Source organism: Trachurus trachurus (assembly GCF_905171665.1).
Source record: "Trachurus trachurus genome assembly, chromosome: 8".
In the NCBI taxonomy this organism is placed as follows: domain Eukaryota; kingdom Metazoa; phylum Chordata; class Actinopteri; order Carangiformes; family Carangidae; genus Trachurus; species Trachurus trachurus.
Genome location: NC_139905.1, coordinates 24,582,287 through 24,654,375, shown reverse-complemented (window position 1 = coordinate 24,654,375; position 72,089 = coordinate 24,582,287). Strand labels below are relative to the sequence as shown.

General features: G+C 43.1%; 4 protein-coding genes across 4 annotated transcripts; 2 read left to right on the top strand and 2 right to left on the bottom strand.

Annotated features, from left to right (window-relative positions):
- Positions 1-14,210: 14,210 nt before the first annotated feature.
- mcoln1b (mucolipin TRP cation channel 1b) lies at positions 14,211-25,847 on the bottom strand (the record flags this gene model as incomplete). Its single annotated transcript, XM_083977991.1, has 13 exons — positions 25,708-25,847; positions 22,411-22,658; positions 22,063-22,224; positions 19,982-20,138; positions 19,273-19,348; positions 19,061-19,157; positions 18,259-18,358; positions 18,035-18,141; positions 16,673-16,822; positions 16,418-16,519; positions 16,148-16,270; positions 14,853-15,059; positions 14,211-14,345 (listed from the first exon to the last, which is right to left on the bottom strand). The coding sequence occupies exons 1-13, from the start codon at positions 25,748-25,750 to the stop codon at positions 14,211-14,213; spliced, it is 1,707 nt and encodes a 568-aa protein (XP_083834117.1). The 5' UTR covers positions 25,751-25,847.
- A 1,375-nt stretch (positions 25,848-27,222) lies between these two features.
- LOC310989557 (trafficking protein particle complex subunit 5-like) lies at positions 27,223-30,510 on the bottom strand. Its single transcript, XM_083976656.1, has 3 exons — positions 30,443-30,510; positions 28,939-29,211; positions 27,223-28,087 (listed from the first exon to the last, which is right to left on the bottom strand). Exons 2-3 carry the CDS (start codon positions 29,206-29,208, stop codon positions 27,791-27,793), a joined length of 567 nt encoding a protein of 188 aa, XP_083832782.1. The 5' UTR covers positions 29,209-29,211; positions 30,443-30,510; the 3' UTR covers positions 27,223-27,790.
- A 1,296-nt stretch (positions 30,511-31,806) lies between these two features.
- pglyrp6 (peptidoglycan recognition protein 6) lies at positions 31,807-36,554 on the top strand (the record flags this gene model as incomplete). Its single annotated transcript, XM_083977726.1, has 5 exons — positions 31,807-31,904; positions 33,479-34,297; positions 35,040-35,250; positions 35,342-35,636; positions 36,528-36,554. Exons 1-5 carry the CDS (start codon positions 31,838-31,840, stop codon positions 36,552-36,554), a joined length of 1,419 nt encoding a protein of 472 aa, XP_083833852.1. The 5' UTR covers positions 31,807-31,837.
- A 1,632-nt stretch (positions 36,555-38,186) lies between these two features.
- On the top strand, positions 38,187-62,630 carry wizb (WIZ zinc finger b). The gene is made up of 17 exons (XM_083977048.1): positions 38,187-38,347; positions 38,905-39,063; positions 39,157-39,358; positions 39,668-39,743; positions 41,257-41,396; positions 41,502-43,163; positions 46,124-46,564; positions 47,400-47,834; positions 49,786-49,935; positions 50,411-50,974; positions 51,470-51,919; positions 52,052-52,558; positions 52,723-53,280; positions 53,397-53,608; positions 56,253-56,562; positions 58,069-58,234; positions 59,453-62,630. Exons 2-17 carry the CDS (start codon positions 38,974-38,976, stop codon positions 59,826-59,828), a joined length of 6,339 nt encoding a protein of 2,112 aa, XP_083833174.1. The 5' UTR covers positions 38,187-38,347; positions 38,905-38,973; the 3' UTR covers positions 59,829-62,630.
- Positions 62,631-72,089: the final 9,459 nt, after the last annotated feature.

Sequence of the window (72,089 nt, the reverse complement as noted above, 5' to 3'; positions counted from 1 at the left end):
GTGGCGGGATCACAGCAAATGCTTTCAAAGCTAATACCGCTTCATCCCACCACCGCTGCAACTGACTCTATCCCCATGACACTTAGTGGGAGGGTTTCTCTGCACGTCACCACCTCTTCCGCAGCATTAGCGCACATCATCGTGGCTCCCTGCTGATCTCCAGAGGAAGCGTCAAAGGCCCGACCATGAAACAAGACCTAGATTATTATTAAACATATCCTTAATGCGGATGTGATGTACATAGGGGTAGAGGAATATAAGTAATGTCCTTATTTGTGATGACTCGCTGACTGGCAGTCTACGTGCAGCTGGGGGTAACTAACCAGTGCTGCCACTACCTCCACCGACTTGATGCTAATCACGGATCACACATTCCCCAAACACCCCCGACCTAAGGTCAGGAAACCTCAGCCTCCATTCTGCACACAAATAAACTCAAAACAAAGCCCCGCTGCTCTCCTTGGCATCCCCCACCGATAGTGGGAGGGCTGAGCGAGCAGGAGAGAGAGAGGATGCAACCTCATGGGAGAGAAAGAGAGACAGAGACAGAAGGAAGGCTTCCATCAAATGTTGTGCAAAGCTGTGAGCAAATGTCAAAAAAATCTGGCTAATAATGCGACCCTGTGTGCTTTTCCCACACTGAGACTGTTACAGTTTTGGTTTGGTTGAAACTCTGACTGTGATCCTGAGGATCGTTAAACTTTATCTAAATTCCTAAGAGTGAAAAGAGAGTAAAAAATTAACATAAACGTATTTCTTACCTCCTTCTTACATGTTTTACTTTTACTCTTCAGATATTGTTTCATCTGTATTAGTAATGGTTCAACAATGTTTTCAGGCTGTCAGTTTTAAATATATATGAGTAGACTTCAGCCTTTCAACTTCTTCATACTAATCTTCAACAATTCAAGTAATTTCCAACCATTTCATACAGCCTCCTTCTTACATGTTTTAGTTTTACTCTTCAGATATTGTTTCATCTTTTCAAGACTGCTTCAGCAATTTCTTCACTTAATTCAGCATTGTTTCAACAATTCATTCAGCTCATTCAGCTTCCAGCTTTCAGCAATCACTCGTATTTCCTTCAGGAAATGCATTCTCTAGTCTTTATCTGATTTCCTAAGAATGAAAGGAGTCACATTTAAATCAATGTGGAAAATTAGGATGTATGGTTAAACTGGTTATTATGCATTTAATGGTAGTATAATAAATATAAATGCTATATAAACCTTTGTCCCTCCATCCCTGGTCAAAATTATGCATTTGTCAACAAAAGTTCACACCTTACATAGAAGACAGGCCACAACAAGCACACACACACACACGCACACACACACCAGTGTCCTCCCCTGCTGATCGTTAAGTGAACTCTTTAATTGTTTGCAGTACAGTCATTCCTACCCATTGATTTCCAGTGGGTCAGTGGGCTGCCTGGATGCTCAATGAGACAAACTGAGGCAGAACAAAGGCCCTGCTGAGAGGAAGGAAAAAGTCTTTTTCTGTCTCTGTCTTGTTTACTTGGCTGCTGCTGGCGTGTGTGAGAGAGCAGCAGATTGTGTGACAGACACCTGGATCACACAAGCATGTGATCGGAAAGGCTAGCACTAATCCTAAGGACTCTTTAGAGATTCACACTGAGGTTTTACAAAGTCCTCCAGCGAGGACTCGACTGAAATTAAGGGATTAGAAGACTACATAAAAATAAAAAAAACATAACTCTTTGTTAATTCAGCTTCGTTTCCTCATGAAAAAAGCGTGGACGATCACCACTGATGATGGTGAATTCCAATGCTCGTCACAGTTTCGGGCTGTACATTGTGTGCATTCACACCGCCCCCCTCCCTCTCTCCCTCCCTCCCTCCCTCCGACAAACACCAAACAAGCCGATGTACACACAGAAACACTCGAACCCTGTGCTTCCCATGGTGCGTCGAGGCTCGGTGAAACTCGGCCCCCTGGGGACAGGCAGATTAACACATGACAGAGCTTGTTAACCCTGGACAAAGAGAGATGCTAATCTTGTACAGTCGGCCTCGACTGTCCTCAAACGTTAGCTAGACACAGCTACGGGGAGAGAGAAAGAAAGGAATAGAGAGAGAAGCCAAGAAAGAATGAGGGAGGGATACGCAGCCGTAACAGAGGCCTTAGTATGTCCCAGAAACTAGACAATACTGCGGGGAGGCAGGGCTATAGGGTCCATCGGCCCCAAAACAATAAGGGCTGAGACAGAGCCCCGACTACAGACAAGGCCCCACCAGCGAGGGCCCCGACTGCAGCCTGGCTGAGCTCCACTGCCTGCAGGGACGACCAGCAGGGCAGCGCGGAGGTAAGCTCTGTGGATATTGATCGCACAGGAGAAAGTGGGGAGGCGGGCTCACAGCTCCCACAGATGGGCAGGACAGAGAAAGACACAGACAGACAGAGGAAGTGCATTAGTAAGGCAGGTTCCTCTGATGCTGTTAGTCCTCTCCCCTGGGAGATAAGAGAGATAGCAGTGACAAGGTTAAAAGGGGAGGACAATAAAGAAAGAGGGGGTGGTAAAAAAAAAAGGGGACAGAGGAAGAAGAAACAAGTAAGAAACAGCAAGACAAGAGGCGACACAGAGGACCCTACCGAGAAACTAAGGCTAATTTGTAACTTGAAGAGCTGCTGGATCATCTCCATAATGGGCCGTCTGCCCACAAACAAGCTTCTCTCTGGGGGTAAATGAGATCAGGCCAGCCCAGGACCAGCTGGTGGCTTGGATCATTGACACCAGATAGAGCAGATACAGAGATGGAGGAAGAGGACAGAACCAAGGCATCTGGACAGGATGGCAGAAACGCACCCGAGAGGTCTCCGATGCTCTCTCGAGATTTTGCACGAGGGGACACGGACAAACGCACAAGTGGAACGACTCTGTGTCCGTAAGAGGATTATGTCCTCCTGTTTGAAGCAGAACAAGGCACGTTCCAGATGGAATCTGATCCCTCGCAGGAGGGCAGATAGGTCGGATGGTCGATCACACCGGCACCGACCATCTAACGGCTTTCCAAGAACTAAACCACAAACCACACAAATCGCCTGAATACAATGTTTTTCTTGTTTTTTTCTAAAACACATCCACTTCAACCATAAAGACAAAAAGAGTGTTGGTGATGGATCTGGGCGGTAGAAAACAAATCCACTGAACCAGGGCAGAGCCAGATTTAAATGTCACCAGCGGAAATGGATATGACAGGGAAACAAAGTGGTCCCCACAGCTGCCTATGGTAAAGGGAGTCAATCATTCTGTCAGCGCCAGTGTCTGGCACAGATGCCTATCATTCCCCACACGGCTATGGTGAGGGCAGGCTGGGTAGCCCCCGGCCACATCAGGGCAATGACGATGAGGAAGCCACTGGCATCCATATCAGTATCAATATCAATATCTGTGTGCCACAGGTAGTGAAGCAAATCTGATGACTCACATCACAAAATGTCATTTTTGGCCTCATTTTTTATTCGATCTCCAAGGCTGTGTTACACCAAACAGTTCGGCACTGCTACCACACTGTGCCATGAAAACAAATTTGGTCTTGAAGCCTAGCAACAGGCCTGCGAATGTCTATTATCCATCCTCCCACCAGAGGAATTCAGAGCGTCCAAACACAGCAAATTACTGCAGCTGCTGGCAAATACATCCTCCAAAAAACCACGCCACCAGTTGCCAACTGCATGCCCTGACAACTGTGACAGCGGCCGCCGCTATCACGACTGGGAGCGCAGACAACAGCAAAAGTTTGTGTCTGCTTTATCTATGTTGTGCAAATTCACCGCAGCGCCGCTGGCTGTTTCCTCAAACCCTCAATCGCCCAGAAAACAGAGGAGGAAATTGAGCCTGAGACACAGTTTCTGTTGGGGGGTCTTGATAATCTCCAAAAAGAAACTATTGTGCAGTTGTTGTTCATGACTTAAAAAAAGGGGCTAAAGATGATGGTGGCAATTTATAATGACGCCAATAAGTGCAGGGGTCACGGGTTCAGGCTGAAAAGGGCCTGCGGATGACCAGCAGCACAGGCTTGCCCTTGTCACAACTGAGAAGTTCAGAGCTGAGTAGGGGGGGGTTCATTGTGAGTCACACCCACCCCAACACCAGTCCCCAGGCTAAGGGCAATCTGACACACAGATCTATTAATGCAACAATCATCGCCCCCTCTCAAGAGTGAGGCAGCCCATTTTGCCTCTGGCAGCCAGCTGGGGGCAAAATAGGCCATTAAAATTTAAATTGCCCTAAAATACAAGCTCATGAAAGTCATTCAATGTGAAACTATTATGTGACAAAATTTAAGCATGTTTAGCGTAGAATAATCGCAACTGAGGGGACATGTTGCTTGTGTCTCTGCCTGTGTCTGTTTTAACCTGAATAGATGCTGTGGTTTTCATCCCGCTGCAGCTGCAACTAACGATTATCCTTAAAATTGACTCATCTGCCAATCATATTCTCGATTAATCAATGAAGATTCTGTCTATAAATGCTAATGCTTGCAATCATTTTGAAAAATAATGAAAAATTTACGTTAAAGAGTCTGATGACTCTAATGACTGCAACAACTAAAAATGACTGAAATAACTAAATGTCAATACATTTTCTGATAATCAGATCATTTGTCAATAAATTTCTGGGAACTGGCAAAAACAATGGAAAATGTCAATCTTCACTATCAACATAAAACAATCAAACTTTTCATTTACAAGCCAGTGTGCAGTGCACAATAAATATATTATTACATATCATTACACTGAATATTATTCATCCATATCTACTACATGATAAATCATCAACAAAATGACTGCAGATCTGTCACCATACATTATTTAATTTATTATATATATATATTTTTTTTTAATCAGTGGGCAGTGACGGTATATGGAGGGTTGTTCAGACACTGGCAGTGTGATCTCATCCTTATACTGCACTGAGCAGCTGTAAACACACTCACACCCTTGATTCTAGCCCTTCCTACAGTACCAGTGATACAGTCAAAGAAAAGCCCACTGAAGCAAAGAAGAAACTAACTACAGTCCACTCCATGATGGGGCGGAGATGACTGCACCCAGTTTTTTTTTAAATATATTTTTCTCCATTACAATAATCAGTTTCATTTATTCTAGTGCCATACAAAACTTCCTCAGAAAATGGAGTGCCTCTGGCACCGTCATCCTCTATCTAATAATATTTTAAGACCATCAAATAACTTCATAAAATCAGAGTGTGGTTTTTAATGGCAGCCAAATTTAATTTCACATGATTGCATTAGGCTGCCTGTCCTCCATTTCCCTGCCTCATCCACCAACACTGTGAGTCAGCCATTCTCTCATCCATGCAAGGTGGGGTGGGGTGGTGGGGGGGGGACTAGCTGAAGGCTTAGCCCACCTCTGACTTAAGAGTATTGGAGCGCCTCCAATCCAAGCCCTCATATTAGTTGCCCTGGGATGCCATTTACTCAGGATGACATCAATACCTCATGGTCGATCACCACAAATTATTGAGAGAGCCATGCCCACTGTGGCCACAAAGCTTGAGACAATTTATGTCGCTGTCTGCGGCACCTCAGAGGAGGGAAATAGAGTTGTGGGCTGAGGATAAAGATTTTCAATGCTTGCATGTTTGCCGTTTATTAAATGCTCTTGGCCAGGCTTTGGGAGCTGGCAGTGTTTTCTCCTCCCCATTGTTCTACAGAGGGGAGTGTAATCTGTCTTGTTGCACTCACTCACCAAAAAAGAGACTCAGTGAAGGAGCAGCTATGGGCCCCTCCAGCTTCAACTCTCACACCACAATAGCTGATCACTTTTGGGGGTGACATTAATCACCTCTGATTACATGCCAGCTTGAGTCTGTGCACAGCCCTCTCAGAGATATTTCTGCTTCACACACACTCACCCCCCAAGGTCTGAGGAAAAATGATTGCTTTAAAATGCCACAAATGCCCCTAAGTTATTCTGTTTAGTTTACCAGAAAACTGAGTGGGCATCTGAAAAATGATCAGGCGGCTGAAACATTTCTTAGCGCTCACGCACACCAACCACTTGGCCCATCGCAGAACAATGGGCATCCGCGATGGAGGATGGAGGAGGAGAGGAGATAAGAATGAAAAGTTTAGGGAGGGAAAGGGCAAACTAAATGCCCACAAAATCAAAAGGAAACTGTCTGGAAATAGTGGGGAAAATACAGCGTTAATTAAAACAATATAAATGTTTTAAGGTTGACCCAACAGATCCGCTGCTGAGCACTTCCAGCCACCGAGCAGTCTGTCTGCCTGCCACCGCCCCATCAGCCCCTCTCTCCCCGGGAATCAGTCAGTCTGAGGCCAGGTGGCTCATCGACGTACACACGTAGTGACACTAACACTAAACAGTTACTACAGCGTATTTATCAAAATTATTCATTCACACAAAGAGCCAGTACAATTCCGATGCACCGGTCGGGATTAGGAAACCACAAGTGATAACGTGGTGAGTAACGTTACAACTGAGACTCCAACGTCTGACAAGGAACGGACAACGGACTTAACGATAATATTTAAAAAGACGTTAATTAGCCTAACTGTAGTTACAAACTGACGTTAGTTAGCATGCTAGCTACAACTAAAAACTAAAAACCTCGTCCTTACCAGTCAGTGCAGCGGCGAGCTAGCAAAATCCTCTCCAGCTACGCCCAGCGTTAGCCAGTACTACACCCCGACTGAATCCTCCAGTCAGAAGGAAGAAAAAAAAAACAGAAAGTGAGGATGAAGATAAAAATGAAACCGGGAAGTAGACGGAAGGAAATCGTGGGAGCAGACCGAGCCGAGCCGACAAGAAACTTCTGGGTGTCGAGCGCCGTTTTTCACAAGTGATGCGCGTTCACTGAAAGGAAGAAAGGAGGAGAATGACGCTTCAGTCCACACACACACACACACACACACACGATAGTAGACCGGTGAGCGGATGGATGGACAGGCGGAGGAGAGGAGAGGGCTGCCGCTGCCTTCAGGTGCTGTAGGAAAAACTGGGAATAATGAAAGGACAAAACATGAAAAGACCCGTAATCATCCTGAGCTGCTGTTAGCGGTACTAACTCATCATTGGGGCCCAAAATCCTCAGATTCTTTATGTGTTAGTGTGAAAAATCGACCATTAATTAATTAAAAAAATTAAAAAAAAAAGCTGAAAAATCACGTGATAGCCTGCTTAGAATAGCTCGGCAATACGGGGAATATTATGTTTATTCTGTTCCCTATAAAGAGTTAATATTAATATTAGAGGTTTGCTAATGATTGTGATGTCTGGTAGGCTTAACATGAAGATAGCCCACAGCCAGTTAGCTTAGCCTAGCCTGTTGACTCCAAACAAGGGGAAGCAGCCAGACTGGCTCAGTAATTAATTAGTCACATATTGTAATGGCTAATCAGCAGGCCTACAAAAACACAAGTGTTACATGAACTATTCACCGTTTTTCTGGAGTTATGTGCCAGACTATTTCTTGGCTGGGAATACTTGTCATATAAGACAACATGTGAACACCAAAGGAAATTACCGGCCAGGAAATAGTCTGATACATTTTCACAATTCTGTTGCATTTTATTGACCAAACAATTACCAAGCTCTTCACAAAGCTCCACACAGAGCCACAGTAAACACGTTACACCTGCTTTTAGCACTTAATATTTTAAGTGAACTCGCCCAATGTACATACTCAGCAGAGGACCCCTTTATGTACAAATTTGTGTCAGGAATGTGCTGCTGAAGCACAAAACAGATGAATTATTATGTCTCCTGAACAGCAGTATCATGGTGATTGGACCTTTAGGAAAAGTCAAATTAAATGCTCTGTACACTACAATGATGCACTGAGTGGAAATGTGATTTTAATAAAGCACCAGTTCATTTGGGATCCATCCCAGTTTAATTATGCCCATATGTGTTGCATGCCTATGTGGAATGCGGATGTTATTAAATCATGTCTCATTTACACCTGTTTGACAAAACTATTTCTATTTGTCTCCTATTAGAGATGTCTTTGTGTGGATTGAGGATCCGCCCTGCCAAATCTGGTCAGCCTTGGGTGTGACACGAGGTAAATCAATCAATGACAGAGGTATGAATGAGAACAAAACAAACATTGTTAGTCCAGTAAGATGAGCACTGCATAATGTTAATAAAGGTTGCGCCCATCTCCTAAATGGAGGGTGAAATGGTGGTTTTATCTTACATGTAGTGTGGCAGTGCCTTACATATCTTCACACTTTATTCTGAGGGAAAACAAATAAAATGAAAAACTTCCATTTTTTTTCTTGTTACAAATTTCAACTTCAGAACTAGGAGCTTACTACAAGTCCATGAAGGCAACATTCACCACCACAGCGCGCCATGCTGAAATTGAAAGGAGTGAATAGCGAATAGCAGGGGAACTCTGCTTTCTCTAAGAGTGGCCAATCACCTCCCAGGCTGGGGGATTATTCAAATTGAGGATGATGTCACCTCTTGCAAGTCACCCTACTCTCTTGCCCGAGATCCTCCCGGTTGTCTGTTGCCCTCCCTCTTAGGCCCCCGCACCCCTTTTTCTCTCCTCTTCAAACCCTTTTCTTCTTTTCTCCATGCACGACTGCACACACACACATACACACACACTCACACTTAAACGGTGCATTACCGCTGCCCCACATGCATCAAGTTGCCTGCATTGTCCCCTGTCAGTGTGACTGTTGCATGAAGAATTGAAAATCTCTCAACGCATTGCAGACCTGTTGATTGCAACATTGTAAATAAGATTATTAGGATGTGATTTTGAAAAAGTTATTTCAAATTTTAGAAAGTAATCATGTGACTAATGTGCACATCTGATTACAGGGGGTGGCACATTTTTATGTTTTTTTTGTCCTCGCAGTCAAATTTCCATGTGCACCTGCCTGTGACTTCAGTTTGCCACAAAGGAGAAAGAACAAAGCCGAAACTGAGAGACGGTAAAAACAGTGAGCTCAGCAGCGAGACATGAAGTAAGTCAAGATGCAGCAGATAGTCTGCGAGGCTCTCTGTCAAGTTTTGCGTCCTCTCTCGGTCACAATTAGACACTGAGGGGCGTTGTTTCACGGCTTAACAGCTTTTGTTTCGGTGTGCCATGCTCCTCAACAGAACGGGGCTTATCATCAGAGACAGTCTGGGAGGGCATGCCGCCTGTCTGCCTGTCTGTCTGCTACACTGCTGCTCAGCTCCCAGCAGCCGCCTGCCCCTGTCTACATGAGCCAGGCTTTTGTGTACTGGTCTGTACTGGATGGGCTTCTTTTCATGTCGAGCCTGTGGTGCACTCCACTCTTTTCCAAATGCTGGCGAGGGGAGCTTTGGCCCTGCAGTGCTTGTCTGAGCTCAGAGGGGGGGGGAGTATATGGTATGAAACTGAAAACTACACTACATTCGCACCTGATGGCTAAAAATAAAATAAAATCAGATTTTATCTTGTCTCTCTTTATCGCTTACTCAGTTCTCCACTAAACTTTTCAATAATACTCCTCATCAGCCTATCAGTTTAGAGGGCTGCACCTCCCATCGATTAATTCCTATCTTTCAGTGTTATCTCCCGTTCAACAATGGCCACTGGTGTTGCTGTTCAATCATAACTGAAGGTCAAGTCATACACACAGAAATATTTTCAGGATTAATCAAGCTATTCAAACAGTTGATCTTATTGTGCAGAGTTAAAACTGACACCCACATGCAGCAGTGAGTGGATTTCATTGTGTGATCATGCAGTGTGTGCATGCAGGTGTGTGTGCAATCGTATGAAAAGGAGACATGGAAGGAGACCAGGAAGAGGGTGCGGACTCCGGGGGATTCGATGCCTGCTGGCTTGATGCTGATGGACGTACTGGCATGGTCAAACCAGGCGCAACAAAGAGAGGAAGGTGTTTTTTTTTCACACAGGCGGTGGTGTGCAGCAGCGGAGACAGGAAGGGGCAGGGCTGTGTACCCCGCTGCACAGTTCCCGTGTTATTTATCTCATTGTTTTTTCCCCCTGGCCCGCAGTCCAGCTGGGGCAGCCACAGCACAAAAGGGCTGGCGCTCAGTCAAGCCCTTAAACCTGCATTGGCCTCCAGTCAGGGGTCTTCTACCTTTTGACAAACTCTTAGACAAACACATTAGTTATTCATGTCACAACAGATACTGACATGCTCTCGTTATCTTTTGTGTATTCCAGCATGTACTGTCAGATTGTACAGAGGTCTGAATCTCCTGCGAGCCAGCCAAGCCAACACCAGAAAGCAGCTGGCAGTCAAAGAGACACACCCATCGCATCGCAGTCGCCATTATTTTTTTGGCGGAGATCTTAACAAATCAAATCCCTCTTCACACAAGTGGCTTCAAAACACACGAGAGGCATTACCGTGCGTTAACACTTCACACTCTAATAACGCGAATATCATTATCTCACAAAATGGTGCTACTGTTATGTGTAAATGAGAATACCAGGCAGACACAGGTTAGCACACACACACGCCGGTGAGGCTGCTGCTCCCTTTGCACAGCATGGACTCCCTGAAGAGCACAAGATGCCAGCACAGCATATCATTAACATGCAGGATGCTTCTGCTCTCAGAGACAGGCAACATGTGAAGAACGATGCAGAGGAACCTCATTAATGGGACCATTATCATATGTCATGCGTGTTCCTCTGCAGCGTATGGGCAGGACACAGCCCACGTCCATATATTCTCCACAGGACGTGGCGGTGATTTTAATGCAAATGCAGATGAATAACCTTATAACCTGTGTCCTCGGGATACAGGCTCCTTATGATTTTTATTCCAGTCATTTAATCGTGGATTAGGGGGTGAGTCGCCCTGTTAATGCAGTTAACAAGCTAGAAACCAGCTGCAAGGCCATGCCTCACAGTGCGTTTTCTCTCTGGGACTGTTTAATCAGCTTTGCCTTGAAACCTGATGATGTCCAGAGTCAGGCCGGCCAGTTCCTGTCAGTCTGACTCTAAGTGCTTCGTCTCAGCCCTGGTAGCCTTCTTGAGTAAATAATGCATGCTAGTCCTAAGGATATTGAACAACCATACCACTAAGAGGACTGAGTGTGCGCATATCTGCCTTGATCTTGTCTGTCCCTCATGCTCTCTCTCATTTGTGTCCAACTGCATCTTCAGTAAAGTGCATTTTCTTTGGCTGCCAAAGCCTGACTCTGCCTCCATTTAGCTCGTGTGTTGGAAAAGCAAGGCAGTCTATGATAATGGTAGACTTCAAGGTTGAGTACTTTAATTATCCAGCAACTTAGCATTATTTATCTTTAATGAAGGCAGCAAACCCTTCCTTCTTCTTAATGTTTTGACCCTCCTCTCCCCCTCAAAGTGCCTGTGTATTAGCTTCCTCCCCATTTCATTATTGCTTCTAGTCTGAATTGATTTCCTGTGATTGGTTTGTTGGTGGCTGCAGACAGAGCCTGCTCTCTCCCTCTAGTGGTGCCAGACTACCACAGCATACTGAACTCTCCACAGCTTCGTAGGATCCAAGCTTTGTATCACACCCATCCCTTTTCTTAACCATCACTTCATGAGAGCAGTTCATGAAAAATGTATGCAGTGGCTAACAGCCGCCCGCATCCCATACATTTTCAGCCTTCCTGTTAACATGACATAGTGGCCAAAGTGTTGAAAAATAAATAAATAAACAAGACATTATGAAGTGGATAACCAAATCAATGAAATGTATCAAATGGATACATTATTATTATTATTATGAAATGCAATTAAGCTGTTGAAGAGAAATTAAATTGTTCATGGTAAAAATGCAAAGATACCTTAGTCTGATGGTATACGGGTTTGTTTATACATAATACATTTTGTACAGTTCAGTTCCAATCTTTAAGTTGTGCTGCTAATGTCAAATCTGACACTGGTATATGATGTGTACCAAAAATACCTCTTCACCATGGAGATAAACCACTGGTTAAGGGCTCACAAAGAAGCTGCTTTTTGATTTTAAAAACACACTTTTTTTTAAGACTAATTCATAAACTTGCTAGTAGAAATAGATACTTTACATACGTAGACATAGTTTTGATAATGTTCTCGATAAATGAAAATAAAACTTGATCTAGACACAATCCCAGTGTTTCCAGTTTATTTTGCTGATGTGTACTTTGATTCACAAGGCAGCTTCCTCACATTAAAGTTTCACTACAAATGAGGGTAAAAACCTGTACAACTTCCTCCTATACAATATATATTAACAGATAAACTCCGTCTGAGCTAGAATGAGGTAAAATAATTAAGACAGTATACACAGAATATAAGTAAACAAAGCTAGTGAGCAATAATTCTGTTACCACTAAATCAAAATTGCACCAAAGAACCTCCCCATAAGTGTCAGGAGTACATTAACTGATGCATTACATACATTACGTACTTTCGTCTGTTGTGCTATATAGCTCCCGTGTGACTAATTTAAATCAAACGAAGTGCAAATAAGTGTGCGTAAATAAACCCTCTTTAAGACACAACACATGGTCTTCCTGATGTGATTGTAAACAATATCCATTATTTTAAGTAAACATGTCAGTAAACAATTAATAAAAAAGAAATTAAAAAAAGAGCAAAACCATCAAACATTTGTGTATCATCCCAAATCCCTTTGTTCCCTTTCATCCTGATGCAAATTTTGTGCAGTGAATTTCCCTCTTCCATTGGACAGTGCCCTTCATTTCACCTTAACACAGCATTGCTGGAATGACATTACCACTTCAGTAAGTTTCCATAGTAACAGTGATATTTCTCTAAAAAGTGCCAGTGAAGAACTGCTGGTTTGTAGAGATGCCCTTCTTCATTCACAAATAAAACAAAAGAGCAATTGGCCTCTTACAAGTGTCGGAGTAATGACTGAGTTAAGTCAATAATCTGACTCTCTGACATTGTACCTTTCCATAAAAACTGTCAGACCTTAGAAATGCTTTTTTTTCTGAGGTTAAAACATGTAAAAACCAAACCGCAGTGGCTAGTTAAGGCTGGCTGGTGAAATAGCCTTAGCTGAAGCTAATTATCCACTATTTCCTGGAGCTGAAAATTAAACTGGTACTCTAGTACTGTAGCTAAATCTAAATTGGGAAAAGGAGACAAATTAGTTACTATCGAATTTGCCCTGCTAAATTCTAACTAGCCTATCTTGAAGCCTGAAGCTTTTAAGTAACAGTAGGACCTCTGTAAGGCAACGACATCTAGCACATCGTGCAAATCCTAACATTTTTATACAACGACAGACTTCTTTAAAACATCACTTGACATTCTTTAAATCCTGATTTTCTAAAGGAGTTGCTATCTCACATTCTTGCATGGAGCACTTTAAACCAAATGGTAAAAAAAAAAAAAAAAAAAAAAAAGCCCCACCTTGCAGGGCATTAGCTTGCAGTTACCTGGCTCTTTACAGCAGAAACGGCTCATACATATTGATGGAATAAACTGGTTGCCTGCAGGGCTTGTCCTTCCTTGTGCAGCCATCATCTCCTTCCAGTCACGGGCGGATGTGAACAAAGGGAATGAGAAAAGGGAATGGACGGACAGCTCGGATTGATAACGCTGCAGAAGCTAATGCATACCTACAGCACTTCAGGATGACTCTTTTTATCACCCTGCATGGCTGTCTCTAGTGTCCATTTTACCTCTACTATAAAGAACCAGATGACAGAAATATAAATATATATTATAACACAAGAGTCACTAAAATCTTTTCCTGTACATGATGCATTCAAGTGAACGACTGCATCCATTTTACTTGGAGGACCCTGTGTCCAGTCTACAGCAATGAACATGTTTCCTGGCATTACGCGTCCCTTTATCAGAGCCTTCACAAACTGACATTTAAAAAAAAAAAAAAAAAAAAGACAATAAATTATTCATACAGTACAAAAAGCCAGAGTAGGTAATTGGGCATGTGACAGTGCAGTGCGTTCTACCGTTCCAGCACAAATTTAAATGCAAAATTCAAACCCGGGCACAGAGGACACTGTGCTCCAAGGTCAGTCGGTTCACTCTCAAGGCGTTTACAGTCCCTGCTGGGTGTCTGGAGTGAAATTGCAGTTCGGCTATCACTGGAGTGGAAATTTGGTGCTTTAAAGAGAGAAAAAAAAATCTCTTCTTTCCACAGATACACTGCGTACTCCCTTCTCTTCCTCCTCTTCCTCCCCCCTCCTCCTCCTCCTCCTCCTCCTCCTCCTCCTCCTCCTCACCAGTCGAAGCAGCAGAGGAACGAGCATGACGACCCCTCTGGTCCACGGAACTTGCCAGAGGTGGGCGTGTCTGTGCACTGTGCGATGAACGTGTGCAGGTCACTGACACGCACCTGCTCCTGTGTCTGGGCCTGTGGGACGACATTCGTATCCCAAGATGAAAAAACTGTTTCTTAACATCAATGTCGTCAAAGATTCACAACCAGGTTGTTGGTTTACAGCTCTTGATCAGCCTCTGATGCGTTTCAATCATCCCACCATTACTTTAAGGCTCATTGAAATGTTTTAGAACAAAAAGCAGTTTCACTTTTCTATTTTGTCTTTTATTTTGAAGCTGCTAGTTTCTATGTGAGACTCTACAGCAGTGCTTTCAGCTAAATTTAAATTAGCATCGTAACATGCTCACACTGACAATGCTAATAGGCTGATGTTTAGCAAGAGTCATGTTCAGTTTAGGTTATACCACTAACAGCTGCTAAATAGTTCAAAACACAAAGTGCAGCCACAGTCTGACGGAAATGTCATTATAAACCACAGTATTGAACACAGTGCTATTTTGATCTGGACTGACTGACTGACTGACTGCAAATGCGCACGAACAACTGAGCGGCAAAATGAAACCAAAGTGCAGATTGTACCATAATGGTGTCGTAGGCTCCGGTGATGAGTGCGATAAAGAGGGACAGCACCATGTAGATGAAGAGGGAGATGAAGGTGTACAGGTAGACCTGGCTGAAGATCCACACCAGTGTGCTGCTCTGCTCCATCTCGGAAAACGTCACAAACATGTCGTCCCCGTTGATCAGAGAGAACAGGCACTCTGACACCATGGACAGGGAGCGAAACTGTACACACACACAAGGGTCAGGGTGAGAAAAGTAAGAACACTTTGTTGAAGTGCTTTATCCTTGGTTAGTTGGGTCCTTTAAAGGGATAGTTAAACATTTTGGCAAATTGGCCCATTGGCATAATCCCTATAGTTTTAGGAGTAGGTTTGTTACCTTTAATTGTCGGTGCATGTTGTTTTTAGAACGGCGGAGCAGAGCCGTGAGCTGCTCAGAGCTACACTACGGAGGCTAATGGGATTTCTTGGTTTCCCTCATCAAATTCATCAAATACACAATCCAAAAACTCCAAAACACTCTCATGGACAAGTTGTGACCTGCACATTCACCACGCTATGAGATATTACGAGATGGAGTTGTTTTCGAGGTAAATTCATGCAAAACTGCTGATGCGCGTTCCCTTCTGAGGCAGTTTTTCCGACAAGCAGTCTCTGCATTTACCTCGAAAACAACTCTGTCTCGCAATGTTCTGTTATTATCTCATAGGTGAATGTGCAGGTCACAACTTGTCCACCAGAGTGTTTTGGAGTTGTTGGACTGTGTATTTGATGAGTTTGATGAGGGAAATTCCATTAGTCTCCATAGCGTAGCTCTGAGCAGCTTGCAGCTCTGCTCAGCCGTTCTAAAAATAGCTTGCACCAACAATTTAAGGTAACGAACCTACTTCTACTGTAAGACTATAGGGATTATGGCAATGGGCCAATTTGCCAAAATGTTGAACTATCCCTTTAACTCAGTATACTAACTAACTAACTAACTAACTAACTAACTAACTAACTAACTCGACAAGGTAACTCATTTTGTTAATTTTGCTCGTTTTAGTTTAGTTTTAGTATCTTCTGTTTGCAAGGTTGCATGATTTCCTTTCATCAGCTAGAACACATTAAACATGAATAATACATAATAATGCAAACCAGTTGTAATTCATCAATATAATGTTGTCATTATTCATATTTGATTGTCAATTTTCCCTTCTAATTAATTATACATGGCTACAAAGACGATATGCTGGAGGACATTTCATGCTGACATATACGTCTGGTCTGAATGATGCAGCAGTGAGACTTTTCCGAGTGTGTGTCGACTACCTTGGTATGATAAGGTCCCAGCACAATCCATCCACAGAAGCAATATCCCATATAAATGGCAGCTGCACAGCAGCAGAAGCGGATAACGTTAGGAAAGGCAGCTCTTAGAGTCACAATCAAGATCTGTGGGAAAAGGAAGCGGAAAAATATTTACACTTCAAAGAAAGAGCAGCAAGTCAGAGACACAAGATAGAGAGGAGGAAAAAAAAAAGATTTCCCAGCAGCATTATTGTGTGCGTTTGTGTGTGTGTGCGTGTGCCTGTCACGTACATTGTATTTCTGGAAGAAGCTGAGGTAGCGGATGACTCCCACCCACACCAGCAGAGTGGAGGTTCCCAGCAGGATGCCGCACACATCATAGGATGAGAGATTCTGCATCACAACAGTCACCATTAATTACCAGAAACTGTACTGCTGAAAAAAAAAAACTGTTTCCACTTCAGCCTGATCGGTCGTTATTTCTCTGTGACAGCGCCTAACAGGCAGCGAGCAGCCCCAACAATAACACGTTAACAGCCGTCTCACCTTGGACTCTATCCCGATTTTGATGAAGCTGCCGACGATGGTGAACACGTCGCTGACGATGAGCAGAATGTACCAGCCGTTGATGAACTCCATCCTGTCGCCCCAGCTCACGCTGCGGCCCAGTCTGTGTTTGAAAAAGTGCACGTACTCCTGTAGGAAGGTAGAGAAGCTGTCAGCAACAGCACTGTACAAACTAGCTGTCTCGTCCTGGATGGGAAAATACTGTGTTGCTGTTTGCATGGTGCTACTATTAGTTTATAAGTGTTGTGCAAATGATCGTTCTCAAATTCCTATTTTTGAGCAGTTGTTTTTTTTATGTTTTCTGGAACGTAAGTCTTTAATTGTCCGTGCAAGCTATTTTTAGAACAGCGGAGCAGAGCCGTGAGCTGCTCAGAGCTACAGTACGGAGGCTCATGGGATTTCTTGGTTTCCCTCATCAAACTCATCAAATACAAAATCCAACAACTCCAAAACGCTCTGGTGGACAAGTTGTGACCAAGAGGGCAGTTGTCGGTCTGAGAAGTGAAGCTCACTTCCGCGTTCAAAAAACTGCAATCCCCTCGGATTCCTCTGTGGGCTGGTGTCAGAAGGGAGCATTCCCCATAGACCCCCATGTTAAAAATCGCCGACTTTACATCCTCAGTAAACATGTTAAAAGCCTGGTGTCAGCACGTTTTTTCGTCTCAATCGATAGTTTCTACCCCCGCACACACTCTGAGGGGGGTGAATTTTTTTTTAACTCTACCGTTTTACTGTTATAAGGTTAAAACTCTGGCCAATTAGGGCGCGGAAACGTTGAGTGACAGGTCCGAGCAGCTCCGTGGACAGCTGCTTCGAGGCCAGTGGGCGGGTTCTCGGCCGGCCAATCCAACATGGCGCTGTTCAGGCCGTCATATTGGAGTCACAAAAACGACTCCCCAAAACCAATGGGTGACGTCACGGACGCTACGTCCATTCTTTTTACAGTCTATGGTTGTGACCTGCACATTCACCACGCTATGAGATAATAATGGAACGTTACAAGACAGAGTTGTTTTCAAGGTAAATTCATGCAAAGCAGCTGATGCACGTTCCTGTCGGGGGCAGTTGTTCGGCAAGTAGTGTATGCATTTGCCTCGAAAACAACTCCTAAAACTATAGGGATTATGGCAATGGGCCAATTTGCCAAAATGTTGAACTATCCCTTTAAGTTCACCTGCAAAGGTTATAGTGCATTTTAGGTGCATTCTGAAATTTCATGCAAAAGCTAAATATCTTTAACTTTTTGTGAGTAGTGTATATCAGCAAGTAAAGTAAATTTCCTAAACAATTTATATTGAACCATATCTCTATACAGTAGAAATGTTTGGTCTGCTATCTTACGTGCTGCAGGATGATTCCTCTCAGGATGGAGCGGCCACACAGCAGCAGCGACAGCAGACAGACTATGGCCACCAGCACATCAAAGAACTCTCGCGCGTAGCTCTCCGCTGCCGGAGGAGGAGACAAAAGAGAGCGATCAAAGGCGGTGAAGAGAAAATCACACAGAATGGAGTTGATATCAAGAGACGGTTAAACGAATATCTGCATACATTATAGTAACTCACCGTGTCCGGACACGTTGGGCTCTTTACACTCCTTTATGGAGGCCTGGTTCTGCAGGCTGATCTTAACTTTGCCGCTGTGCGCCCTGTTGTCCATGAGGATCTGAGAGCACACACGGAAACCACGGTGAATACACAACCTCTGCGTATGGACTGTTTTTTTTAAACAACTGCATTATGGAAGTGGTAACTTTAAAAAAAACTGTTTGTTTTTTTAGTTTAGTTTATTTCGGTCTTTGGTTTGACACAGCACCTAATCACAAACAGGTTGCAGTATGTTACACTATGCAATCTACTGTTTCATTTTTATCAACAAATTCCAAAAAGCTCTGCATAAAGGGCACCCCTGTTCATAATTCTAAATTATATAAATTGATCATCCTACTTTTAAGTGTTTTTTTTAGATGTGGTTATTGTACTATTGTTTTTAGGTCATTTTCCAGATTATTCCATACATTAACGGGTGTAACCGTTGTACATCTTTGTTTTGTGTTAGTTCTGGTTTTTGTCTTTGTGAATATACATACCCCTCTGAAGTTGAAATGACTTTTTTTGAACATTTTCTGAATACAGTCAGGCAACATATTGTTGTTAATTTTGAACATAAGCTGTGCAGTTTTAAAGTCCACCATTCTTTGAATATCAGTTCATATGTATTTCTAAATAATTGGTTGGTTGGCTGCTTATAGTCTGATTTGTTTATTGGTTTATTTGTTAATGTAGAGTTTGTGATGTGGCTGAATAGGGAGATGTTTCTATCTCTGCGGTACAGTATGTAGCACATAGCGAAGGAGAGAGAGTTTACCGTGATAGCAAAGGTGTAACAGTCAGGGATTTCATTGTTTATAATGGTCTGGATGTTGATGGCCTTCAGCTGGAAGTCGATAGTAACGTTGATGAGCCTGGTGACACACGGAGAGAATTTTATGTGAATGCAAGTAAAACTGAAAAAAAAGAAAAGGAAAACACACATTTTGTTATGTTGAATATTTAAAAAACTGCATATTTTTAACTCACTTATAAAACTTGAGAGTGAAATTCTTATAGTCAGTGTATTCAGCGCTGTAATTCAGTGGATTCAGCCCGACACAATCTGGAAGGGAAAAAAAACAACAAACAAACTGAAAATAGCATTAGAGGAACTTGAAAAAGATGGGGGAAAAAATCACATGAGGAAGTCAATTTTTAGAAGCCATGTAAATCATTGTTTTCCATATCACATGGATCCTAACCTGATCCTTTACACTTCCTCAAATCATCTGATGCACAATCGTCGTGTGCATCTAATCGTCTGATCGCGGAGTGAAACATTGATTTTCATATATCTCGCTTTATTTCTGCCACAACATTTATTATGCATTGCCAGCAGCCATCTCTGCCAGATCAGCAGGTGCATGCAAATAACCCCTTTCCCAAGGCAGACACAGAGTGCGTGGCTACTAAAGGATGTGGAAAAATACATTAATGTCGTGTTTTCTCTTGTGATAGGAAACTATTTCAAGGCTTTCAAAAGTAGGCCACAGTTGCAGGGCACCTCTCGACATATTAAGAGCAGCCACACAATGACTCACTGACACACTCATTTCCTCAAGGGCAAAGAAAATACAAATGCTGGATTAAAAAAAAACAAAAAAAAAACTGTCGCTTTTACTCCTGGAGACGCGGGGACAGGTTTGCAACATCTGAGTGTGAGGACAGAGAGAGTGAGACATGAAGGCCGTCCTACCTGTGATGACTCGTGGGTCGATGTCAAAGGTGTCGTTGACGGGGTCTATGGTGCCCTTCTTGTAGTACCTCTGGCACAGGTTCAGAGCAGTTCCGTTTTCACCAACACCCAGCACGTACGCATACCGTCCCAGTGAGATCTGAGGTAGAGCCACGTACTGGGCAGGAAAAGAGAAGTGAAGAAGTAGGGCAGAGAGTTGAAACTCAACTGGGAGCATATTAACAAAAAACAAAGAGGATACTACGGCCCTTTTGCTCAGGTATCACATCTCCATTAACCTTTAATGCGCACCCTTCAAAACCATGCAGATAGTTTCATCTTTGATTCTGTTTCCACTGAAATACAGTCAAGTTTTTTTTTTTTGTAGAACTACGTCACTTTTTTTTGTCTGAAATACATGATTATGCACTTCATCATCAGGTCAGAAAATGTCATTTCTAATCCCTTATGAACATATTCCAACAAGACTAATCATATTCTATAGAAAAATGCCTGTGCACAGCGACAGTTGAGGTGCTGGTAGTAGGCTATGGTGAAGGAATAAACTAGTTAAGAGAACCATGTATTAATACTTGTGTTCATCCTGTGTATGTGTATTATATACATTTCTGATGGTTTGATGGTTTGTGTAGGACCAGTTTGTATTCTGTGTGGTTAAGTGATGATAAGCTATCCTTCAGCCATTGAATGATGATTATTATCATGTTGTATTGTTGTTGTTGTATTGTTTTTTTTCTATGTAAACTATGGAAGGTGCACTGCCGATATCTTCATATTGTCAAATTTACTGTAAAGTTGTCAAATGCACTTGAATATATGTGATTAATCCATTTTCATATGGTATAATGGTACTCAGTCCTCAGCCATTGATATTTGATTGTTAATTTCTTTCCTCCTTGTTCAATCATTTATGTAAATTGTCTGAGTACCATTTCCTTTAAAAACCTCTGACTTCCTGTGCTCAGTATGAGCCTGAAGAAGCCACATGCTCTGAAATAAATGTGTCGTTCTCTTAACTAGTTTAATCATATTCTGTATTGATCCTCCCAACAGGCTCAGCTTGGCTTTGTATCTCATGCTAATGCAACACATTGAACTAAGATGTAGAAAATTGCAGCTGCTTAACAGCATGTTAGTACTGTCACTGAGACCACGTTAGTAATTCACTCAAAGAACCCATGTGCAGCCTTGTGGAGTTGCTAGCGAGTCTTTGTTTAGACTTTGTTGTTCCAATAGATTAAGTTTACATTCCATTACTGCTGCTTTGAATGATATGGAAATTAATACACTAACACCAGTTTGTCTTTTTTTCTGTTTGATTTTCTGCCACATACAAATACATGTATATTTATATATTTTTTAAACAATATATATCAGCTGAGCTGCTCCACAGTCTTTCCCATCCTCCCCGGTTATGTATGTGCTAGGACTGCTCAATTAATCCATTAATATATTAATATCATTACAATAATAATCACTATATATGGCCATATATGCAATATCCAATATCACAGGAACTGAATTTATTTTGATAAAGGTAATATACGTCTCAACATTGTTGTTCATGGTTAGCAGCTTAAGAGCTGTGGTGCTGCAGACATTCCCTGGTCTATTCTCCAGATATAAAAGAACTTGTTTGTTTGGCACGAGAGCCAACAAAAATCACATCATCAGTCTTTTCAGTGAAAATGAAATGCAAAAACAGCCATACCAACTGATTCTATAATCACAGTATCTTCCAAAAATAGAAGCAATATGATTATTTTTGCATATGATATGCACTAGTATAGTATAGTATGTACCTCTGGAAATCGCTGATCTTAATCAGGGGTTATTTCTGTTTCTTGAGAATAATTATACATAATGTCACCTGAGAAGTCATTATCTGCAAAAAGATGATTTGGTTTTGAATTTTTAAAATGTTATTTTTAAGCAGCAAACAAAAGTCCCTTTATGACAACTACTCTCAGACACAATCATCTAACAAACATGAGCAGATAAAACCAAAACAATTATCCTGATGCTGTTAATAGATGAAAGAGAAAAAAAAATACAGCTTCCTGCAGTAATTATCATTCTACCTGCTCTATGGCGAAGTGGATCTGGTTGTAGAGCTCCGTCTGTGTGTGGACCGCCTGAGGAGCGTCGTCCCGGTATCCCTTCAGGAAAAGGTGCTTGAACGCTGCAGTGTTCTCCTCTTTAAATGTCACCACCATCTGGTTGCTCAGTCCAAACAGCACCAACTGACAGACAAAGTCAAAACACAGCGATCAGGTAAAATGCAGGTTTAGAAGCCACAGCGCCGTCAGGATGAAGCACTTGAGTTGTTTAAAATTAGGCAAACAGACTGTTCTCCAACTACAACATGTCAGCATGGCCTGAGGTAACAAGTGTTGTATGTCAAATTACAGCATTAAAGCATTAGCCACCTGCACGGTCACAGTGATGATTTTGAGCAGCTGCAGGCCCAGTTTGAAAGGCTTGCGGCCCTTGGCATGGTACTTGTCACAGGGGCTCATGAAGAAGTACTTGAGTTTCCTCCTGAGGGCCTCCTCCTCCTCTTCCTCCTGCTTCTGGTGGAGCTCAGAGCCCAACAGGCTGGAGGGATGAGGGCTCCCGCCCCCGAGAAGGTCCTGGGAGCCATAGCTGGCCATGGAGGCCAGCAGCTTGTCCTTCTCTGAGGAGACAAATGGGTATTTCATGTGATTTAATTTTTCACTTGCATAAGGTTGGAAGATATATCACATTTTATTGTGCACTTTATTCTAATATGCAGCTGCACAGTAAACTGCTGTTGCTGCCAACCCCTGCACATGTGCCTTGGTATTATTATTTTCCCTTATAGTCTGGCTTTTATTCATTCTTCTTTTATATAGGCTATTTATTTATTTTATCGTGTATTGTATTGGATGAATGTTTTTATGTCAGTGTGTGACGGCCACTGAAACAAATCCCAATCAACAATGTTGACATGGCAATAAAGTATTGAAACTTAAAACTGGGATAGATTGTTAAAATAATGGTTAGTACTGAAGCAGAGAGACAGAGATGTCCTGTTATTTAGTCTCTGGGTTTAGGTCATGTTCCAAACAACGCTCCATCCTACATTTCCCATACTGCAACCAGGGCCGGTTCTAGGCAGGCGTATATGAGGGGGCAGTCAGAAATGTGAAGGGGGCATCATGTGAACACATCAAGCTCCAGCACTTCTTTTTCTCCGTGCTTATATAGTAACTTCATTGCATTGGGTTGTTGGCTATGTGTCCAACCCCAACCTGGAGAAGTGGATTGCACTTTGTCAGGCCTCTACCTTCAGACCTGTCCAACTAGGGGCCGGGGGGCCAACCAGGGTCTTAGAGCCCAAATTTGTTACTGTCGTAATGCAAAGAGCCACATTATACGGGGGGTTAGGGGTGCATACTGTATACCTGAAGATGCAGTGCAAACCCAGAGGGGGTGAAAAAGGTGAGTAGCTAAACCTCTGTAGGGGGGTCTGGGGGCATCCCCCCCAGAAAATGTTGGTGATTTTAACATGTGAGTGAAGCATTCTGGTGGGGGGGGGGGGGGGGGGGGGGGGGGTCTACTATGGTCAAGATTTACAAAACTGAAAGGTAGTCTTATGTAGGGATGAGCGAGTACAGCATTATCTGTATCTGTATCTGTATCTGTTAACCATATGAATTATCTGTATCTGTATCTGTACTCGGAGTGGGCGGGGCCTAAACCGGAAGTGGGCGGGGTTTAACCCAGAAGTGGGCCGGGTTGTCTTGAAATGGGCGAGACTTTAACCGGCATGTTATTTTAAGCATGCAATTGACATGGGTTGATCAGAAATTGTTATAGTTATTGCTGATTAGAAAAGTGTTTACAGGACAATACAACACATGCGGTTGCAATTATTAAGGAAAATGTAATGAACAAGAGTTTTCATACTCAACAACTTTTTTTTTTAACTTAAAATTTTTTTTAATGATCAGTGTGATTTTTCTTTTTTTTTAATTTTATTTCCACACCGTGTGTGTGAGTGAGTAGCCTAAGAGAGAGACAGAGACAGCTGAGTGTCAGCTACTCTCTGTGTATCACTCATTATTCTGTATCACTGATCATGAGAGAGAGAGGGGAGGGGGGAGAGAGTGTAGCTTAATTTGTAATTTATACCACTACTATTTTTTATGAAATACAGCAAGAAAGTGTCAGACACTCAGTGCGTGAAGTTAAAAAAAACTGGTTAGAGCCAGCTGACGGTTAAAAAAAAAACAAAAAAAACTCCGACGACCGGCAGAGAGAGAGAGAGAGCGTGTGTGAAAAAAAAAAAAAAAAAATCTCCGACAGGCAGAGACGCAACGCGAGTCGGCACCACGTCTGAACGAACCCACGTTTACCAGAACTCTACTGGTTCATAAGTAAGTAACTGAAGTAATAACAAAGCTGAAGCTGAAGAAAGCCTAAACGTTAAGGGAAAAGACCCACGAACCTGAGTGACTGAGGGAGAGACAGAGAGAGACAGACAGCTGTCAGCTGTTCTGTGTGTGAGTGATCAGAGCGGGACACAGCAACTCACCTGCATGTGTGTAGGGGAGGGGCTGTAGCCTATCACAGAACGCTGACACAGTCAGCTACCCAATGAGGATTTTCATTCAATCTTTTTTATTTTTTTATTTTTTTCCCGAGCACAGATATTGACTCGTATTACTCGTTTAATACTCGTACTCGGCAAAAGTGCTTTATCCGTACCGGATACTCGTTTCAGCCGAGTATCCGGCTCAACTCTAGTCTTATGAATACTAAAAAAGAAAAACCAAACAGAACATGTTAGAACAGAACAGTGTCCCTTTTTGGCGGATTTTTGTGCTACTGCAGATCATTTTGTCAACTTGTAATATACACATTTTTTGAGTATATTAAAATGTGCTTTCTCAACTATTAAAATTTTGATTTGAGGGGGCAAGACATTTATTTGAGGGGGCGCTGCCCCCTCTTGCCCCTGCGTAGAGCCGGCCCTGACTGCAACAGCTGCATCAGCAGCATCATCTAGGTGATTCATCTAATAAGTTTTATGCTTATTTTCACCCCTAGGTTTTTTCTTCTTTTTAACATTATATTGAACAATGTATTTAGGGTTTGAACTGTTGGGCAGGTAAAATAAGACTTCTGGTGGTCTCATCTGGGATTATAGAAAATGTGTGATACATTTCTTTTTATTATATTTCAATATCAATCAGGAAGACAATAATAATGATATTAACCATACTGAATGATATATTCTTTCAAACTCCACATCTCCAGTTTATAACCCAAACACAAATTGTATTTTCAGTCCAATCTGAGACAAAGCTGATGACATCATCAGTATTTTTTCCTGATCCTAAAACTGGTGACGTGCACGTTCAATCTATGATTCGCTTGTGCAATGAATGAATCATTGTTTTAAATCGGAGCATTTTTTTTTTTACTTAAATTTGATCAATAAATAAAAAAAAAGTCGAAGCTATATGATGATAGCAAATATTTCCTTTGTTAAATCAATCACATCGCAGCATTGGGCCAACACCACAGAGGAGGAGAGGTGCACCTGACGTGATGGGAGCACGTTGAAGCAACACTGACATAGAAATATAGAAACATTGGAAACATCTGGAAGAATAACAGATGAGAGGGAGAAACACAGATCGATTGGCGCCATGAGAGCAGAGAGGGAGAGAGACAGGGACGGTGCAGCAACAAACCTGTGGCGCTGTCTTGGATGCAAGTGTAACTTGAAGATGCCATGGTGACGGCGACGCCTGGACGATCACAGGGCGGTAATGGAGGACGCCACCAGCGACATAAACAACCGAGCAGTGAGTGAATTCATGTCATTACGGCCTGTCCGGATTTCATCCAGGGAAAAAACAGGATGCTCGGTGTCGCAGTGTATGGATGACACCTAGATAAACAGATCGCAGCTTCCTGATAACCACGTGACCGACCACATGACTGACGTCTGCGTCGCTGCTGCTGGGAAACCAAACAAGACCACTGCTGCGACACATAGGAAACAAGGCTGCAGAAAAACATGACGTGAGATTAAAGTTTAATATTGTCCATTTTTATTACAATAGCAAAAACACGTATTATTAGGCCGTGTGCAATGGAAACAGTAGGAGTACATAATAATAAAAAAATACACATTGTAAACAGTAGGCTAATGTCTGTAATTTTGTATCTCCTGTAAGATTGATGAGTTTTTTCCAGTCATGTGATTGGTCCCTGCCCTGTGCTGCAATATAGTTACCATGGTTATTTGCCATAGTCAGAAATGCAAGCTTTAGTTAATTGCAAACAAAGCTTCCTGGTTAATATTTGTCATGACAGTGACTCAAACACACGCGCCATTTCGCCTTTTTCCATTACAACAGTTTTATTTAGGATTTACAGACTAATAATTAGTGCAACTGATGATAATAACATGAAGCACATCATGAGCAGGGTCATGACCTGCAGCCAGCCTGCAGCACACCAACCATAGTCTTCAGAAACTTTTCTCATAGAGCAGTTTTTACTTTTTTCCCCCAACATATTGGTTGAGTAGATTGACACCACTTTTGAATCTGTATGTGTTTGTTAATGTGAAGCTTCAGCCAGCAGCTGGCTTGCTTAGCACAAAGATGGAGGTGGGGTATAGTAGCTAGCCTGGCTCATAACTGTGTTATTTTACATAATGAGAATAACGTTTTAATCAGTGAGCTTTAGACGGGCTGCTACATGGTTTTAAATGTGACCTGACTGGATGATGGTGATATCCATCTTCTCATCTCATCCTGCCAGTTAGTAAAAGGCAAATAATCACATTTCCTACCATGACAAACTATTCCTTTGATTGTAAATAAACATTTAGATATAAAAACCCCATAGCAGGAATCAAATTGGACACACAGCAGTTATACATTAATGCACCAGGATGTTTTATTTGTAGAATGTAAACTCACTCTGTAATTTTACATGTATGCAAACACACGCAAAACGAATCAAAATAATACACAGATAATAAAAACAGTGACATATTTTCAAGTATCTATGGGCCTGCCTAAACCTGTTTTACAGATATTTAACATGCAGCTGAAGTGGAATTTAGAAACTTAAAGGTTTTAAAATCTGAACATTTATCTCTAAGTAAAAAAGAGAAACCATGACTACTTTTTTTATTAACATTATTAACACCAGGGAAAATAATTGCACACCATTTAGTAAGTTCTTGGTCATTCCGTTCATGTTTACCCATTGTGCCAATTTTATGTTCAAATAAGATGTTTTTTAAATATATTTATTCAGTGTGTTGTCTGTCATAATTAAAAGTAGGACAAGGACAGAGCCTAAGGCCGTGTTATTATTAAACATGTTGACCCTTTGGACCTTGAAAATTAGGTTATTACAAAATAATCTAAAGTGTTTATCTTTTCTGAATGATCCTTGATGTAAAAACATCACATGAAGCTAAAATTAAGAGTGATCTATTACAAACAAATGTGTCACTTCATGAGGTACAACACGAGTGAGATGATCCACAAAACCTCGGAGGATTGAACGAGTTAGTTGCACCATTTCACCTCTAGATGTGGCTCAGTGCGTTGCAGTTATCCATCCATCCATTCATCCATCCATCCATCCATCCATCCATCCATCCATCCATAAAGTCGGCATCTCATCAGTTACCACAAGGAAATTCAGACGCAGTCACCCACACTTCAGGAACGAACAAAAGTCTGGACCTGGATGATTTATCCTCATCCTCTATTGATTAACAAAGCCGGCCACCTTCTCCAGTCTTATCTATCTGCCATCCAAAGCCTTGTCTCTGGCAATGACCGACTCATTAAACTTTATCATGAGCGTGGTGCCTTTGTGCCAGTGAGCTGTGACCTTGGCAGGGAAGCCGCTGTGTGTGAGGATGGCTTCAACGACGCCGGCAGTAAAGGCGGCACAGTTCAAGCTGCTGTTCTCTTTGGGCACAGAGATGTAGGCGTTGATGAGCGGCTCCTTCTCTATGATGTAATAGGTCTTGTCGTCATCGTTGGCTTGCTCCAGCTTGTCTGCCTCCTTCCCGAACAAAGACTTCCACACATTAACCTAAAGGCATGAGAACAGTTCAAAACTCATTTATTTATTATTTATTATTATTTGCACAATATTATAATCAAGAAGAACACTTAAAATACAGTACGGTATACAGAATGTGTGGGTGAGATTTATAGAGAGCCTAAGCGGAAGCAGGAAGTAACGCTCACCATGGGACCTCAATTCGGAAAAAATCTCAATGTAAGGGAATGGGAGTCCAAATTTTATTTCAGGATCCGATTGAATTGTGTCATGAGAAAAATATATGACCTTAAAACATTGTGTTTCATGCCAAAAAATCAGCAGTTTGTCGTAAATCGGCAACGAAAGAATTTATTTTGTGTGAAAACCACTCCTTGTGGGTCTCCCACAAAAATCATCAACTGACACAAGAAAGGGCGGCGGCATGTGGTGTGTGACGTCACCTACGTGACAGTCTTTTTGGTTACGGATTTTTCAGAATTTTATAATAGTTTTACAACAAACTGCTGATTGTTTGGCATGAAACGCAATGTTTTAAACAGGTAGAGGTCCTATATTTTTCTCATGGCACAATTCAATCGGATCACAAAATACAATTTTGACTCCCATTCACTTACATGGAGATTTTTTCTGAATTGAGGTCCCATGGCGAGCGTTACTTCCTGCTTCCGCTTAGGCTCTCTAAAGGAAATCTCACCTCAGTAACATGAAAACAAAAAATTAAAGAACACAGCGGTAAACAGAACAAGCAAACATAGAAACATAAAGTCAAGAAGCAAGAGTAAACTTAAAATGGGAGTGTGCGACTGTATACACAATACATACAGAAATAAAGTAAAAAGTTACTGTACCCCATAAATGACATTACTATTATATATTACCTTGATGAAGAGCAGCATGTTCAGCACTTTGGTCTCTCTCTTCCCGTTCTTCTCTCTCAGCACCAGCACATCCAGCATGCTGGCTCCCACACTCTGACCCATGTCTGCCAGACGCGTCTGCAGCTCAGACACAGAGTACACGCGGCTCTGACAGTACTGGACCATCTCGGAGAACAGCAGGGCGAAGGCGCTCACGCTGACCTCGGTCTTGGGCCGGGTCAGGGACCGCTCCAAGATGCTGGATTTCCCCCGAGTAAACCGCGTGTCCATTCTCTGTTGGGAGAGTGATGACACAGATCACAGATCTACTGAAACAGGGAAGTGAAAAAAACACACACATACAAAAACATACACACACATATGTCTGCACACATACATACAACATGAATTTGTCATTTAGACTACTCGTGACTGACAAATTGTTAGGTTGAAGTATAATAATGGGTATATCATTTTTAAAAATGTACAAAATTCTTACACCATAACTACTACTACTCTGAATGTATTCAAGTCCATGATAAATTCCATCACATCCAGGCTTCAGGAGTGCAAATGTTTTACTTGAGTGCAAATGTTTGACTAATCTTGTAAATTCTTTTAACTAATTTTGAAAATTAAATTGTTATTGTATTCTATTTTTTTGTTTGTTTGTTTTGTGTCTTTGATTAATGTGACTATGTGTTGAAACTTTATGTGCTGTCATTCTTGGCCAGGTCTCTCTTGCAAAAGAGATATTGGATCTCAATGGGACAAACCTGGTTAAATAAAGGTTATAATAATAATAATAATAATAATAATAATAATAATAATAATAATAACATAGGGAATAAATAGTTATATAAAGGATACATATTACAAATGAGCTAATAACAATGGACAGTTGAAGTAATGCAGTGTCAGGGGGAGCCACACAAACCAGACCATAAATAAACCATTCAGAGGTGATGAAAAGCTGCTTGGCTCAGTGACTGTAATGTACAGTAATGACAACCTATTACAGCTACATCCTGAGGCTAAGTCGCTTCGATCAGTTTTACCAGTCATTACCAATAAAGACATTAAACTACAGTGACCTCCTGTCCACACCACGGTCTCCATGGTGAGCTCTCCTCTGTCTCTCAGGTCTCTTGTTGCTACCTCTTATGGACAGGCTGCTACACTTAGCCAGTTCTCCCCACATCACAACCACGTCACGGCATATTAGTTCACCGGTCTGAATACAAATTACACACTATACTAGCTATCACCACCACACGGGGTTTAACATTTTACCCTCTGACACCAACACTGTCCAGTCAGAGCCGTTCACACCCGACAAACAGCTGATGAGAGCTAGCTGGAAGCTAACTAGCCACAGATGCTAGCCGACACTTCCTGTCAGATACGATCCCCTCCAGGAGCAGAAACATGGTCCTACACGGTATTAGGTCACACACACGGAGTGGATGCTATGTGATATTAATTATCATGTTTTTGTGAGCGAGGCATCGATAGATAAACGAACCTTGACTGCAAATTGATCAGCTTATGTCCTGTTTTTCTTCTTTTCCTCCTACTTCCTCCTCCAAGCGTAAAGCGCTGGCGACTACAATTTAAATTGTTTAGCGCCACCTGCTGTACCGGGGAGCTACTTACAACAGACCAGTAGCAGCGAGCACACGCATAATAATAATAATAGTTAATATTTAATGGGAAGTAATGAACAATAATAAGTAATTAGTCAATTTATAATGTTGAATATACCAAGTCTGTAAAATACAGAGTATCTGAAAAACGTTCTCATATGATTTGTCTATTGTCCATAAGCTCAATTTATGGTCAATACTGTGGTATTATGTACCAACATTTGGTTCTTGTTTCATTCATTTTTTTATTGTCTACTAGACAGAAGCAGAAATTTGAATCCAACAGGATAAATCAAAATTATAATATGTTATATATAATCATAATGATAGGTCAGCATAAACTCAATTTTTGTGGTTAACAATACACATACAGAAAAACAGCCTACATAAGCATAATTATTTCTCGTCCTGACCATGTGCACTCCAGCCAAAACTGCAGGGATTTTTATTTAGTATGCTCTCACTTTAGTTTTGTGGGTGTCATCACCTCTTTCCAGTTCTTTCCTATACAGATATCTATCATTACAGATTGCAGTAATGGCAGTTTTACAACCCCTACCTTTATTTTCACACAAGACCTTCTGCAATGTACTTTCCAGCTTGCCTATAAACTACATCTACTTCCTGTTCTTGACCTCGCCTTGTGACTGTTGTAACCACTGATCTGTGTGCTTAAATCTCATGGTGGATCTTTTTCACCAATGTCCATGTGTACATATAGACCTACAGCTCATCACTGATGAATAAATCTGTTGCCAAGTGATTCATCTGTTTTTGGGACTTCCTCTGTGTTGCAGCCTGGCTTTGTGTTTTCTGGACATCCTCAAGAGCCTGCTTATTGCTTCAGAGAGGAGTGCCAAAGATTTGTACAATAACACAGGGTTTGCTGCTGGCTATTATTCCCAGAAATTATGTTACATAAGTTGCATCTGCGAGCTACTGTAACGACACAAACGAGAAGACTGAGATTCATTACAGAAGTTGTGAATTTCTCAAAAATGTCCAGGTCGGTCACGTCGGTTCTGTGTCCGGCACACAGGAAAGCCTTGAGTGGCCACTGACGGGTTTACGCTGCCCACATCACAGGTGTCAGTTTCCCACATTGCTCAGTCGGCCACACCAACTGCAAACGCACACATACGTATCTACAGTATGTGTACAGCTGTTACACAACCACCCACCCATAATCTGCATGTGAACCTTTATAAATGGGAAGAGCGGCGACACTGTAACAAACATTTGAAGCCCGGAGCTGGAGGTGTTAGAGGCTCAGGATGGATAAAGGCTGCTGGAGACTCGCCCTGGCTCTTGTTGTGGTCCTGGCTGCCACATACACAGAAGGTAACAACATTTGTTGACACTTTTAAATCAGTTTTATGAGACGCACTGTAGCAATGTGTGCATCCATATCAGGAAACTGTGTTGCTCTTAAGACATTAATGTTTTTTCTGACCACAGATACATTTTCAGATGGGATTTTTTATTGTGATCAATCAGCAATTATTTCAGCATTTTCTATTCTGTTGAATGAGCATGAACAACATGCTCATTCAATATGTTTGCTTTATTTGTCCGTGTATGACCTCTGTAGGCTAATATGTCATCTACAGCTGATATGTCAGCCTGTTATGCACCAGATAAAATTGGCTTATCATGGTTAAGTAGCACAAAAATCTGAGCTGTGTACATACACAGCCTCAATGGGCCTGCTGTACTTTTTCATATAGTCATGGCTGAAACAACAACAATCTAGAAACAATTCTGATCAGTAATGCTGTGGTTATAACACACTGAAGAACGTATCCTTTGTCTTCTTGTCTGACACATGACGTGTTGGAAGATTATTCTCTTAGTTTTCAGATCTTTATTAGGGCAAAAGACAAAAAATGTCTCCTATAAAAGAGGAAGTATCAGTGTTTCATGTGTTTTATCGCAGATGGTAGATACTTAGATCTGGAGAATGAGGGCGAATTAGCCTCTAACAGGTGCCGGCCCAGACTGTTGCATCATAACAGTAAAACAGATCATAACAGTTGCTGTCAGTGATCTGAGATGACTGTGATGGTGGAGCTGCAGCTGATTCACTCTGTGACTGCTTCTACAATTGAAAGTAAAACTGATTCACTGACTCTCTCTTTCCTCTCTTTTTCTTCTTGCACGTTTGTATTTGTACCTTTTTCTAATCTTGTACATAAACACTGTAATTTAGGCTAATGCAGTGTTTTTCAACCTTGGGGTCGGGACCCCATGTGGGGTCGCCTGGAATTCAAATGGGGTCGCCTGAAATGTCCATCAAAAAGTTACTGATAAAAAATATTTTTTTAAACTAATTATTGTTCTTTTTAAAAAATATGATTAAAAACACCACACACAATCCTAAACAACTGTATTCTGTACTTTCACTTTCTCAAATTTAAATCGAGTTCAAATAAAATGCAGCATTATAAAATATCTGAGCTGGCGAATCTTGATCGACGGGGTCGCCAGAAATTTGTGAAAATGGGGTCACGAGCCAGAAAAGGTTGGGAACCACTGGGCTAATGTATAGTGTTTTTTTTTTAACTTCCTCTTTTCTCATTGAGTGTGTTGTACTAAAGTCATTTCCCTGAGAATTGTTCAGTGAGTGAACAGTGAACTGTAGCCACATTATCTACCAATTTTTGTGGTTTGTATTAAGATCACTTTTTAAGTACTGACAAAGGTAATTACATAGACTTTTAGTATCACTGATTAAAATAATTAGGCCCTCCCCCATGTCGGGGCCCCGGCTAATTAGCTCCACTATTCCCTTCACAACTATTCCCCTGATGACAGCAGTGTATGTGTGTGTTTAGGGATCAAGCCGAGTGTGTGTGGGTTGCAGAGGTGTGTTTTCATCTGTGTGACAGAGACATTAATATTTGTTCTTTGTGCAGCTTCATTTTTCCACCACATGGATGACTTCATCAGGGCGGTGAAGCAAGTGGAGGATGAGGACCCCGGTGCAGGACCAGTGGTTGTGCTGAAGAGGCTGCGCGGGGCGGCGAGACTAGACGATGCACTCATTCAGCAGTTCCTCGGTAAAGTCGACTCCAGTGGTCCCGAGATGGAAGCTGGCCTCTCAGATTACATCAGGAAGGCTGTGCAGCACAGGGTGACTGGTGATGGGAAAGAGAAAGGCGTGGTTCTGACCTCTGATGGCACCTCCGTGGCCCTCAGGCCGCTCCTCCTGGGCATCGAGGCTGGTTTCCTCTCCAAGGCAGGAGGGCGTGTCAGGGGCCTGTACCAGCTCACTCTGACCAAAGACCTCAGCTTCTCTCTCAGACACAGCTCTCCTGGCGCCGAGCACTCGGGAGCTGACGGCTGCTGGGACAGCTTAACCTCTCCTCGAGCCTTCACCCTCTCCGACACCCCCACTCTGCTCACCGCCGCCCAGGTCAACGGTGCCATGGACGGTGTGGTCATAGGGATGGAGGTCTCTGCCAGAGCCAGTCGTCCTCTGAAGCTCAGCGCTCTGCTGACGGAGTACTACTGCCACCAGCTGGACAAGGACGGACTGGACGCCGCCCCGCGCCTCATCAGCCGACGTCGCAGGGAGAACTTCAGAGGCCTGATGGTCCCTCCAGTGCTGCTCAGGAAGGTGATGAAGTCAGTGGAGCTGCACCACATGCCGAAGGACCAATCGAAGAAGGAGAGGAGGCGGCAGGTGGCTGCAGTGAAGGAGGGGATGAAGGCGTTTGTCCACATGTACATGGGTGAGCATGAGACTGAAGTGAAACCAGAAATGGCTCAGCAAATATCCCTCAACTTAACTTAAGTCCTATGTAACCAGTTTCTAACCAGCTGTGGTTAAAGGGATAGTTCAACATTTTGGCAAATTTGCCTATTGCCATAATCCCTATAGTCATAGGAGTAGGTTCATTACCTTTAATTATCGGTGCATGTTGTTTTGAGATCTGCGGGGCAGAGACGTGAGCTGCTTAGTGAACACAATGGAGGTGAACGGTACAGGCCCCCTGTCTTTCAAAACTCATCAAATACACAATCCAACAACTCCAAAACGCTCTTGTGGACAAGTTGTGACCTGCACATTCACCATGCTATGAGATAATCATGTAACATTACCAGACTGAGTTGTGTTCGAGGCAAGTCCATAGCCGGAACTACATTCCAGACATGGTTGCTGGGCGGAGTTCCGATCATTTGCTTCATGTGCCGTAATGTTACATAATTATACATGATTATCTCATAGCGTGGTGAATGTGCAGGTCACAACTTGTCCACCAGAGCATTTTGGAGTTGTTGGATTGTGTATTTGATGAGTTTTGAGGGACAAGGGACCTGTACCGTTCACCTTCACTGAGCAACTCGCATCTCTGCCTTACAACAACATGCACCGATAATTAAAGGTAATGAACTTACTGCTATGACTATAGGGATTATGGCAATAGGCAAATTTGCCAAAATGTTGAACTACCCCTTAAACATCTGTTTCAGACTGCCCACCCATCATTCCTCGGTGTATGTGGGGTGCAGAGCCGTACAGGGGGACGCCCACCAACCTGGCTCTACCTCTCTCCTTCATGTACATCCACCACACTCACACACCCAGCCAGCCCTGTGTGACCTTCCAGCAGTGCTCTGCAGACATGCGCTCCATGCAGCGTTTCCACCAGGAGGACAGAGGCTGGGACGACATAGGCTACAGGTTAGTCAGACCTTACGGCCTCAACACGCGTATGTGAAATTTGGCACCAAACTCACAAAGTCTTAAGATTCTCTGTGTGCTCCCCCTGAAGCTTTGTCGCAGGCTCTGACGGACACATCTACGAGGGCCGGGGCTGGCACTGGCAGGGAGCGCACACCCTCGGACACAACTCCATAGGCTACGGCGTCTCCTTCATCGGGGACTACGTCAGCCGTCTGCCCTCCCAGCATTCCATGGGGCTGGTGAGGGATCAGCTGGCATCCTGCGCTGTGGGTGGTGGGCGACTGAGGGCCGACTTCACCCTGCAGGGCCACAGACAGGTGGTGAACACTTCCTGTCCCGGAGATGCTCTCTATAATGAGATCAAAGGCTGGGAACACTATGGGGTATGTAGAAGAGCAGACATGTTACATACTGTATTATTTACTGTACGCAGAATAGAAGAGAGGTGGTTTTCGACTGCTCCAGTCTGACTTTGATGCACTGATTGCTTTGGCATGCCACGGACAAGAATGCAACACTCTGCAGTCTTTCCTCATCAGGGTGCAGCTTTCCCACATTGTGTCTTTTAATCCTCTTTTTTGGACATGTTGAGACAGTCAGGGCGTGTTCACAGTTCAACCACTGAGAGAAAACCTCAGTGTCTGTGATGGCTCTCTTCTTCTCTGTTACAAAAGAGAAACAACCACTGATTTAGACTCTACAGAAAGATGAGAAACAAATATTTAGAAGCGAGTAGCTCAATTTCTAAAGGTTTACTGAGAGAAAATTAAATGTTGCAAGGCTGCAACTTTCAGAGTGAAATATTCTGAGTTGTTCCCTAGACTAACTTCAACATAGAGCTGCTGGCCATGATGTTTTCATTAAAAGTGAATGAGCCACTCAATGAATAAAACAAAACAAAATATTACTACAACTGTCTCTTTGTAATGAGGCCTTTTTTCATTACAGAAGGTGTACTATTCTGCTGTAGTAAATAATTTATGTCAACTACAGACAGTAGCTACTTTACCCAATTTTGTGACCTCTGACCCCGTCCTCACAGTTAGAATAACATGAGGCACAGAACAGAAGCACTTTTACTACTAGTACAATTTCCTGATTGTACTTTTGAATAGATAAAGGCCCTCCATTTAATTTAAAATGAATTTAAAGATTTATACATTGTTGTGTTACTACTTTTACTCATGTACATCGGACGACTATACTTGCTCCACCAACTGTGTAGGCTATACGTTTCACTTATTTTCTTGCATTTTTCATTTGTTTTCTTTCAGGAAGTCAAGAAACGATCATCTGCTTGAAGAGATGAGGAGTTTGGAAGACCTAAACTTCACACAATACACACAGTAGACTAAAGTGTCGTATTAGCAACAAATAGCTGAAGAAATAAACAAGTCACTCTCCTTGTAAAAAAAAAAAAAAAAAAAAAGTGTGTTGTACAGTGTGGTTTTTCTATAAATATCCTTTAACTTGACCACATTTGGAAGCAAATAATGCTATTTTACTTCAGTACATCTATTTGATAACTTATCTGCAGATCCAGACTAATATAATCACAAATAAATAATGATGTATTATTATTAGATAAAACGAGACTTTATTTATCCCTGGGGAAAATCCAACAGTGCATTAAGTAATTTAATTTAGCTGCAACTTTAAAATGCTGCACGCATCAATATAATAGCCTAAATGCTTTTAAGCCCTCATGTTTTTTTTGCTTTTAACTGTTAAGACAATACAGTTGCCATTTTCAATCTAAACTCTAATTTATAATGAAAAAGTGGGAAAAAAAAATCTTTGCTGAAACTTTTACTTTTTTGTATTCAGAGCCTTTGCTGTGGCTCAATCTGTTTGCTTTTCTTCTTGTGACTATGTCTAACAGTTGACTGCTCCAGTCCACCTGTGGCAAATAAAGTGAGTTGACTGGACACGGTTCAGAGAGATTCAGACTTGTGTTTATGAGGTCCCACACATCAGCAACACAAATACACAACATGAAGTCTGGTGGCCTCTGTGTGATAAAACTGTTGCAGGACATAGAGCAAAAGTATGAAACCATTTCCTGGAAGACTTGATTTTGACTAGACCTGTGGTGAGACCCTTGAGACTTCACATGCAGACGCCTCCCAGTCCAATCTGACAGAGGTGGAGAGGATGAATAAAACAAACAGACCAAACCCACGTGTGAAATCTGACCCAATAACAAAATGATATATCCAATTAAAGGTGTCAGTACTTTTAGCTGAATATTGCTACACTGCAGCTGTGCTACTATTAACTACTAATTAGTCTACTATTGACCAAATGACTGAACGCATGGTCTCACCAGTGTCCAGTAGAGGGCGCCAGATGACCGTGTAATAATCAGACGTGAGCTTGTTTATTGATTTTTAGCATTTAGGGAATTTTGTTATACAAACAAATTGGAAATCTCAACGCACCTGTAATTAAATCAGACCGACAGCAGCACGTGCACAGTGTTTTATACACACGGCATTTACTGCTGAGGTAAACATGGAGTTTTGTGGAAATACAGTTAAATAAATATAAATGAGCACAAATGACAGTTCTCACTCTACCTGTGTTTTTATTAATAATCCTCACAGTCGATAACCGTGGTCAGTGTGACGCGTGCACACGGTCCACTCGTGAACTAATTAGTCTTCGTGTCACCAACATAGCCTATTCTCCGGAGCAGGAAGCTTTTCTCATTAAAAAACATCGCATAGTAGAAATTAGGACGTAAACGAGGCTCTCGTAAAAAGTTGAACTTAATAAACTTGGCCCCGCTGGCTGAGTCCAAACTCTTCTCGTCACCCTCCCCGTCGACGTTACGTACGCTGCCGTGGCGTGCCCGCAAGCCAAATAACATGGAGTCCTCTGTCTGGCATCTCCAAAGGATCCATGCAAAAACCTGAGCAGCGAATTGAAAAAAAAAGAGCAAGTTCGTCCATGGGAGCAGTCCGCCCCGGTGACGAGCATCGTCTCGGGGCGTAAAGCTTCAGCAGCTCCGTCCTCAAAACTATGGCGAACGGTGCTTGAAGAGGCAGCAGCCCTTCACTGCGATCCGCAACAAGAAACCAGGCCGAAATCAGTGAGTATTTGCACTAAAATACTACACTTTACAGGCGCGTGGGGTTTATAAAGGGCTCCGTGCATGGATGCATTGTGTTTAATTTCACCTGACAGCGACTGGATCGATAGCAGACACGTCCTCTGAAGCAACAGAGGCCAACCCGTGGGACACCTTGATGTACCCGGACATTTTCCTGGTTCTGTTTTTTTTTTTTTTTTTTAGAGGGACAGCAGGAGAGGATATGGGCCTGAATATAAAGGCCACTTATTTATGTAACCATTTGGGCGCACCATCTCATTCTTTAAGACTAGACATATTGTGAAAATAGGTCAGACAATCCGTAAAAACTGCAGCAGGAGAAAAAAAAAATAGTGAGGGCAGCTGAAACACGACAGACTCTGCAGATTTGACACTTTCCTACTGTCTGACATGCTTTTTGAATTCTTACTTATAACCAGGTGACTCATTGAGATGATATGTACATGCACTCTCCCACAGTGAGTAGTGAAAGTGTGCAACTTGACAAACTTTTATTTTTGGTTTAGTGTGTGCTCATGTGTGAATGTTTCCAGTAGCAGAGGAGGCTGCACAATGTAGGCAGGCCAGGTCACCAGTGGGACTCCATACTGTTTCTCTGGGGGACTATGGAGCCAGAGGGACCGCTGACCCCAGGGACCAGTTATGGGCCCCCACCCTTCACCTCAGCACAAAGCTTCCTCAGCTGCACCTTACAGGTAACGCTGTCAAGTGTCGACGCATCGTTCAGATTCACTCATGTCCCCATCCCGACGTTTTAAGATTGTAAACGGTTCTGTCGTCACCTCCAGTCCTCATGTTCTCCAAATGTGAGGGATGGCCTGATGTCTGCCAAATGCTCGTGGGGCCAAGATGGAGACGAGGGCCCCGTGCAGACCGAGGGCTCTCAGCCCAGTGCGGACCCGGGGAAGAACGCACAGAGGAGATTCAGGTCCTCAGCCTTTCCTTCCTCCCTAAGCTGGGACTCTGACTCTGAGAAGGAAACACTAGACGGTAACACATGCTTTAATATCTGCTGGACACCTGTTGCACTCTTTCTCAAGAGTAGCACAGGTGTGTTTACACTCTGCAGCAAAGCTAGACGTGAACTCAGCTAACATATGAAGTCATCAGTGTACCTATCATTGTTGTCCCCCTTACTCTTGTAAATGTTATTCAGTCTGCTTGTCTTGTAACTCCCTCCCCCCTCTCTCTCTCTCTCTCTCTCTCTCTAAGTACTGTATTTTTGACTGTGGATTTTAACTGTTGAGCTGTGGAGTGATGTTGATGTGGTTGTGTGTTTTGTGTGCTGTTGTGTGTCAGAGGAGGAGCTACAGCACTTTTCTAACCCTCATGGTCTGGCTGCTCACAGCCCAGGATCTCCTTCTTCTGGACTAAGGTGAGGAGGAGGAAACTGTCGTAGAGAGACACCACAAATCAGATCAGTGCTTTGAAAGCATTAAGGCAGAGGCTAGGGGTAATATGTCATCGTGCCCTCCAGCTCCCATAAACAACTACAATCCAAAAAATAAAAGCAATAGATATATATTGCTATCAAAACATGTCTATTCAGACTGTTTAGGAGAGTTAAATAAAGATTGATGCCACTCTCATCTCTGTCTAGATATTCAGCTGCAGAGAGTTTGTGTGGTTTTGCACAGACACTGGAAACTGGCAGCAGCCTGTCTGACTCTGTCCAAGGCACCAAAATCTGTCCATCAGTGCTACTTAAGTTCAGCAATTAACACAAAGTGAGGCAAATCAAGTGTAAATTTGATTTGAACATCATGCTGTTGTTTGAGTATGTTTATGTGCTTGAAACAGACAATATATCAACTGTACAGATGTTAGCTGGATGCTAGCTAGAGGGCTGTGTGTGTCAGATCCTAGATAAAAAACAGTCTCATTTATAACTTCCATAAAACTACATGTTGTTTTTATTCTTTGCTCTTTGTACAGATTAACTAAACCTGGTATTAGGTGTTAAAGAATGTAAAGTGTGTCCAAGCAAATTTCCGTCAGTAATAAATAGTAGCTAATGTTGTGACAATTTGTATAACTAAATTAAATCCAACCTTTATTCCCACACTGTACAGCCAACCCATGACACGGTACATACATTTAGTGATGGGGCCATTCAATTATGTATTCTTCTATGTTAAATATAACATATAAAATATCTAACGGAAATTAGCTTGGACACACTTTACTTCTACTAGGTTCCTTTGGACAGAACCAGCCTAGCTGTTTGTTCACCTGTTTCCAGTCCTCGTGCTAAGCTAGGCTAACTGGCTGCTGTATAACAGGCAAATCCGTGAGCGGTATCAGTCTTTTCTTGGTTGGATGAGTGAACAAATGCATTTTCCAAACATGACAAGCTATTGCTTCAGCTGAATAATGTCTGCTACTGCTCCAAATTCCAGATTACATGGCTTTTCGGCAAACATCTTTTTAATTAGGAAATTACAGACTTGTAAAGTGAAGCACTACTGTTTCATTTCCCGGCATGAAGGCCAAAATGATATTTTAAAGCCTTTTCCACGCTGCCTACAATAAAATCGTGGTGGGAACACACAAAAATCTTCATTTATTCTGTTGACCTATAAGCAGTCAACCTTAAATAGAGGGAGCAAATTTTGGAATCAGTGTAAAACATTCCCAGCATGTGAATGCTTATAATTACACTATACCCAGTTTACTAAAACACACAAAATTCCCTGAAGAAATATCAAGGACGTGACCTCAGTGCTCTCAATAGTAGGCTTAATTATGGCGCTGAGAATAAGAAATAAGAGCTTCCACATGATGTGTAATGAATGTAATGTAACAAAGTGATTTATTCCAGGCAGTGATGCTAACCCTTCACTTGTGCAGAATTTAATTTAATGTCTTTTCCTTCCATTGCTGCGCAGACTCGATAGTGAGGACGACGCAGAAGCTGAAAAGCTGCATAGTAAAAGGGATTCATCCACCCCTGAGGAGGGTCAGGACGACAACACTGAGAGCACAAAGACAGAAGAGCCAAATACATCTCAGCTCGGCCTATCAGAATGTAAGTGCTATGAGGAGGGAACACAATATGCCTGCACACTCTGTATCTTTCCTTTTCTCTTAAGGCTCCTTTCATTCATAATTCCTCTGTTTTTTTCCCTCTCAGTGGCAGACAGCAAAGTCTGGAATGTATCTGAGGGAGCTGAGCTGTTTCTGTCCAAAGTAAAACTAAAGGAAGGTTGCCAAATGGAGGAGGAGGCGGAAAACAGTGTGGGAGATGAGGGAGAGAAAAGGCCCAAGGGGAAGGAAACCAAGGAGTCTGAGAGAGATGTGTACACCTTCCCTGGAGACTCAGACCCCGAGAGTCCCCCTCCTGCCCCCTGGGCTCATTGCACATTCATTCAGCGGTGCAGAAAGAAGAGGGTGCTGCTCAGGCCTTTCTCTGGACTTGGCACCTTGAAGCGCACGTTACCCAAGACTGGCCAGCAGGCCGGAGTGAGTCTTCAGAAATCAAAAACCTCAGAGGAGGCACAGCCGAGTCAAGGCGGAGGGGTTTATGATTTTGAGGACGTCGGCTTCGGAGACGGAGCGGCGGAGGAGCCGATAAAGTTCAGAGACAGAGGTGGGAAGAGAGACAAGGAGGAGGAGGGTGAGGCAGAGCCAGGTAAAGAAATTTTCACCTGTGTGGAATGTAGCATTTATTTCAAAAAGCAGGTCCACCTGCAGGAGCATATGGTCGAGCACTGTCAGAGCGGCTCGGGGGGCGGCAGGCGTTTGGGAAAGGGCGGCCGTTTTCGGTGTCTGGAGTGCGGGTGGAACCTGCCAAATCGTCTGGCACTGGCCGACCACCACAAGAGGCACCAGGAATCCCGTCAGAAGATCCTGGAGGAGATTGAGAAACTGAATGAAAGCGGTAAGGCGAGAGAGATTCAGTCACTGGACAGTAAGGCGGTGAAGCGTGTAAGTCCAGACCCAGCGGTTAGGCAAGAGGCGAGCCCAGTCTCGATTCCAGGCAAAATGTCAGATCCAGAAATAGTCACATCTCCACCTCTTACCCCGAACCCAGTTGCAACACCAGAAGCAAACCCGCCATTTGTCAACTCGGACACGGCTCCTCCAAATTCAGTTCAGTCCCCGGCCCAGGCTCGAGCTGTCTCTGCCTATCGCCGTCGCTTTTTCTGCACCAAGTGTAACTTCAGCACAAGAACCTCCCAGGCGCTGGCGAATCACTCAAAGACCCACAACAGAAAAAAGCCCAGTCTCCAGGCTGACTCCCCACCTCCTGGTTCACCGTCATGTTTAGCATCCACTTCCCTGGCCTGTGGTCATTGTGCCTTCCTGACCTCAAGTCAAACCCTCCTGAGGGAACATCAGAAACTTGTTCACCCGGGACAGTTCTCCGTCAGTGGGGCTCAGGCTGATGAGAGCGGCCAGCATCCGAAGTCCAATGTAGGTGTTCGAATTTCTAAACCCACCCTCGACTCGGATCACCTCTCTGGGTCTGGATCCCTGCCCGACGCAGCTCGAGGCAAAAGCCAGGACGGAGCCACTCCCTCCGAGGACAGCACAAAGCCAGACAGCGTTGCAGCTCGGCCCTCGAGCCAGGTGGTCTTCAAGTGTGTCAAGAACAGGAGATTCACAAGGAGAGGAAAGGCTTGGACTGATCTGACCAAGCTTCACCCCAGACTGGACCATGACAAGCTACCTGGGAGTGAAGAAGAAGAAGAAGAAGAGGAGGAGCAGAATGAATATGACACTGAAGTGTCCCACCAAGAGGCCAACTCATCAGGAAGAGTGAGACGCCACACTAGAGCACGATCCAACACAGGTGAGAGTCAAACTCAAGACACAAGACCACTTTTTCTTTGGTTAGACCAAGTTACTGGATTTATATGTTAATTTGTTACTCAAGTAATGGGAAACCTGAGACAGTTAAAGGTAAAGTTCAACGTTTTGGCAAATTGGCCCATTGCCATAATCCCTAGCTATGCAAGCTATTTTTAGAATGGCGGAGCAGAACCGCGAGCTGCTCCGTCTCGTAATGTTCTATTATCTCATAGCGTGGTAAATGTGCTGGTCACAATTTGTCCACCAGAGCGTTTTGGAGTTGTTGGATTGTGTATTTGATGAGTTTGATGAGGGAAACCAAGAAATCTCATGAGCCTCCGTAGCGTAGCTATGAGCAGCTCGCGGCTCTGCTCCGCCGTTCTAAAAATAGATTGCACCGACAATTAAAAGTAACGAACCTACTGCTAAAACTGTGGGGACTATGGCAATGGGCCAATTTGCCAAAATATTGAACTATCCTTTTAAGATTACAGCCGCCTGGCTATAATCCGGCATATTTACAGCAGTATTTCTTTTAGTTATACTAATGTTCGTTAATATGCACTGTCCCTATTCAAATAAATGCTATTATTATTATTATTATTATAATAATATTTTTTATGATAACAGCAGGTTTAATGACTATATGTTTTCAACTTTACAACGGATCCCTTTGTCATTACATAGAGAGGTGTCAGCTGCTTTAAGCTCATTGTTTTGGTCGTCTTTCCTGCAGCTGTTATATTTTGATTCACTCTCTGACCCAGCAGGCAGTTATTTTCACCAAAAAACCCTCAGATAAACACAACTTGCCCAACAGTAGACGGACAAAGTTGGTGGAGCTTTTAGCGCTGACAGGGCGCCAGCAACTTGTCTACAAATGAATGCTGCGTAACTGCTGCTGTGTAATTAGACAATTGTTTCCCAACATTTAAGTGGTGGTATGTCAGCATACTGCTTTCCTCCAGTGACATTATTGTCCTTTTATGACAAAAATTTAAGAGTTCTGGTCAGGGTGTGTATAAATAATCAAGCATAAATCTAGGTGTGTTAGCATACGGTTGTATTCAAGAGTTTGTGCCCCTGAAATCCAGGCACAGTGAGTGGAGCAGAAAGAGATACTCACTGAATTTAACAGAGAGTGTATTGGACGAGAATTGCTCTCACCTTGAATAAATCCAGGTAGATGTATGTGGATCAGATAAAACCTGCAGATTAGCTGGGCAGATGAGGCAAAGTAAAGCCCCATTTGACTGTATAGGAGCTGCAGAAAGCTTTAGCTGACAACAGGAGAAGTGGTGCAGCGTTCCATTGTGCAGCCGTGAAGCAGCTAACGCGGTTTACATGGATGAGACATCAGAAGGAAAAACCACACCTGCTGCCACCGCATAACAACAGTGAACATCTGAAGTCTGGAAAGCAACATCTGTATGAGGCAGAGTCATTTTGGAGATGAATTCTGTAGACACTTTGCCCATGATCACCAAAGGTGTCTGTGGAGAAAAGGGAACAGGATCTCACCAACATGATGGTGAATATATTCTGTTTTGAGTTGGGTGACAGTGGCTGCGTGGACAGAGGGAAGAACAAACATCTCTAAATACTAACACATCTGCACGCATCCAGCAGTGAAGAAACTCTCTACCCCCACATCTCTGGTTTATCCAGATGTTGCTTTGCAGACTTCAGACGATGACTTTTGCAAAGAGGTCGCAGGTAAGACTTGCTCTGATGACTCTTCCATGTCGACCCTGTTTGTGCATCAACGCTGCACAGTGGGACGGTGAACCACCACCACCCCTGTGTCAGCTAAACCTTCCTGCAGCTCCTCTGCAGTCATTTGGGGGTGTTCAGCTTTGCCTCTCTGTCCAGCAGATATGCAGTTTTATCTAAAAGTTTTCTTGGTCTTGAAAATCTTGTCATGACTTCCACAATTCCCCTTAACTGCTCTTTCTTAATGACATTTCGGACACTGAAAATTGCAAACTGGAAGCACTGTGATATCTTTTTATAGCTTCCCTACTTTGTAGGCATCACTTAGATTCATTTTAGATCTTCAGTCAGTTGCTCAGAGGAGTCCTTGGTTGTTGAATGTCATCACCAAAGAGTCAGATGATTTATTATCTCTGGAGCTGACGGTCGATAATGACAATGCTCGAGCTGCAATAAGAGTCACGAGGCCCATGCGTGCAGCACGGTTTCTATTTCTCTTTTTACCTCAACAAAAGCAACATGTAATGTGACTTACACACAAAAGCTTCACCTGAACATGTAATCTTGAAAATGGCTGGGGCGTAGTTGGATTACTACTGTAGAGACTGCTGCCCAGAGAAGAACGCTGCAAAGAGGCTGATAGGCTCTTAACTGTGACATGTTGATACAAATCTGAACTTTAGCCTGGATCGGTGTAGTACAGTTTATCAACCGACAACTGTTACTGAGCAGCAGCATTTCCTAAAAGCAAGACAGTGATAGTCAATAGAAATCATTAATACCCCCCAACCCACTTTGTCTGAATCCCACCATGCAAGTGAACAAGTTAATAATGTGAAATCACATCTATGTTCCAACTGCTGGAGATGATAACAAAAATAAATGTGTAAACAAATGAACAAACCAGGTGAAATACACTTAGTAAAATAATAGTATTTGTTGCCCCATTGCAATTTTGCCATGTGGCTGTGTTTCAATATGCCAGGAGTTAATGTGACGAGTATATTTTGATTGTTACTAATAGGTACTAACAAGGGTTAATGGTTAAAATCACAAAATAAAACCCAGGTTGTAATAAATCTGAATTATTATTATTATTAAGTGTTGAGATATGGTTGACACATATTAAGAGGTGAATTAGGTCAGGCTCTACATACAGTATGTACGGTCTGTACTCTCACCTAACAGTGATCCAGTTTGAGAAAGACATATTTGTTTATTGAAGATTGATTTATTTCTTCTTGATAGATGACGGTTCAGCACAGCAGGGCGCTACACTATCACTCCCGCCTAAGAAGAGTGTGAAGGACGAAGGAAAGCAGGAAGTGGAGAAAGATGGAAAGGTTTTCTTTTTGAGGAGGAGCACCCGGGTGACTGCGGCTCCCGCAGAAATTGACAGTGATGATGACGACGACGACATTGACGAGGAACGTGTGCAACGTTTCCTGTCAGAGGGCATCTTAGATGAAGACAAAGACGAGATTGATGAGGACACGGAGGCGCTCAAGAGCGTGGAGAGGAAATGCCCCTACTGCCCCGATCGATTTCATAATGGCATCGGGCTCGCCAATCACGTGAGAGGCCACCTGAACCGAGTGGGCGTCAGTTACAATGTGCGTCACTTCATATCCCCTGAGGAAGTCAATGCAATTGAGAAGAAGTTCTCCTATCAGAAGAAGAAAAAAAAAGGTCAGCAGCTTGTTGCATGTTGTCTGAGCAGATTTCGTAACTGTAGCAGACAATGCCTTTTTTGTGTCTTTGTCTTCAAATATGCAGAAAGAATAATGACCCTGATCCAGGGTGTGTCTGTAACAGAGTAACAGAGGCCAAGCTGACATTTAAAAGTAGAATGAATCTTGATGTAAGGAAATTTTATGCTGCACAAAGTTACATATTTTGTTTAATTCTTATTGATTACTGGATCCTTTAACTTCTTCATGAATCCACACATTATTCAAAAAACATAAGAAAAAGGGTCTAAATCTACAGTCAAGCTGAAAGTGAGAATGCCAAATGATAAACTAACATGCTGATGTTAGGAGGTGAGATGACCATGTTCATCATGTAGTTTAGTGTGTTAACATGTTATTAAGTATCAAATACAAAGTACAGTATAGCAGAGGGTGATGAGAATGACATTAGTTTGATCTGATTGTGGTTTAGATGAAAACATACATTCATCTGGTGGCACAAGAAATATTGATGAGGCATTTTAGGAGCGTGGGAAAATCATAGGCCCATTAAAATTGGTAGGATTCATCCTACGAGCACCAGTTTTTAGTTTTTGAGGAATTTCATTCTGGGCCAGTGTGGTGAACCAGTGACTGATGGACCAACATTGAGAGGAGGGAAATTTTTGAAAAGTACTCAACTGGTCATAATGACCTGTGCACCCAGTAATGAGGCCAGAAGCAGAAATACCTTTGATTCAAGTGGTCATTAACCGAGAAGATTTGAGAACCACAGATACAAAGTATTGTAGTGCACTTGTCTAAACCTCTCCTACTGGCTGTCCTCTCCTCAGTTGCCAACTTTGACCCGGACACATTCAGTGTGATGCACTGTGAGTTCTGCAGCGCCGGCTTCGACACCCGGGCCGGCCTGTCCAGCCACGCTCGGGCCCACCTCCGCGACTTTGGCATCACTAACTGGGATGTGACCATCTCGCCGATCCACATCCTGAGGGAGTTGTTTTCCAGCAGGCCTGACCTTGTAATCCCCACCGCTCCCCCTCGGAGCCTCTGCTCACCACACATGGAGGACGAGGAGGATGAGGAGGAGGATGAGGATGAGGAGGAGGAGGAGGAAGAGGAAGGCGAGGGAGTCGCTCAGGTAAAGCTGGAGGGGGAGACGAGCGAAGGGCCACTGAGTGGTCCTGCTGCCTCTGACGTGCTGCCTCCAGCATCTCCTCAGCGCTGGAAAGAGGAGGAGGAGGAGGACGGTGGAGAAGAGTGTGAGGGTAAGTTCTGATTATTGATCCATCCCTAAAAAAGTGAAGTGTGATAAGTTTAAGGTGTGTTGTCAATGTGCTGATGTTTGACAGTTGTTAGTACCTGGTGGGTCCTGTTAGAGCTGGGAGCTTGGACTTGGCAGGAGACAGAGCTTCTTAAATGATGAGACTATTAGTGGTACTTAGTGATGCTCCAGTGGGAGACTGTGAGCTCAGATGCTGCTGTTGGAAGTGCACCTGTATGTTTTCACTGTGAATAAAAACGGGACGCTGTGCCCTGTGCTGTGTGAAGTGTTAGAAATCAGGGTGGTGGAGAGAGAAAAAAATCCGAGAGTGAGTGTGTGAGTGCGCGCGCGCGTGTGTGAGTGTGTGTTGGGGAGAGAGTGAGAGAGCGAGTCACTGATGCCGGTGGTTGATGTGGCACTCGGTTGCATTTATCCCAACCTCCGCCTCCACTCGATTGGTCACGCCTTAGCTTAGCGGTGCATATGGGGGCAAAATGGCTGCTTCCACCTCCCCGCAGACCCAAACAATAGCGGAAAAACTGTCTGGCTCCAGCAGCCGGGAGTCCGATGCACTGCGGTTGCGGACCGGTGAGTACCGCGCGCTGTAATTCCCCGTGCACCGCGTGCCCCTCGGATCACACGGCGGCGTTTTTTACACTGCGCGTGTGTCTGGCGCCGCATCTTCTGTCACATTGTGGCCAGACAACAGCCATTAAAAAAAGAAAGAAAGAAAGAAACTCTTTATCATGTGAGAGCACGTAAAGAAAAGCCAGTGTCGCGCACAGCCATGCAGGTAGCCCCCATGACATGCGTGTCAAAAAGCTCACAAAGCTGGTCATTGTTATTGTTTCGGCTGCTCCCGTGTCGCACGCGCGGTGTAAATTGTGGTGATTTGGGGCTGTTGTGATACTGTAGTTACAGTTTGTGTGTTTCTTAATGTCTGAGGGGCTTTTTTTTAATATATATATTGTGCACGTCTGGGATGACGTCCAGAATTCTCAATGCTGCAGGATCTCTAAAATTACCTACAGTTGCCCAATCCTCGCCATTTTACTTTGCTTTGATTTTTGATAGAGGACACGCTGTGCTTTCAAGTGCACGCATCTTTGCATGTTTTTACACTAAACTATAAGAGTTGGATCGCTCACGAAACGTGGGAACTTTGCGGACTGGAAGCGGCCGTGGTCCGTAATCTTATTACAACTTATCCGGATCAACGAAGTATAATCGAAGTATCACTTTTTTTTTTTACTTGGAAGTATCCGAGGGGGTTTTGCTCAGCGTTTCTCTGCCTGTATGGAGACAAAGTCAAGTTAGCGCTTTTGCCACTTTGTTTCCTTTTATAAATACTCCGCCGATGATTTTATTGTCTCGGTTATAATAGCTGGTGTTATAACGCTGCGCTCCGAGGTGTCACATCGCCGCTCTTTTACAGTCAAGAGATGAACTGACAAGCGCAGAGCCGCCCACCAGACAAAAAGCATTGTCTGTCTCCACGTCTCTTTTGATTTACCGATTTGTCGCAGAAAATGGCACTTTTGTCCCAGGAATGCCTGACTGCGGGGAACCAGCACTGCCATGTTTGTTTCACACTGTAGTGCAATTAGTAGTTTTGTTACAGGGGTTTCATCACTTGAATTGTTTTCATGCACATTTTTCCTCACTGAAGACGCTACAATGCGCTGATATTGCAAGGACTGAGAAATCACAGGCAATGAGCTCTGGAGACTGAGTTAATTTTTCTGCTCTCAGCCTGCGTCTTTTATTTATTCTCAAGGCGCTCAGAAACACACTGATATGCTTTAACAGGCTGAGACAGAATATTGAGTCTGGTCGTGAGACACACTCCTCAGACACCATCATTCATTTAAGGTGATTTATTATCACAGTCACTTAATTGTCCTAATTAACATGGCAATTCTGCACTCATATGGATACTGTGTTTTATGTCTTAGGGGATGAGGAGGAAGCAGCTGAGGAAGACGATGAGGAGGAGCTGCGGCGGCTTCCAGGTTTGGACGGTCTGAGCCCGAGCCCCGGGAAAACAGGGCTGTGCAGCGTGGACACGGACAGCCTCTCTCCCGGGGAGGATGCAGACACCAAGGGTGAGAGAGAAATATGGGAGCGCTGACCCCAGAGTGTTGACAAGGGATTGGATTTGCTACAGCAAAGCCCTCAGCAAAGCTGTCACTGGGGAAATTGTAAAACTGACCTTAGGTCAGCGTCGAGGCGTGGCGAAACTACACCAGAGCGGGTCGTCCCCAGGGGAAATCCTGGGAGGTAGACAAATGTATCTGGGGGCTAATAAAAGCACCTCTAACACTGTGCCGGTGCTCATACAGACTGGGTGAAGATGTAGACAGGGGGGGGGTAAGTGAGGTGACGGGTCCTCTGGGAAATCTGTGGCCTCTAAAACAACCTCGGCCACCTGCTGTTGTTTTGCAAACTTTGTGTCAGTGCTGCACTCGGGAGTGTCAACGGGAACGCTCATTTTCGAGCACTTCTAAAAATGTATAAGATGAAGCTTATTACTGTGCGATTTAACGATGCTTCATCAGCTGCTCTCGCTTCTTTTCACAGTCCACAACTTGAAGTGTGAGGTGTGCGGAGCTCAGTTCGAGACCAGACGGGGGCTCTCCAGCCACGCCCGCTCTCACTTGCGCCAGCTGGGCATCAGCGTCTCGGAGAGCAGCGGGGCGCCCATCGACCTCCTCTACCAAATTGCCAAGGAGCGCAACGTCGACGGCCAAATAAGCTCATCTCTCCTGGAGCCCCTCTCAGCCAAAAACCCCTCCCCTCCCGCTCCTCGGAAAGATGAGGATTTAGAAGACATGGACTTAGACGAGAAGCCGATCCCCCTCTCCATCCTGGCCAAAGCGGCGAAAGCGGTGCCACCCTCCTCCTCCTCCACCCCGACACCTTCTCCTGGTGCCTCTCCAGCTCCGCCTCATTCTGGCTCCCCCTCCTCAGTGGTGAGGAAAGCCCCCATTTCCTCCCTGCTGCCGGTGTCTTCCCCCTTGCGTTCCCCGGAGCACAAGGTTGGGGGAATGAAAAGCTTGACCTCCACCCTCTCTGCCCCGACCACCATCGCAGCAGCCAAACCGCTGTGGGCGCCGCAGGAGAACGATGCTCCTCTCAACCTCAGTAAGTGTCGCTGCCCACACAGACGTACATCTCTGGGTAACTATGTAAAAAAGTTACTTATTGTTCCTCTGAGAGTTAAAGAGGAACTATGCAGGATCTGTAGCTTAACTATGCTACATTTTTACCTTAATTAAGCAGCTTTGGAGTAATTATGATGGTTTAATAAATGGCTTAACTTGTTATGAGGGAGAATGGAGGCTCTTTGCCTTTCACATGCGTCTCACTTATTGCTTCTCTTGGCTGAAAAACAACTTTGCAACACAAACGCGCCCCATAACCGTAATCTGTTGTTTATAACAGATTAAACTACACAAATATACACATCGTAACATCATATGTGATATATAATGTTATCTATTGCTCTATTGATTGATTTCTCGACGGCTTTGTTGTAAACAAATGCACATGACCAGGACGAGGGTTAGCAAAACAGCGGAAAAGCGACCAGACTTGCATAGTTCCTCTTTAAAGTTGTCATTTCTTCTCCGTGTGCAGCTCTGGAGGTGGACCCCAACAAGGACATTGTGTGTCAGCTGTGTGGCGCCTGGTTTGAGACCCGGAAAGGCTTGTCCAGCCACGCGCGAGCCCACCTGCGGCACTTCGGGGTGGAGTACTCCGAATCCAAGGGCTCTCCCATCGACCTCCTGAACCAGCTCATCGACACCGACGACTTCAAGCACAAAGCCACCGCGTTGCAGCTTGACGGCCGCACGGAGCCGCGAGGCCTCGCCACCACGCTCTCCTCCCCGAAGCGGTCCCTGCTCAGCCTCTCCTCCTCCCCCGCCTCCCTCCTCTACAAGGTGACCACAGCTGGAGGCGGGTCCACGTCCAAAGCTACCTCGTCCTCTGCCTCGTCTCTACTTGGCCCGCCTGCCAAGCGTCTCAAGTCCTCCTCCATGCAGGTCTTCCGGCTGAGTAGTGGGGAGCTCATGGCCCTTCCTCATAGTAAGTGCCGCCGCCTGTCGTGTAAAATGATCAATCTTTCGCATAAAGCCGGCCTTAGCTGTAATAATCACAATGTTGGAAAGGGTATAATGTTTTTTTTCTTTCCTGTTATACACAATATTAAACCTTCAGGTGAACCTCCAAAGGAAATCGGCTGCGAGTTCTGCGGGGAATATTTTGAGAATCGCAAAGGGCTCTCCAGCCACGCGCGCTCCCACCTGCGCCAGATGGGCATTACCGAGTGGTCCGTCAACGGCTCCCCCATCGACACCTTGAGGGAGATCATCACAAGACGGGGCCTTCCCTGCGCCCTTCCTCTGAAACCCCTGAAAACTCCGCCTCCGTCCTCTCCGGGACCTCCTCGATCCCCTCTGTCGACCTCCTCCTCCCCCTCGGCCACCCTCCTCAGCCGCCTGCCCTTCGCCTTCGCCCGCCCCTCCAGCCCCCCTCAGCCCGCCGTATCTAAATCGAGCGCGGCTCCTCCGACGTCCTCCGGCGGGCTAATCCTCAAGCTGAAGCCTGAGCCGGTGCAGCTGGAGGTCACCACGCCGGGGGCTGTGGGGAGATCTGGGGGCCTCTCCGCTGAACCTCTCAGCTGTAGCTGGAGCAGCTCTGACAATGTGTTCCCCCTCAACCTGGGTAATGCAATCCTCAACAGTTGTCTCCAGGGATTCATTAGCGATTTAAAGGGATAGTTTGAGATTTGGGGAAATACACTTATTTACTATTCGTTAGTGGTGCAGGTTGATACATTATGTCTGTATTGTAAATCTATTTACATTCTCCCTCTGCTCTCTCCTCAGCCATGGCCCATGAAGTGGAGCCAACAAGGGATATCCGCTGCGAGTTCTGCGGGGAATATTTTGAGAACCGCAAGGGCCTCTCAAGCCACGCCCGCTCCCACCTGCGCCAGATGGGCATTACAGAGTGGTCCGTCAACGGCTCGCCCATCGACACCCTTAGGGAGGTCATGCACAAGAGAGGGGTGGGCGCCTCCTCTCACTCGGACCAGGGAGTGAAGAAGGAGTTGAGCCAGGGAGCCAACAGCCCCCGCTGGGAGAACATGGAGGGTCTGGGCGTTTCAGGCTACCACTCGTCCAAGTACCGTAAATCTCCTCTCAGTTTGCTGCAGTCGGGGTCGAGGCTCCACAAGCATGGCCTGGGCTCCGCCGGCCCGTCTGCCTCCACACCTGCAGGGAAGCTTTTCAGGATGTCCCCACTGGGGAAGAGGCCTCTGTCTGCCGAGGCCCAGTCAGTGGAGACTTCCCACTCACCGCCACATCAGCTTAAGACTTTTTCACCTCTGCCGCACGATTTCTCCTACAAAAGGAAAACCTCCCCAGACAAGCACGGACACCAGGGTGAGTCGTCGTTAGCTCCGTTTTTCTACTTTTTTCTGCTGTTCCACAGAAATCTCGCGCCGATCATCATCATCATCATTCTCCGCTCACCTTCGCCCCTCCCCTGTGTTTTGCAGATCCCAGCTGCGAGCTGTGTGGGTTCTACTTTGAGAACCGTAAGGCTCTGGCCAGCCACGCTCGAGCCCACCTGAGGCAGTTTGGCGTGACCGAGTGGTGTGTAAACGGATCGCCTATTGAGACGCTTAGCGCTTGGATGCGGAGCAGACCACAGAAGGTGTTGGAGATGCACCGCAGCTACATGCAGGGGAGCCGCTCCACCCTCAAGAAGGTGAGGAGAGGCAGCTGCTTGGTAATTCATTTGAGTGTAATAACTCAGGTCAATGCCGGTGTTATTTCAGAATGGAAAGCTCTCAGGCTTCACTTGGATTTATCTCTGGCCTCTGACTCTCCAGCGGAGTCGACTGTTGTCAGTACCGGTGGGTTTTTTTTTCCCCCCCCACAAGAAAAATGTACCATATCAATGGAAGAACTTGTACCTCCCACCAAGCTGAGCAGCTATACAATAAAAGCCCATAACCCACTGTGCTACTTCCCTGACACACTCACTTTACCTCGCGGTGCCTTTGAATAGGCGTCATGTTTGGAGATCTAACACGCCTCAGCTGGTGGCTCGACAGACATTTTGTGTCTTGGAAAGCTTCAGACGTGTTGTCTAACAGCTTTGAGCCTTACTGTAGATCCTGTGTCTTTACACCCAGCAAAAATCACTGTGGGGACAGATGCCAGAACAACTCAGCTATTGACTTGATAGTTGCCATAGTAACCAGGGTGCCTGGCAGCTTATGTTTCATCTTCAGATAAATTATGGCATGCTGTTGATAGAAGAAAATGTACGTTTTTTTCCTTTCCTTTTTCTTTTCTTCCCCCAATGAATTAGTTTCTGGTGCATTTGCGTCACTGTCACACCTTCTCCCTGAGCTCTGATGTGACACACATACAGAATGAATTACCTTTTAAATGTCCTTGTAATCATATTGTTAAGGGTTTTTTTCATTCTGGAAAAAACGAACTCTGCTGCATGTGTTTTTTTATGCTTACGCCTAAGGACTTATCAATGCCAGACAGAGCGATAAGAAATCATCCGTTTAGACGTTGATGAGTTAATTGACAGAAAGTAATCGGCAACTGTTTTGACAGCTGATTAATCATCAGATCCTTTTTGGAGCAAACATGCTAAGAAATCCTTGGTTACACTTCTCAGTCTGCTATTTGTGTTTGTCTTACATGATAGAACAAACAGTATTTGGTTTAGGTTTTGCACTGAACAGTGTGTTTGAAGATACAATCTTTAGCTTTAGGGAACCGTGAAAGGCATTTTTCACCATTTGTCAACAATTTTACTGAGATAATAATTGACTTTTAAATCAATTATGGAAATAACCGTTAGCTGCAGGGAACCCACAAAATGACCGTTGTAACTTCACAGTATCCATTGTTGATGTCTTTTCTGTTGAACACATATTCACTTTGCCATGATACAACAGACAGCAGTAGAAAGTACTCACGTGTCCATTGGTTGCCACATTTCTGCAGTGTTTTAGCTCAGTTGTAGTAACACTGGCTGTCAGAAGAGTTCAAACTGTAAAATGTGTCAGTTCAGTAGGATGCATGTTGATCCTCCTGATAACCTTGCACACAGGTGATTGTCATTTAGGATGATTTATTCCCCCTCCCCAACCAGAGTGAGGTTGTGTGATGTCATTAGTTCAACCAGATCTAGTAATCAGGAAACAAGTGGAAACACCTGTGTAGGTGAACTGCAGGTGTGAGGGGACAGAGTAACTTTCTTGGAGAAATGTTACCTCAACATCCACTTGTTGTGATGGTGATCTTCACCAACACAAAGTTTCTCATTGCCTTTATCATTATGATTATTGTTATTGTCCTTATCCTAATCAAAGATTGCCATTTAAGACCATGACATGTGGTTGAAAGCTCTGAAAAAGGTATCAAGTGGGCCTTTTAGCCTGACCCATTTGCTTGATATTGATAACTTTAAAGGGATAGTTCAACATTTTTGCAACTTTGCCTGTTGCCATAATCCTTATAGTCATAGGGGTAGGTTCATTACCTTTAATTATCGGTGCATGTTGTTTTGAGATCATGTAACATTACGAGACGGACTTGTATTCGAGGAGAATGCGTAGCCGGAACTACATTCCAGACACGGCTGCTGGGTGGAGTGATTTCAAAAGCGCAAGAAGTTCCAAGTATTTGCTTCATGTGTTGTAATGTTGAATAATTATACTTTATTATTTCATAGCATGGCGAATGTGCAGGTCACAACAGCGTTTTGGAGTTGTTGGATTGTGTATTTGATAGGGGTGGGAGAAAAAATCGATTCATCTGAATATCGCGATAACTTTTTTGACGATTTTTAAATCGATTTTTTTTCAAAAATCGATTATTTTTTGGAAATTTTTTTTGAATTTATTTATTTATTTATTTATTTTTAAATATTGTGCAATGTGCATGTAAGCCTTTTTTACATACAGAGAGTACAGGTTTTGAAAAGGGTTTAAGTTCACTTTATAATGGAGTATGTTAATTTATAGGCTCCTACAGTATTTGTGTGCAGATAAATGTTAAAAATGCGGACTAAAAATCGAGAGAATCGGCAATATCGTAGAATCGCAATTTAAATCGAATCGCCATCCAAAAAATCGTAGAAAAATCGAATCCGGAGAGAAAAGCATATCGTCCCAGCCCTAGTATTTGATGAGTTTTGAGGGACAGGGGACCTGAACCGTTCACTTCCACTGTGTTCGCTGAACAGCTCGTGTCTCTGGCAGAAATATGTGTTGAAAGAGACACCGGTATGCAACATGTTATCTGACCCTGAACTAGGACACTACGCCAGCATGACACCAGGACATGACAGCTCCCGTGTCCAAGTGTCGTAGGTTAACATAGATAAGATCTCACCTCTGTCTGCATCCACTGATCATGTCCTCCCAATCTCATCACAGAAGGCCGCCTCCTCCTCCTCCTCCTCGTCCACCTCCCAGTGGTCCTCTTCTCTGGCTGTAAGTCTGGTGCGATCGCAGAGCCGCGAGGTCAGCCAGGGCTCTTCCAAGACCACAGAGGGCGAGGGTGGTACCAACCTACAGGCCACCGCCATCAGGCCCAGCCGCAGCAGTCCCAGTCCCTCGCGGCTCTCCGGCAGCCTCCCACTTCAAGCACAGGTGGCACGTAGTGAGCTGAATGTCCGCCTGCCCAGAGGTACGTCAGGATCCAGCATATGGTTTGGCCTGTTTTGGCTCTCGTGCACTCAGTGAGGTGCATGTGCCTGCAAGTTTCATATGGCCACTCTTGTACACCTTGTTGAGGTTGGTTTGCTGGTTTTAGACGCACGTTGGCAATGTTGGCTGCTCGGTCGTTAAGACTTTGCTCCAGCAACAGCATGAGAATGATATTTGTTGTTTTGACTGAATTATCTAGACAATTATTAGAATAATTAATGTGAATTTTCTGACCAAATACTTGCAGAACTAATCCACATAATGTTAAAGTCTAAATTGTTTCCCTGCTAATTTAGCAAATGTTAGGTAACACACTTCCCTCGGATGATTAATATGGTGAACATATGCTGCGTTCAAGACAACTCAGATTTTTCCGACCTGCTACTCGAAAAAGTGCAATCGAACGCCACCTCATGTCGGACTTGGCAAAGTCGGGAAAAAAAATCCTTCTATCCTTCTCCGAGAATCAGTTGTCAGTGGTAAAACATCGATTAGAATGCATTTTTAATGCCAAAATACATTGCGATTAAAATGTTATGATATATATATATATACTGTATATAATTTTACAGTATTTACTTACAGTTACAGATTACTGTACCCACTGATGTTGTGGAACACGTAAATTCATGTTGATATTTCTCTTCAATTTTAAATGATCTGTTTCATTATTAAAAAATGCTTATTGGTTTTTGTGCCCTTTGTAATGTTTTTATGCCTTAGCTACGTGAAGCACTTTGAATGCAAAGGTTTTCCCAGTCCGCCATGTTTTTGGTTATTCTGGCGTCATGTCTTAAGTCAGAAATCAGAGTTTTCAACTGGGAGGTTCCAGGTTCCGAGTTGTCTTGAACGCAGCAACAGTGAACATTATTCATGCTAAAAATAAACCGGTTCGCATTGTCATTATTAGCACATTAGCATACTGATGTTAGCATTTAGCTGAAGCCTGCAGCGAGCAGCCTCACAGAGCTGCCAAGGCTGTTTTTTAATATCCACAAGAACAATAGCAGTGATACATAAACTGTGGGATAAATTAGAGGTAGGACAAGTAAACAGACTGTTTTGCTGAAAGAAAAACAAATAAGGTATTTTCACCTGGAGAAATAAATGAGATGTTTGGAGCAGAGCCTCAGCATCATGCTAGCCTTACTTTCCAGAGACAGGGAGTTGCTTGTTATCTTAACTTTTTGACATTAAATTGTCTTATGTATTATTTCTTTCTTCATAAAGTAGTGAAAGGGCACATTTATATTTGGTATATTGAAGAATATTTGTGCCACAGTAACCTTGCAAGTAAAAAATAAATGAGAAAAGAAAATGATTGCAGATTATACATCAACTGTTTCTAGAAATTGAAACTCACTTTTCCTCTCAGTGAATAACTCCACAGGAATTCTTGACTTATACACTCACATCCAAGTATTTTGGGTGCGGCTCCACTTTGCACCAACTCAGTTTGTCACCACCTCCTCCTCCTCTCCCTTAGGTTTTGAGCGTCGGCCCTTGAAGCACCCGTCTTGTCCAGATGGAACGGAGAGAGACAGCGGCCCTCCCAAGCCCCCCCGCACAGGCACCGTACCCGCCCTGGTGCCCAAACCCCCCTCCTACCCACTGGTCAAACTGGTGGGTAAGCTCTACACCCTGAAGTGCCGGTGAGTGAAAGCTGTATGTCAGGGCCGGGCTCCCAGGGGCCACGGAGAAAATGTTCAGCAACTTAAGACATTAAAAATAGTGAGACAGCAGCACTAATAGAAGTGTCTGGCTAAATTTTAAATAGTCTCTTAATCCCCAAGCAGCAGTCACCACCCCACCCCCCGCTGAGCCGTCTACTGCTAATGCACTATATTGAGAATAGTGATCATCTGAGATTTTCAGTCAACATGAATGAGTTCTGATATAACTACAGTACAAAGGTTTCAACAGACTTAGCTGCTCCCAAGGGAGGCACTGATTTACCACCATCAGATTGTATTTAATATCTTTTTGTGAGTCACAATTGCTCCACACTTATTTTACACACTTTTGCATAATTCCCTGGTTAACTGTGTGTGCTTCCTTTTTTTTCATTATTGACATTTTTTTCTTTTCCAAACAGATATACAGTTTACTGTTATATAGTTGAATCTGGGCAGAATCATGATATCTGGTCTTAATGGATGACTTAATAAGAACTTTATGCCACTGTTCATAGCCTTACATGTATGGACCATTACAGTGTACCACATGGTCTGAGAAGTCGGCAAGATTATTTGCACTACTATGTTATTTAAACTGATGAAATAAGATCATTGCAAGGTTTTCATTCAGTTTTTTTCATTTAGTTTGTTCAGAAATACAGTTTTTCTATTTTTTCTCTTCCAAACAGATATACCAAACAAATTTGACATTTATGTAATGATTACAAAAGACCTCCTTTTTAAAAGGTTAGTTCAACATTTTGGCAAATTCGCCTATTTCCATAATCCCTGTAGTCATAAATAGGTAATGAACCTACCTATGACTACAGGGATTATGGCAATGGGCCAGTTTGCCAAAATGTTGAAATATCCCTTTAAGCTTTTTCATTTAGTTTGTTCAGAAATACAGTTTTTCTATTTTTTTCTCTTCCAAACCAGATATACCAAACAAATTTGACATTCACGTAATCATTACAAAAGAGCTCATATTTAAAAGGATAGTTCAACATTTTGGCAAATTCGTTTATTGCCATAATCCCTGTAGTAAGTAAGTAATGAACCTACCTACGACTACAGGGATTATGGCAATAGGTATTTGTGAAAATGTTGAACTATCCCTTTAATGTACGACACTCAAGCAGAAAAGAAAAAAAAATAAATTGTGTGTGTCTTGTGTTTCTCTGTCAACGTCAGGTTCTGCGAGGTGGAGTTTCATGGTCCGCTGTCGGTGCAGGAGGACTGGATCAGACACCTCCAGCAGCACATCCTCAAGATGAACTACAACAAGCCTGCTGCGCCCAAAGCCGCCTCCACCGAACCCCCCGCCGCGGCCGACGGCCCGGCCCCGGTCCAGGCCTCTGCCCCAGCCTCCACCTCTACCTCCAGCTCCACCTCGACCACACCCGCCCTCACCTCCACCCCGACCCGCACCACGGCTCCCAACAGCCGCTCCCCCACCCCTCCGGCCGAGTGCGCTCCCGCCGTCACTGCCACAGAGATAGTAAAGGTCTCCGAGGAGCAGCCCACCCTAACTGCTACTCCCATTCCCCTCGCTACCCAGATGGTGTAAGCTTAACTTCATCGCTCACTGTCATTTTACCCCTATCTGGTTTTCTCCTGCCTTTCTTTTCGTCCATCTACTTCTTTCCTTTGGCCTTCACAGAGAGTTGTTGTGGAGGAGTGTTTCCCCTCCAAAGAGTCCTCTGAGCCCCAAGCACCTTTGAAGCAGCTTTCTAGACTGTTACTAAGTCCTGTTACCATGGGAACGAAGCTCTCCTGGCTTATCTGCGCACTGGGGATTGTGGGAACTGTCCAAGGTTATGAGGAGAGATGAACCCATGTTTTGTGTTTGACTCATGATATTGAATGTCCAGGCGTTGATTTGGACCGGTGCTGAACCTCTCCTCCCATTCGCTGGGTGATTTAGGGGTTAAATGTAGTTCTTAATCAAACTATGACCCCGTCTCTAGTACACACACCCCCACCCCCCGCCCGACCCTTCTCCTTAAGAAGCGTGCGTTGCTAAGACCTGTGAGACTTTGGCCATTCCTCCCAGCACACTGGAAGCCCTGGCCTCAGGCTCACAGAGAGGTCCTGACTGAGATTAAATGACATGTATAATCATGCTAGTCTTGTGGTAGAGACTTTAAACATGTGTTAACACTTAGTGTTAAAAAGCACTTTTAACATTGACATTGTCACGCAGCACTTACTGAAACACCCATTTGAATGGGTGAAATTTGACGAATTCTGATTGGTTGAAGGAGCAAGAAGAGGAAGCTTACCCAAAAAAGGGAAGATCCCCCTAGTTAACTTTGTAATGTAATACTTTTCCCCCAAAATATACATTTTGCCTGAATGTAGCTTAAAGCACCTATTGAAACCTTATATGCACACAAACACAATCAGACATATGGCCCATGTAACCATACCATTGAAGTTCAACCTTCATGGCGTTGCTCCTCCACGGTTTTTGCTGTTTTCAGCAGATAGGGCTGCTGTTGTGTCAAAGGCACAGTCGCTTTTTTTTTTTTTTTTTTGAGAGTGGAGCCATAGAAAATGTTTCAAGGTTACACATTTCAACTTTTTTCCATTCACAGTGTTGACATTTCCTTCCTGCCTTTTTCAATGTAACCCAAATTATTATTTATTTATTCTTATGCATCTGAATGTGGTAAGCTAGGTCATTTTAAAGCTAAAGTAGATCTTTGGAATGTTTGAAACTAGGTCAGCGGTGCACTTTTACTGGTGTGCACAATGTGAGTGTTTGTATGTTTGTGTACATACATAGCAAATGTGCATTGATTCCCATTTTAAAGAGACAGACAGAAGTAAAAACCGCTTGATGGGAAGACGCCTCCTTAGCTCAAAGTGAACCCTACTACTTTGGGAGCCAGTCTGTATGTGGTCCGATTTGGACTTGTATGCATCCATCATCGTGTTAGGATGTGCCAAAGAGTCTGTTTACTTCCTTGTCTTGCCTCTGTAACAGCTGTTTACATTGGACATGATGGTGGAGGAAACTCTGCACAGCTCTCGAGTTCCCCAAGGCTCCACACTGAACAATGGACCGAGACCAGCGGCGATCCGCGCCGGCGAGGTCACCCAGTATGAACGGACTTCGCGGCTACTGGAGCAGCTTCACGGGAGTCACGTTGTTACTGTAGGGTTAGATTATTCCAATTAAACACGAACACAAATCAAACTTGATTTCAAAGCAGGGCTCTCGAGAACTGTCGGCCCTCGGTCCAAACGCAGAAACGCACCCGACCTCGTGGCGTCTGAGGCTCAAGTCCGCAGACTGTCCCCTTTCTACGTTGCTTCAGAGTGTGTTCATATCAACCCAGAACTGAAGCAAGAACTAAAGGGTCCATGTAGGCTGATGCCCTTTTAAAAGTTTGTTCCAGTGTTTGAAACATGACTGTTCAATCCAAACGATACCCCGACCCTTTTATGGAGTATAGATACATACTATATAACTACATGTACTTAAGAAACTGTTGATGCTAGTAGAGCTATCAGCAGTTCTAATAGCAAGGTAGTTAAAAAAAATAAGTGATCTTAATTCCTCTAGTGTGATTTGATTTCAACCTTTGATGCTATGTATTTTTTATTGCTCTGTGCATTTCTGTATTTGCAGTCCTGCAAGGTGAATCTTAGAGTATTTTTTATTTTTATCTGTTAGTTTCTCCAAGCTGAAACTTTGGTGCTGGTGAGAATGTTGCAGGCGAGACGGCGAGTGACTGAACGTGAGGAAAGCATTTTAATGTGATTGTCACGTCCTGGTATCAGAGGACTCCAATAAGCAGGCCTTAAAGGGGGCCACTTTGCACGGTGAGATGTGATCCCCCCTCTCTGCATTCACGCAGTAGCAGGCGCCGTGGCCTCTCACAGGTCCGCGGCTGCTTTACTGCGTGAGATGTGACTTAGGAGGCAGGTGGTGCATTAGAGTTCCCTTTTAAGATTCCCTGAATCAGCCTCAGCTGGTGTAACTGGCTGTTTTAGTGTGTCTGTGTGCATGTGTGTGCGCGAGTGGGTGTATGAGTGCATAAGAAGACAAGTGAGACGACAAATGACGATTAAGAAGAAAAAGATGCAGTTGAGGAAAGAACTGTACTGTACACAAAGGGTTAAGTTTTAAGTGAATCGACTCCAGAACAAAACAATAAATGTGATTTCAATTTCAGACACTGCATCGTAACTTTTATTCTTACATTCGGTGTCTGTGGAGATTGTGTTCATCTGTGTTGCACACTTTTTGACCACTAGAGGGCGGTACATACAAACTTCAGGTTTCATGGGTAATTTCAAGCACCTCAGGTCAACACAACCTTTAGAGGAAGGAAGAGGAACTGAAATTAATCAGGAAGGATGAGAACATTGACTTTGACTAAAGCACACAGCATAACTCACTAATAATATTGGATCGTTGTGAAGAGCTTTGTTTTTTGTGTTTTAATGTTTCACCCATGTTGGCAGAAAATATAATGTAACACACAGAATATTTAAATGCAGTGTTAAATAGTTCAGTTCTCCTCTGCACTACAGAGCCTTTTAGTATCTTTTAGCTCAGTGTTTTTCAAACCTTAGATTCGGGACCCTATGTTGGGTCGCCTGAAATTCAAATGGGGTCGCTTGATGGTCTAGTAATTGATAAAAAAAATTACTGATAAAAATATTTTTTTAACAAATTATTATTCTTTAACACCACACACAATCTTAAACAACTGTATTCTATACTTTCACTTTCTCAAATATAAATAGAGTTAAAATAAAATGCAGCATATAAAAATATATGAGCTGGCGCATCTTGATTGAGGGGTCGCCAGAAATTTGTGGTGTCAAAATAGAGTCACAAGCCAAAAAAGGTTGGGAACCACTGTTTTAGCTCATTGTTTTGGTTCACTCCCACTCCAGTAGCCTCTAAATAACTTTTCTGTACCTGCCCAGCACCAATTATACAGTAGTCTGGGCATTTAGCAGCCACGCTGACTCATACCCAATAAATTACTGGAGACCAACAAAGCTAAAAAGAGAATAAACGTCAGATTTAATCTTTTAAATCGACATCATCATCATGTCATCGACATTATCAAATTAAGTCAATGTTACTCTGATAGTGTTTGATGTGTTAATAAGAAACATTTTCCTAATAATTTCACCAACTACTACATCTAGTCTGCCTGCCTGTAATGTAGATTCAACTTTATATTTAACTGAAGGACAAACCATCTCTGTGTTTGTGTTTCTGGAAAAACAGAATCACCTGCTCTCACATTTGTTTGCCTCCACCACCCAGACCAGTTTCAGCCGGGTTACATCGCTGTTTATCAAGATTGTGTCTTCTTGACTAATGGTTAAAAAGGGTTCTGAGATCACACTGTGACCTTGACCTGTGACCTTTTACCACCAAAGTCCAATCAGTTCATCCTTGACGCCAAGTGACTGTGACTAGTTTCAAGAAATTCCCTCAAGGTGCTACTTAGATAATGCATTTACCAAACCTGTGTTTTGTGAGGTCACTATGCCCCTGGCCATTTGACCTTTGACCCAAAGGTTTAATGAGTTCAAGGTTTAATGAGTTCATTCAGTAGTGAATGTTTTTGCCAGATTTGTAGATATTGGGTCCCAAAGCCTGTAAATGTGTTGTAGTGTCATTGTCACACAGAAGACCAAGTGCTTTATATGCAAGAATAACAATGGTACTATAATGGTACCTTGTGGTGCCCCTGTGTTTGGAGTAGCTAATCCTGACAGCTTTAAAAACAAAAAAAAACATTCATCACTTGCATCTAACAACCATTTGAAGTAAAAAGTCTAATACAGTTTGTTGTCTATTCAACATGTCTGAACAAATAAAGACATTTGATACAGTTACCGTATATAGTTAAATCTGGCCAGGATCATGATGTGTGGTCTTAATGGATGACTTAATAAGAACTTTATTCCACTGTTCATAGCCGCACATACCTCTGTATGGACCATTACAGTTTCTGTATAGTGTAGGAAATGTCTTTTCATCACAAAGCTGATTATTTAGACTAAGGCAGAGCAAAACAACTGATACACTGGCTCTCCTCGCTATTATCTCAAAGATCAGGGCGTTATTCTCCTTAGCTAGAGATTTTCTGGCCACTTGGTAGCAGCAGAAACACCTCTTGAGTTAATATAGCTCTCCTGCACGCAAACAGTTGCTTTATTACACATTAAGCAGAAATGTAGCATCATTATCATTCCTTCAGAGGCGTGTGTCTGGCCACCTGATACATGTGAGCGCTCTGTTAGCACTATTAGCTCTGTTTTTGATCAGCCTCTTGAGCAGTTAAATGCTCCACTATGTTCACCAGCTGGGTTCCAACAAAGTGTGTCTGCGGGGCAGGTAATGTGCAGTGGGTTTAAGAATTCAGTATTTTTAGTGTTTCTCACTGAAAACAGCTGACTTATTCCATAAAAGAATAATTGTGGACCAGAAAACAAAAGACTGAGATCTGAAAGCGCCGTAGAGCTGAAGGGAACGACTGATTCAGACAATAATTCTCAGTAGGATTGTCACCAGAGGCCGCTCCTTTCAAATCATGTGTTTAGTTGTTCATATGAAAATATTGATTATATAACTGCTTTATGTCCACATTTAATGAGGCGGGACAAGAATCCTTCAGCTCAGAGAGAGTTACAAATGAATGTGCATGACAGACAGACTTTAATGACCTCACTTGTTCTTTATGAGTCCACTTTTCTTACCTTGAAACCCAGGATGCCACAAGCAAGATCAATTCTTATTAACGTGACTTATGCTTTCAAGTAAAAGCAATGATTCTGATCAATGATGAGGTTAATGAGTTTAGAGGTTAGGTTATAATGTTTGCTTGTGGTTAGGTTGTGGTTGGTTCCTTCATCCCTGTTCTTCTTACTTTCATATCATGAATTTTAGCTTCACTGTTTACTGAGCTCTGATGAAAATCAAGTTTTTAACATTGTTAACACGTCATGTCAATATGACGTTTTTCTATCTATCATGATGAAAGATAGTCAATGCCATGACTGTATATTGCCAGTATAACAATAACAGACTCATAAAAACAGATTCATGTCTAATTACCTGAAGAACCAGCACCATTAAGAAAAAGAAACCCCAAACATTGTCAATACAGAAAGCAAGAGTTTGGATTAAAACAAACTTTTTCAAAGGAGGTTAATTCGAAAGCAACTGGACTTAGTTATTTGTCTAGGAAGACGTTTCACCTCTCATCCAAGAGGCTTCATCAGTTCATGAACGCAACTGACCAGGCTGGGAACTGATGAAGCCTCTTGGATGAGAGGTGAAACGTCTTCCTAGGCAAATAACTAAGTCCAGTTCCTTTCGAATTAATCTCCTTTGAAATACTATGACCTGGAAAAATGAAAATATGCACAGGCTTAAAACAACCACTAACACTGTGTGCAACCACGGCCAGTTACAAACTAATAATCAACATAAACAAAAACATGACTCAGACCTGTGGCTGAGTGGCTGTGATGTTTCTTCTAACTCAACTTATCTCTGCTCTTTCTGTCAATCTACAGGAACAAACAGCGCTGTGGGCGCGGCACAAGTCCAGATTTCTCCATAAGAAAGTAAACATAGATGTCGTTCCAGCCCCCCGTTGTGCCTTTTCCCCTTGTGACGTGCATAACCATGTTAAATGTTCAATAGTAATCATAGCAGAATATTTCTCAGTTGAATAAAACATGTGAGGAATCAGGGTGGTCACGGCCACAATACGTCACCCCCCGGCTGTAGACTCAAGACCACCTATCTAAAACCTGTTTGAATCAGGTTTACAGCATGTGATTCCTGTGAATGAAAACATCCAGGGACCTACAGTGCCCTTCCCACGTTGTTTAACTTGGACATGCAGCCCCACACACTCGTCCAAGTGGACAACACTGTTTCTATGTTCCTGAGAACATCTGTGTGGATCACTTTTTTTTCTGTCTTTTTTTTCTTTTTTAATTCCCTTCAGTTTCTTCAGTGATGGGAAACTCACCAAGATAACAGCATGGGGAAGGGAGAGGAGGCTCCAAGAGTTCAAGACCTGAACCACCGATACAGTAAGTTCATTTAAACAACAAACCACGGGGGCGGCGTTTAGCTCACTTGGTAGAGCTGTCGCCCCAAGTTGAGGCTACAGTCCTCATTGCAGGCGGCCCTGGTTCCACTGTACTGTCAAATAAAGGCAATAAAAAGCCCCAAAAATATACTTTAAACAACAAACCACTGTTAGAATAAAAAAAAAAACTTGCTAAATTTTTGGATTTTACGGAAATGACTTAGTTCTCTCAAAAAATCAGCACCTTATGTCTTAAATGCAGAGTAAGCACAAAGATTTCCCTCAAATAATTAATTTAATTGTGATTGTAGATGGTAACTGGACGTGCATTTAGAGCACCTCTCCAGTCTCAATGGCCACTCAGAGCACTTTTTTTTTTTTTTTTTTTTTTTTAAACTGCGTTGTAAACTCGACGACATTGAAAATGAGGGCAACCTCAATGTCTCTCGAGAATAAATAAAGGTTATAATAATAATAATAATAATAAAAAGTCACATTCACACACATTCATACAACACTTGTGTCTATCATTAATACACATTCACATACTGATGATACATCAAGGGCCATTTTGGGCTCAGCATCTGGCCCATGGACACTTTGACATGAGGACCGGACGAGCCAGGGATCAAACCACTGTATCTCCTGAACCACAGCCTCCTAGGGGGCAATTGTCCGGTCCTATTCCCTCTAGATATTGATGACATTAGTCCATCACTCCTTTGGGAAAAGATGCTGGAAATGTTTCATGTTGATACAAAAAAAGGTCACTCCCACTGTAATTAGTTGTTTAGCTTGGATTTAAACAAAAAGAGATAAATTGCGTCGTGCTGAGGCAGCTGCAGATGTTACACTCTGACCGCCTGCCAATACACAAACACCTTGAGAACACAAATATCAAGAGATCCACTCTGAATCCAAACAAAAAACAAGACTCCCATGTAAGAAAAGTAAAACACCACAAAATGAACTCTTGTCTTTTACCAATCAAACACAGATGGAAATAATTACAATAGAGTTATTTATTCTATATTGTAAATAACACTCACATCTAGTAGTAACAGATTCAGATTCCAACAAGGTGACATATTGTATTGTATCTGTGTTGTAATGTGTCGGCGATGGAACATGAATACACATTTATCTCACACAAGCAGCGGAAACATAATACATAAACAACTCGATTCTTATGCAGCAACACATGGGAGGAGTTTCATAACTGCGTCTTCTATTCACAGAGGTCAGTAGTTCAGATGTGCAGCCACATTTAATATACTGATGAGAAAAATACGATTTCAGGATGTGAAACTACATGAAAGCAGGAATTGTATAAACCAAGACAAGATGCTTGAAGTCTTATCTGAAGATGGTGGCAGAACCAAACTGTTGATCTTTTGATCAACTGCAGCTTCCCGACTGTCATGATGTTAATCAAAGTGTTTCAGAGTAAGTTGCTGCAGCTGTTTCCTAAAAAACTTCACACTCTTATCACATAACCAGCAGGCAGCACAGATTATCTGCACATTTTCATGTATTGCTTTGGACACAGCGTCGCTGTAGATTTCTGACTGTTACCAAGCCAAAATTAAAGCACAGGCTTTGAGCTACATCACAGTTTTGGACCACATCTTTCCCTCCTAACCGGATACACACACACACACACAGTTGTGTCAGCATGACTTCAAAGGATGTTACACTGACATTCATTTCCTGGAGATTGACTCTATAACTACTACCTGCCTAACCATAACTCTTACCATAACCTTGATCAATAGCATGATCAGGTGCTATTTGTCCCTGTGACGTCAATAAGTCCCTAGAATGCAACTGTGTGACTAGACAACATGAGTTATACCTGGACTGACCACACACACACACACACACACACACACACACACACACACACACACACACACACACACACACACACACACACACACACACACACACACACACACACACACACACACACACACACACATATATGTATTGAGTGGATTTGTATTGATCACTCACTGCTCTTTGAAATCAATACGATGCAGAGAGCCCTGATACCAAAACAAACTACACTATAAATCACATTTGTACTTGCAATAAAATCTGTCTCTTTCTTATGGTTTCTCCACTGCTCCCCTGCTGTTACAACAGCAGACCTCTACAACTTTGGGACGTCAATGTTTTTTCTAGCTGTGCACCAACCTCAGTGTCATTTGAAAGACACTGGTGTCTCTTACGTTCACACTTATCATGACACCTTAAGTCACTTTGACAGAATTCAACACCACACTAGCACAGAGCTACTTGAAGTTGCACCAAACAAGTCACAGCAAGCAACAGTGCCAAATTGTTAGCCAGAAAGCAGATTTTACAATCCTGGAAATCTGAAAGGGCTCCTTCATTCGAAATGTGGCTGAGGGAGCTGGGGAACATAGTACACTTGGAGAAAATCAGGAACATTATGTCTGCTAAAGAGGAAATCTTTTCTGAAACCTGGCAACCTTTTTTTTTGATTAAATGTCTGGAAACTGACCTAATGCTAATCTTTCACTGTGCCATTATCTATGTCAGATGTTGAAAACCTCTGTCAAAAAAGCTGTACTTTTCTGTGTAGCACCGCCAACTATTGTGAATATATATCTATTCCTCTGTTATGAAACAATAAAAATAAATACACACAGAAAAATGAATACGTTTAACCACTAACATAAAGACAATGTAGCCTACACACAAACAAGCACTAATACACACAGTCCAGTGCAATATTACACTACAAAATTGCTAGGCCTATATATGCCAGCACTCTGGCCAATATGCAAAAAAGTTTGTTGGCACTAACATATCATAAGTCTAGCTAGAAGTCCGTTTACAACACAGTGGCAATCAATACATGTACATGTGTAAAAGGTTTTCTATTTTAGACTCATCATCGTTTTTAGCTGCTTTTATTTGTCTTGTAAAGCACCTTGTAACTTTGTTAAGAAAGGTGCAATATAAATAGAATAGTATCATTATTATTTCCATGACAGGAATAAATCAATAACATTATATTACAGCCTTTCATTTGGGGGCGCTCGCTTCAGAGGCCTGTTACTGTGCACACCAGTTCACTGGCATGGCTTATTCAGGCATTTAATGTGTTATTCCTCCTCCTATAACAAGATAAAAATGTCTGCTGTTAAAAAGCTCTGGCTCAACAAAGTCGAGGGGTTTAATGTACCTGGGCCTCTGAGATAGTAGATAAGCCCCACTTCTATAAACCTTCCGAGAAGAAAGACGGAAATTGTAATTGTGAACCTAATGTTATGTCTAACACTAGAGGAAGTTTTCATCGTCATGGGATAATATGATGTGATTTTTTTGTGTTAGCCTGAATATTTATCCAACATGGTCATTCAAAAGTTATTAAATCACAATTTAATAATGATATAAAAACAAATCGTGTTTTGACAAGTCATAGAGTAATTCTCTAGGTGAAACTGAATTGAAGGCCATAAAAATCACATCAAATGTTAAAAAAAAAAAAAAAATGGTGTGAGAGGTCTTCAGAGGTCATCCCTCTGTGATTAGTTGAGCTCTCGTTCCATTTCACATCCATGTTTGGTGTGAGAGTGAGAGTTGATCCCACCTATAAACTGTTTTCTGTTCGCACGCAACCAGTGAACCACATCAAGGGAATTAAGTATCTGGACCAATGGAGGCAAATATTTTAAGTTAGTTAATCTGTATACGGATACACTCTGGCCCTTTTGGGGGCGCCTGCATCTTGATCCTTCAACATTTTCTCCCTGACATTTGTTTTTAATCTTCAGAAACGCTAATTCAGAGGGGAACTGAGGGCAAAAACAGGAAAGGTTCATATCTCTGTGGAGATTAGATCCTCACTACCCGGAGGTGCCACATGCATGTCCAACTTGACCTATTATTAGCTCACAAAGTTACACATGAAGATTGCAAGATAACCAAGATACACACAAAATTAAATAAAAGGCAGGGGGCTTCAGTATTTTGGAAAGTATGACAAAAAGTTCCAAAGTAAACACACTGAAAATACCAGAACAAACCGACTTTACTGCTCGGACAAACACAAATACAAGTGAAAGAACGACTACAAGCTCTCAGTTGTTTCCTCTTACATTACAAAATACAGGAGACATAAATCTGCACTTGTTTAATAAGATGTGTCTCAGTTGTTGAAAATGCATTAGTCTGATGTGCCAATTGAAGCCTCATCTGGAGAGCTACGAGGGGCCTGTTGACACATGAAAGTGATGGATGATGATTGAAGAAAAGTGCTGTTTCAGAGCAGCTCAGACCACCCTGAACCTCCACTGAGCTCACACTGATGTTAGCACACACCCAGGAATCTAACATTGGCTGACTTTCTCCATTCTCACTAGAAGTGTTGTCTCCCGGCGTATCTGAAGAGTTCAGTGACTCCATCTATGACACATAACTCACAATAGAGTTGGACTAATACTGTTTTGTTTTGTTATTTCGTTTTTTGTTGTCACTGTTGATCCTTTGACGCACACTGTTTGTCACCACTGGTATTGGATGGATTGATTTTCTGTGGAACAATTCCATATATTGAATTATATGTCAAGCCTGTACAAATATGTATATGCTTATATTGTCGACGTATATCCATAAAGCCTGCAGGGTCTCAGACTGTGACAGACATGTCTAAAACTGATGAGGAATAAAAATGAACAGGAAAAACCTTTATCAATGTGAGTTCTCCGGTGGGTCACCCCATAAAGCGCATGTCCTAATCGCAGCGGCCCAAGTTTGAATCCGACTTGTGGCCCTTTGCTTCATGTCATCCCCGTCTTTCTCTCTCCCCTGACTTCCTGTCTTATAACAGTAAAGGTGTAAAAAGCCCAAATGTAAATACAATTTGTATATTTATGTTGTTTTAATCATATGTGCCTGTCTAAACTAAGTACGAACTTATATGTACATTTATATATACATATCCTATGGGTATTTCATATGCAGTTGTATAACCTTAGATCCTCATGTATCCAGAGAATGTGGGATATTAATCTATTCCTCCCTACCAGACAAAGTGTTGTGCATATGTGCTAATATGAATGTATGAATATAAATGTGAGGGTGAAACTAAGGTTATTTTTAGATTGTGGCACATATAATGTAGGATTATAGGATATGCATGCCTACAAAATCAATCAGATAAAACTAACTAACTGTTACTGTGGTATTTCTTGACCAGGATGTGACCGAGTCTGGAACAAGCAGAGGATGCAGGTTGTGAGGAGTTCACCCGCAGTCCTCCTGACAGTGACTGAAGTTATTTCAAATAAACTGTAATTCAGGAAGAGCAAAGATTGCTATTTTTAGTCCTTTCCACCACGTATTGTGTATTGCCTGATCTGTCACCTTTTAATTTTACAGACTCAAAGGACAGTGAGACACTGAGCAGACGTGTTTAACAGTCTGGCACCGATCCTCCTCATGACGCCTCCAGGGCGTCGTTCATCATCGGGGGGCTGTGTGAGTGGGCCGGCCTGCACACAACAAGACGTAACCCACAGCCTTGTATCTGTCCAACTAGAACACCTGAAGACTGATGGCTCCCAGAGGTGAAAATCCTGCTGTCTCTCAATAGCAATGCCCCCAACTTTAGTCCCACTGAGATCACCACTTCTGGCAAAATCCCTGTATACACATAAAAATATGTCTTCCCTCAAAACCACAAGAGAGAAGAAGAAATACCTTAG

What these genes read in the sequence shown, in the direction of transcription:
- LOC310989557 (XM_083976656.1), bottom strand. Translation starts at nt 29,208, where the DNA reads ATGGACACGCGGTTTACTCGGGGGAAATCCAGCATCTTGGAGCGGTCC. An exon ending in ACATGCTGCTCTTCATCAAG is followed by an intron (nt 28,088 to 28,938) that starts GTAATATATAAT and finishes TCATGCCTTTAG; the next exon opens with GTTAATGTGTGGAAGTCTTT.
- wizb (XM_083977048.1), top strand. Translation starts at nt 38,974, where the DNA reads ATGGAGCCAGAGGGACCGCTGACCCCAGGGACCAGTTATGGGCCCCCA. An exon ending in GCTCATGGCCCTTCCTCATA is followed by an intron (nt 51,920 to 52,051) that starts GTAAGTGCCGCC and finishes TTAAACCTTCAG; the next exon opens with GTGAACCTCCAAAGGAAATC. An exon ending in AGACAAGCACGGACACCAGG is followed by an intron (nt 53,281 to 53,396) that starts GTGAGTCGTCGT and finishes TGTGTTTTGCAG; the next exon opens with ATCCCAGCTGCGAGCTGTGT.